General features: G+C 42.4%; 1 protein-coding gene across 11 annotated transcripts; it reads left to right on the top strand.

The window, feature by feature from the left end:
• The first annotated feature begins 23,078 nt into the window (after nt 1–23,078).
• SSX2IP (SSX family member 2 interacting protein) lies at nt 23,079–67,589 on the top strand. Of its 11 annotated transcripts, none has more exons than XM_055138828.1 (15): nt 23,106–23,206; nt 28,115–28,213; nt 44,359–44,489; nt 45,150–45,319; nt 45,769–45,981; nt 46,536–46,646; nt 48,183–48,318; nt 51,017–51,092; nt 51,177–51,354; nt 55,024–55,174; nt 58,140–58,276; nt 58,760–58,933; nt 62,265–62,379; nt 63,041–63,209; nt 63,406–67,589. In XM_055138828.1, exons 3-15 carry the CDS (start codon nt 44,447–44,449, stop codon nt 63,482–63,484), a joined length of 1,752 nt encoding a protein of 583 aa, XP_054994803.1. In that variant the 5' UTR covers nt 23,106–23,206; nt 28,115–28,213; nt 44,359–44,446; the 3' UTR covers nt 63,485–67,589. The 11 variants fall into 11 exon arrangements, with proteins under 11 accessions (XP_054994801.1, XP_054994803.1, XP_054994802.1 ...); XM_055138829.1 differs by lacking the exon at nt 23,106–23,206 and adding an exon at nt 23,301–23,358; XM_055138826.1 differs by lacking the exon at nt 28,115–28,213 and having other exon boundaries at nt 23,079–23,206.
• The last annotated feature ends 4,500 nt before the right edge of the window (nt 67,590–72,089 follow it).

The raw sequence follows: 72,089 nt of genomic DNA, 5'->3' as shown, positions 1-72,089 counted from the left end.
AAAAAATACATTCATACATTCAGAGGAACAATCTTATGCCTATCTCTTTGTTGGTGTTGTTTTGTTAGTCAACATGGAAGATCTATTTCAGAAGTCCTTCACAACATTTTGTGTTTATTAAGTGTCCTCTTGTGAATCAGTATTTAGATTTGATATTTATAATTTAATATTTGTAAAAGAAAACTTCGATGTCCACTTAGCTCCTTTTCAAGAGGTTATATACAAAAAAAAATGTGATTATTTACTAATGGAAATCTTCTCCCCCCTTTTTGAAAGCAATAATAGCAACTAATGCTGTTCATAGGGTGACATGGTTCTCCTAGAATATACTTTTCTAAATTTATCTAGAAAACAGAAGAAGTTAGTGTTTTTTAGAGACTTCAGTGAATTGCCTTAAGGAGCTGGAAAAAAAACAATAAAAATATTGGAGGGCATAGCCATGCCAGCAGACTCCTTGCCAGGCCATTTTCACTCAGGGCACCCCAGGGGTGAGAGCCCTCCCCGCCCCAAGGGACCCAGCTCAGGCAGCTGACCTCCACAACCCAACCACCGACACGCTCCAGGCCACTCCCCACCTGCTCAGGCCGAGCCTCGCATATGAGTGAACATATTGCTGGACCGCTCTGCCACAACACATTATAAGACACTCCCTACCCACTCTCCACAATTACCATACCATAGTTGATGGGTTTCAGACATCAATTAGGCAACAAATCATAGAGGGAAATATATATATACATACATATATACATATATATACATATTTTCAGATATATATACCAAAGCTCACATCACCCAAACTTTAACAACATGTTAGTTATATCCTATAGAATGTCTTAATGACTCCTGCCAAAATAGAACAATCTTCACACTGTTTCCCATATGGACACTTTTTTGTAAGCATGCTCAGCAGTTCTTCATAACAGACAATACAAAATATATTCTTTCAGTTGTGTTTTGAGATAGGGATTGGGGTTTGGGCTGGGAACATCCCAAATTTAGTGGTGGGAAGGTATGATGGTGGTGGAGTTGGTGTTTGAATATTAAATGTAATCAAATATTGTGAACTAACTTATAAAATTTAAAAAAAATCTTTTTTATCTATGGGAGGACTCTGAGAGCCAGGGCAAGAAAGGCTTCCTCCAGTCTCAAAACAGTAACTGTTGGTCTAAGTCAGAGAGTATGGGGTTTGGAGAGGAGAAAGGGGACAGTCCCAAGCAAATCAGACATAGTTCACTCTTACCACTAGCATTCCAGGGGAAGGAGCACTATCTCTTTTGCTGTCCTTCGGTCCAAAATCCCACAGATGAATCTCATTGGGTAACGTAACCAATTGTTTAATCAATTGCTGCTGTGAGAGGTTTAGTATTCTGCCTGGTCAAGACTGAGTCTCAGGCCAACTGACAAATAGGGGCTCAGAATCAATTCCACTTAATTGCTTCAAGGATAGCTGGAGCGAGTTGCTTTCCTAAGGAAATCAGGGTGTTTTTGCAAGGAGGCATTAAATGCTGGGCAGGCAAAGCAACATTTATCCTCTATCTTCTTCAATTGCTAAAGCTGGCATTAAAGGCACATGATGATTCTTAGATAAGGGAGATATTTTTGAAGTGCTTTTTTTTGGATCCATGTACAACACCACATTACCAGCAGCCTACTTAAAAAGCATTAAAGAGCCATCTGCTTTGGTTTGACAATTCTATCCATATTGCTTGCGGTTCTAACTTAATTCTCTTGGCTTATAAAATCAGGTAGCGGCATCTAAATATGCTGAATTTTGGAAATGTTGGGATTATAAATAGCTTGCCATATTTTATAAATAAAATCGCAGTTCTAAGAATTTTAACTTCTCAAAACCGCTAGCAAATATATCCATTTTATATTTCTTTGCTTTGTGTTGCTTTATGCAGTTGAAAAAAAAGAGGATATTTTAATATCCACAATTATTGCTACATGAACCAAAAGATATAGCAAAACTTTATACAGAAAAACACAATGAAACCTTGTTTTTATTTCTCAAGGTTATGTTTATTTTGGTTGTTTGTGTTTGGGCATTTTTCTGTTTGGGATTTTTGGCTTTGTTTTGGGGTTACCCCCAGTAATGCTCAGGACTTACTGCTGGCTTCTGCACTTAGTAATTTCTCCTGGTGAGGCTTGGGAGACCCTACGGGGTGTTGGGGATAGAACCCAAGTAAGCTGTATGTAATAAAAGTGCCCTACCTCTATACTATCATTCCAGCCCATGTATTTCGATTTTTGTATATTACATTTGTATAAAGTGTGAAATCAGATTTTAAATTGTTTCCTGTGAGAATGAAAAGCATAGTATGGGGAAAATAGCTCAAGGAGAGCTATGTAGGTGGGAGCCCTTGGTCTGATCCTCTGTACTACTTGATTTGGTTCCCTAAGAATTATCAGGAGCAAATACCAAGCATCACAGGGGGTAATCCCCCCAAAAAAAGGGAACTGTGTTATGTTGTTCTGTCTTGGGTATATTTTGTATGTTGCCATGTAATTGTATAAATTAGATTTCTTTTATATTTTCTTAGGTTAGTTTTATATTATTTTATAGAAAAATTATTTCTATTTTAGAAATGACTAGATAAGATTTTTGAATACATTTCACAAACTGCACTTATGTTGTTGAATAGATAGTAATCTGCATATAAAGCAACCATGTTTTCTAGGCTTTGTCTGCTACCCTCTTTTCGAGGTTCTGATTCTACATTTGGAATGCAATATCCATTGTTTTCATTTATTCTGCATGTTTTTCCTTTTGTAACAAGAAAATAATAATTTTCCATTCACTCCATATATTGGTGTTTTTATTTCTTAGGGTGAGCATAAGAGTGGGTAGTATTTGAGACAACAGAAATGAATTTTCTCCCAGTTCTGGATACTAAATCCAAAATCAACAGGGAGCAGTGCCATGTTTTTCTCTAAAGAGAAACAGAAAAATTAGGTAAGAGTTGGGAGAGATATGGAATCAAGGAAGACTTTTTAAAGTAGTATTTGTTTAGTAATTTGAGTGATTAAATAGAAGGAAAAAATGAGCATATACTATAGGAAGTCAAGGTAGTGGTAGGTATGGAAGGGTTTTGTACCTAGCACACAAGTAAAGAAGTGGGTGGTATTAGGTGCAGTTCATCTGCTGCAGTAGAAGGAAAAATAGAGTATATAAGAAAAGGTGCAAGGAGGAGGTAAATTTAATAGTGAGAGTCTGATTTATTGCTGTGTTTGTGTGAGAGAAAAGGTAGACGATACAGTGAAGCAGCCAGGTAGCCTGGGACAGTCAAAGAATCAGTTAACAAGTAAAATACAGAAAAATCATTCATCCATGGTAAAGGCCAGCTTGAAGTTTGGTGTGTGCCGTAATCTTTTCCTCTTGAGACATAGTTAACTTCTCAAGGCCAGGAACAAAGAAGTACAAAGAAGTCTACTGTCAGAGTCAGGATTTTTTTTACTCTTAGGAAAGTGTAGTCTAAGTAATTTAGGGCCAAGTGAGACCAGAGTATGGTAAAAGAAGTATTTGTAATATGGCACCATTATATCATTGTGCCACAACAATGAATGAGGAAGAAATGAGCCCTGAGGGATAGAGATCTAGAATCCATTGCTCTAATAATTTACATTATTCTTTACAATTTAAGTCCTCCTACACACACACCCCCACACACCCCTGCCACTGCCCTTCTAATACAGTGCAAAGGCTATGGGACCAAACATACAAAGTGCCTAACGAGGGAGAAGAATGCTTTAAGTTGAGGCCTAAGAGGGCATGAACTAGAAATTTTTTAAAGCTAGATGCCTGAGGCTGTCACTGAGGGGGAGCAGTTATAATAAATGGCACTGCCTAGGAAGTCCCTGGAGGGGCTGGAGCAATCACACAGCGAGCAGGGTGTTTGACTTGTACACGGCTGACCTGGGTTCAATTTCCAGCATCCCATATGGTCCCCTGAGCACCGCCAGGAGTAATTCCTGAGTGCATGAACCAGGAGTAACCCCTGTGCATTGCTGGGTGTGACCCCAAAAAGAAAAAGAAAAAAAGGAAAGATATCCGTGGAGGTTGGTGACTCATCAGAGTGGCAGAAATGAAAATCATGAGATGTCTCTAGGCTGAGAAGTGGAAAGGTCATGATGTGATTGGATTGATTATCCTTGAATAAGGACAGGAGAAAGAGGGAAAGAAGCCGAGTGCTGATATCAGGATTTGTGGGAGGGTAATCAGGAGGTTGTTGAGAGAGGACCACAAGAGGGGGTCAGACCAGAGGCTCAGGCAGATGACATGAATTTCAAAGCAGTTGATGGGGATCAAAAGGAAGGAACTGACTGGGTTTGGAAGCTGCAGTGAAAGTTCAGAAGAACATCTGTATTATTTGCCCAGCTGTGCTTGTGGGAGAAAACTGGCTGTTCTTATGAGGTCCCAGGAATCCAAGGCACGCAGGGGAAACCCGTATTTCCCTAGGACTGAAAGGTGACAAGGAAAGCTCAGAGAAAAAATCTGGATGCTTTTTGGTGACAAAACTCTATGAGTTTAAGGATTGAATGATGAGATTTGACCTTGAAAGTTTGAATATCTTCAGGTCAAAAGACAATATATATGTAAGAGAAGATGAAATGCCACGTGGCAGTTTCAGTGGGAGATAACACTTCATTCTAAATCTTGGAACTTGAGCAATTCTCGCTGAGGAGAGAATAAGTTAAAAAAAAAATCAGAATCCAATCGATTCAATAATGGTGTTCATCCTTCTTCCCTACAGTTCAAGTTCCAGTTCCCTCTGAATCTGTCTGTCTAGATTCAGGTCCTCATTAGTTCCTCCCTGAATTATTAAAATTGCCTCCTAACTGCTCTCTTCCCCTGACCACTCCTATCCACTTATCATATTTTGGCCAGAGTGCTTTTTCTAAATATTTCTGTAATCAAGACCCTTCTCTGCTCAAAGTCTATCAATGGTTTGTATTCATACTTAGAAGACAGAGCTCGGATCTTTACAAGAAGTTCCAATAAACTAGCAGTGCTGTTGTTTTCAGATGGGAAACTGGGCAGCTTAGTGGATGGGCAAAGTGGGGCAGCAGCATAAAAAGAAAGCTTCAAACCATGCCTTTCAAACCATGCATTTTGAATTTTATATGTATCGTCAGCTATAGCACAGCGGATAGGGCGTTTGCCTGGCACGCAGCCAACCTGGGTTCGAATCCTCCGTCCCTCTCAAAGAGCCCAGCAAGCTACCGTTAGTATCCTGCCTGCACAGCAGAGCCTGGCAAGCTCTCTGTGGCGTATTCAATATGCCAGAAACAGTAACAAGTCTCACAATGGAGACGTTACTGGTGTCCGCTCAAGCAAATTGATGAGCAATATGACAACAGTGCTACAAGTGTCATCTTTAAAAGTAATAAAAATTTTAAAATTAAGCACACAAGAAAGGGGGGGATATGTGTGTTTCCTCCTCTGTAAAGTCTTTTCAGACTGGTCACTGTCCTTGGCTGAGACGGCAGTGTAGGGCTCACATCCCCAACAACAGCCTTCATAGCTCTATACTGCACTTATCTGTGAAGAGGGAGCAGTGCTCAAGATGGCAGAGCGAAAAAGCTCCTCAAGTTAAAGGACGTTGGGATCCTCTGCGCTGAGTAGGGTTCTAGTACTTAGTAGGGAAAGGCTTGCTAAGAATTCCATTTTGTTTATAGATGGACACACTGAGACCCAGGGAAATTGTATATCAAGGATTAGTAGCAGAATAAAATGAGGACATACATTTTCTGAATCTCAGCTTGGCACTTTGGCAATTTATGAGATTTTCACATAACATAGTAGACATGATGTAGCACTCACTGTAGCACTGTCATCCCGTTGCTCATCTATTTCCTCGAGCAAGCATCAGTAATGTCTCCATGGTGAGACTTGTTACTATTTTTGGCATATTGAATATGCCACGGGTAGCTTGCCAAGCTCTGCCTCGCAGGTGGATACTCTCAGTAGCTTCCCGGGCTCTACGAGAGGGATGGAGGAATCAAACCAGGGTCGGCCGCTTGCAAGGCAAATGCCCTACCCACTGTGCTACCGCTCTAGTCCAGATGTGATATAGACTCTGAATATTTGGCACATTTCTGATTTCCAAAAAAACTGCATTTTAACCTCCATATGATATGTCTGCATATCAGAGCATGAATTTAAAATTTGAGAAAAAATTAGGAGGTAATTAGAAAAAATGCACCTTAAGTAGCTCCCTAGACCAGGCTGATATTGAGAGAACTTATGGGAAAATCTTGCAGCACATTTCTCTATCCTAAAAGTATGTGCTGAACTATTGTTTTTCTGAAAGACACACAGCAGTGAACATAGCTACTGTAGATATGGCTACAGAGTGTCTTCAGAGATGAGAGCATGGGGAGAAGTACCTGGTTCAACTCAAAGTCTCATTTATTGGTATTTGCTGAAAATCCAGGGCATGCAAGTAGTAACCAAGCGTATTTAACTTTGCATTAATATATGTTTTTATATGTAAAATGTTAGTAGTAACGAGTACTTAGGCCAGAACTTAAGTATTATGGGAAGACGTTCAGTGGAGGTCAAGATCAGTGGTTTTCAAGCTTTTTATTCACATATCCACATTGAAAGAATTATTTTTTCTTTTTTTTTTTTTTTTTTTTGCAGGAGGGAGAGAGGGCACACCTGACTATGATTAGGGATTAATCCTGGCCTTTGTACTCAGGGATCTCTCCTGGTGGTGTTTGGAAGACCATTTGGGGCACCTAGGAGCAAACCCAGGTCAGCCATGTGCAAGGTGAATGTCCTACCCACCATACCTCCTCTCCAGCCCCATCAGAGTTGGTTGTTTTTGTTTTTGTTTTTTTAACATTACTAACAGAGGGCTGGAGTGATAGCACAGCGGGTAGGGCATTTGCCTTGCCCGAGGCCTACCCGGGTTCGATTCTTCCATCCTTCTTGGAGAGCCCGGCAAACTACCGAGAGTATCTCGCCTGAACGGCAGAGCCTGGAAAACTACCCGTGGCATATTCGATATGTCAAAAAACAGTAACAAGTCTCCCCATGGAGACATTACTGGTGCCCGCCCGAGCAAATTGATGAGCAACGGGGTGACAGTGACAGTGAACAGAGGCTAATAATTTTCTGCTTTGTTTACCTGAAATAAACACACCATACTTAGGATGTGTGGCCTGCAAGAATTGTGAAAAAAAGGGTAGAAAAGAGATCACAACTGTTTTCAGTCAGGTATGTTTTAGCAACAAGTGGAAACTGAAATTGAGGTTTTGGAATTGAGTGCCTAAAACTATCCTAGCTTTGTCCCACTCAGAGAGTTTTCATGAACATCAGAAAATGATTACCCTAGACTAGAGATTTCTTGTCACTATTTGGTGGGCAATTGAATGAAAATGGCTGAAAGCAACAGAGTTAACACTGTGGTCAAGAGACAACCAACTCCATAAACACTCTGAAATGTAATAGTTGTGTCACCATGGGCAAATCATTTCACTGTTCCCCGTTTAATTCCTAACCTGAAAATAAAAGCAATAATGATACCCACATAGGGTTTTTGTAGGGACTAAATGGATGAGAATATGTTTGACAGTAATAAAGTTACTCAAAAATCATTAGCATTAGTAGGAATGTATAATCAGACAAAAATGGGGCTATAATTTCTAAATAGATTGGATATATACTTTGCTATTATCAAAACAAATTTGTTTGTCAATAAAATGAAAAATACTAGTTTCTATAGCAAGTATATGACATAGCTAAGGATATGTTTGCATTCTTAATATTTGCTACCCTATTAAAGATTGCAGCAAAAATAAATGAAAAAAACAGCATATAAGTTGTAATATTATTCTTTCCAGATGAAAGAGTAGCCTGTATATATAAGATTAATATTGTTTGTTTTTTCCCAGAGTGGAAAAAAAAATGCCTGCCATATTCTTTTTCCTTATCTTCTCTAACCACTGGGAGTTACTTTATTTTCATTTAGAATCCCTCTCTCCTCACTACACATGCTTTCACTACTAAATATATCATCTAACTTTTGGTGCTAAAGTTTCGAGGGGGAGTGCCTTGGTTTTGTTAATGGGGCTTCAGGGACAGCAGGTTCAGTGGTTGTATTTTAAATGAAAAGTTAAGTGAAAATTAGAGTTTCTTCAATATTATTTTATTTCACCACCGCTTTTAATTGTCCTCACCCCTACCTCATTTTAATTCCGGATTTTATATTTGATAGCATAGACAGAAATTGAAAAAAAACCACAAAGCTTGAAACCTGTCATTTGAATAACATGGACTTCAGGAACAGCTGCTAAGATAAAATAAATCCAAGAGCACCCAGCAACAGAAGGCAATTGGTTTTTCTTCTTAAAGAGACAGGCAGATTCACATATGATCAGAAGCCTTAAGCTAGAACTTAAATATATATTTTAACAGATATCAAAGTCTTCAAGTCTTAAATTTTATGTGGATGTTTTATCCAGTATATGTTGGATTCTATTCCACTATAGTTTGATAGAAGCAATTATTTGACAAGTCACTAATAAAGGTGTATAAAGCAGGAAATAAAATATATCAGGAAGAGAGCTTATAGATTTCTTCTTTATTGAGAATGTGAGAAGAGGGAGCTACCTGTAAAAATTACAAATAAAGAAGTCCAGTGGAAACACAGATAAAATTGAATAGCCAGTTTCAGGATAAAAAGTTATAAGTTGTTTTCTTTATTGCAACATCTCAGCTGTCTGTGGTGTAATTAATATTACAAAGAACTCTTCACTAAAATAGTTACTCAAAAGTCTAGGCTTTAAGTGATACAAAAACACCTTTAAAGAAAGTATAGCAAGACAAAATATGATCTTATAAAATGCGTAAATTAGGAGATTATTTGTTTTAAAAGGAGGACATTTAGCATACAATAGTTTCCTTTTAAATATTGTTTAAAATTGTTGCACTAGGACAGTGATTCAACTAAAAAGTTTTTTTTTTTAAAAATGAGAAGACAATGGGGGCTGGAGCAATAGCACAGCTGGTAGGGCATTTGCCTTGCACATGGCTGACCCGGGTTCAATTCCCAGCATCCCATATGGTCCCCTGAGCACCACCAGGAGTAATTCCTGAGTGCGTAATCCAGGAGTAACCCCTATGCATCACCGGATGTGACCCAAAAAGAAAAAAAAATGAGAAGACAAAATTTTCCTCAAGTGAGAACCGAGCAAAATAAATAAATTAATTAAATAGCATAAGATTTACAGTTCAGCTATTAAAAAATAATAATAAAGCAAAATCATTGCACTTGGACAATTAGACTATAATTTTATGGGGCCAGAGAAATACAGGGGATAGGGCATTTGCCTTGCACATTTCTGACCCAGCTTTGTTCCCTGGCATCCCACACATTACCCCAAGCACTGCCAAGAGTAATTTCTGGATTCAGTGCCAGGAGTAACCCCGAGCATCACCAGGTGTGACCCAACCCCCCCAAAAGAAAAAGATAGAATATGCTTGTACTTTTTTACTCAGTGTCTGGAATCTAACTCAGGGCCTCACACATGCAAGGCAAGGCTCTATTGCTGAACTAACACCCAGCCCATTATTTTATTTTAAAATACATTATTCATGCATAATTTTTCCTGGAAAATCACTGTATCACTATATCACTGTCATCCCGTTGTTCATCGATTTGCTCGAGCGGCCTCCTGAAATGTCTCCATTCTTCGTAACCCTGAGATTTTAGCAAGGCTAAAATTCTCTTTACTAGTCCTTCCCAACTGTGTCACATTGGAGACTCTTTCAAGGTCAGGGGAATGAGACCCACCATTGTTACTGTTTTTGGCATATTTAATACACCACAGGGAGCTTGCCAGGTTCTGCCGTGTGGGCAGGATACTCTTGATAGCTTGCCAGGTTCTCCAAGAGGAAGAACTAGACAATAAGAGGTTGCATGGCCGCAAATGCGGACCTGAGCTTCTGGGACCTTTGTTTTATAGTCTCTGGATCTTGGCCATTGACCCCTGGGGCAGTTTGTGGGTATATCTGCCAAGCTACTGGAAAAGGGGGGATCTGGGTGGAGAGGCCCAGTCCCGATTTGAGCAGGCTTGGAGACCTCAGCCTCGGTCCCACACACCTGGGTTCCTCTGCCAGTTCCTTCATGCATGAGGCTCGTCCGAGCGTGTGAAGAGGGGCCTTGAGCATGGCTGTGGCTGGGTTCTGGAGGTCTTTGGCTGCCGGGGCTCCACTTGGGGCAGGGAGGGAAACTCAACCCCCACCCCCCAGGGGCCCCAATGAAGACAGCTAGGTGCGGGGGCAGGAGACTCTGTGTCACTCTATTCCTGGAGCTTTGTTTTATAGTCTCTGGATCTTAGCCATTGATGGGATTACGTGGCGCTGGGAGCAGTTTGTGGATATGACTGCCTACCTACTGGAAAATGGGGGATCTGGGTGGAGGAGGTCCAGTCCCAATCTGAGTAGGCTTGTAGGTCTCAGCCGTGGGTCCTGCACACCTGGATTCCAGACACATGAAGGAACCGGCAGAGGAACCCTGGAAAATACATTACATAAAATAAGTACTAGCAAAAAATCAGAATAGCAAATTATTTTGTAAAAATTTTATTAATATGCTTTAGTTTTCTGTTCTAGTTAATTCTTAAAAATATAATTTATAAAAATATTAATATTATAGAGATATATGTATTTTATAATACAAATAATTTAGTTTAGTATTAGTCCTCATTTTCCCTGCTTCTCATAATTACCCCCTCCCAACAGTTTTTGTAAGTAACTCCTATAACTTATTTAACACTGACATTTTGCTCACTTCACTGTTTCCACTTGTGACACTTGAGTATACATGTCTGAACAAAATGAAATAGCAGAGCCTCAGGTCACTTTGTGAGAGCTGTCCTATTTTCCAGTGTGCAATCAGATGGGATACTTTTGGCTATAAGTAACAGGGAATCCAACTAGTGTGATTTAGACCCACTTTAACTTCTTAAACTGTGGATCACAACCTATATGGAGTCATGTAACAGAATGTTGGGGCTACAAAGATTTTCTTTAAAATACACTTCTGAGGGATTATCAATATATCCCTCAACATAAATATATTTGTATACTTATTTTATGAATGATGGATCACATAAAACTTTCTCCAATTAAAAGGAGTTGCAAGTGGAAAGAAATTAAGAAGCCCAAGTTTATTTAATTTTGCTTTGGGGGTCACACCTGACAGTGCTCAGGGTTTACTCCTGGCTCTGCACTTAGGGATCACTCCTGCTGGGACCTTATACAGTGCTGGGGATCAAATATGGGTTGCTGATGCAAGGCAAATTCCCTATGAACTATACTATGTCTCCAGTTCCGAGGAAGTCCCACTTTAGACCACAAAGCATTCAGTTTACTTAATAGAATGCCCATTTAGCAGCGAACTCTGGGTGGGTTTGGGAGCTCAGGGACGTCATCACAGAATCTGATCCAGTCCCTGCTAACTAAACTGCCTGTAATAGACTCCACTTCTCTTCAGTACTGAGACTAACACTATTGTCTTCTGGGAGACTGAATTATTGAGATCAGGGACTTGACCTTAATGCATGGCTCACGATAATTGTTCAAGAAATATCCACTATGCTGGGCTGGAAGATGGTACAGTGGGTCAGCATGCTTTATTCATATATAATTTTTCATGTGCCCAACTCAGGTTTAATCCTGGTACCACATAGTCCCCGGAGCACCACAGTCCTAGAGGTCCCCAGCACCAGGGTGGCCCAAGTGATCCCTGTACCAGTGAGTAGGAACAGACTCTCATCCTCAGACCCTTGTATTGAACTGCAAGCCTAATGGCTGAGAACTATAGATGGTGTTCTGGGCTTCCTGAACACCACTTAGGAGGCCCTACCCTCACCCCCCTAATTCACTATAGTATTGAAGAAGATTGTAGTTAAGAGAAGAGAAATTAGGACCACTTGAAATAAAAGGGATCCTAGGTATAGAATTGAATCAGTTAAACTATTTAAATCAATGTTTGGTCTTTAAACAAACTTTCATCATCATCCCTTTGATCGTCAAATTTCTCAAGTGGTCTCAGTAATGTCTCCATTCGTCCTAACCCTGAGATTTTAGAAGCCTCTCTTTACACATCCTTCCCAACAATGTAGCATTGGAGGCTCTTTCAGGGTCAGGGGAATGAGACCAAGCTTGTTATGGTTTGGGCATATTAATATACCATGGGAACCTTGCCAGGCTCTCCCATGTGGGCAGGAAATTCCCAGTAGATTGCCAGGTTCTCCGGAGGGAGAAGTAGGCTATAAGATACCACTTCCGGGAGCTTGCTTTTAAGTCTCTGGATGCTGGCTGTGGATGGGATTACACAGCGCCGGAGACAGTTCCTGGGTGTGACTGCCTTGCTACTGGAGATGGGAAATCTGGGCAGAGGAGGCCCAGTCCCGATCCAAGCAGGCTTGGAGGTCTCAGCCCCGGGTCCCATACACCTGTGTTCCTCTGCCAGTTCCTTCATGCATGAGGCTCATCTGAACATGTGGAGAGGGGCCTTGAGCATGGCTGTGGCTAGGGTCCAGAGGTCATTAGCTACTGGAAGCTCTGCTCGGGGCGGGGAGGGAAGCTGGAGCCCATCCCCTCCAAGGGGCCCCGAGGAAGACAGCCAGGTGCTCGGGCAAGAGACTCTTTGTGTCGCTCTCTTCTGGAAGCTTGCTTTTAAGTCTCTGGACGCCAGCAGGCTTGGAGGTCTCAGTCCCGGGTCACACACAGCTGGTTCTTCTGCCAGTTCCTTCATGCGTGAGGCTCGTCCGAATGTGTGGAGAGGGGCCTTGGTCTCCAGCTTCCCTCCCCATCCTGAGCAGAGCTCCCGGCAGCCAAAGACCTCCGGAGCCTAGCCACAGCCATGCTCAAGGCCCCTCTCCACACGTTCAAATGAGCCTCATGCATGAAGGAACTGGCAGAGGAATGCAGGTGTGTGGGACCCAGGGCTGAGACCTCCAAGCCTGCTGGGATCGGGACTGGGCCTCCTTCGCCCAGATTTCCCATCTCCCAGCAGCAAGGTGGTCACACTCAAAGACTGCCCCCAGCGCCAGCACCGTGTAATACCATCCACGGCCAGCGTTTAGAGATTTAAAAGCAAGCTCCGGGAAGAGAGCGATGCAGAGTCTCTTGCCCGCACGCCTGGCTGTCTTCCCTGGGGCCCCTTGGAAGCAAACTTTAATACAACTAAAAAATATCTGTGTCCCCACATTCACACCAGCACTGGTTGCTTTTGTTCTTTTGAATGTGTGCCAGTCTCTGTGGTGTGAGATGATATATCATTGTTGTTTTGATTCGCATCTCCCTGATGACTAGCACTGTGGAGCATTTTTTTCTTGTGCCTTTTCGACATTTGTATTTCTTTTTTGAAGAAGATTCTATTCATTTCTTCTCTCCATTTTTTGATGGGGTTGGAGGTTTTTTCCTTGTACAATTCTATTAGTGTTTTGTATATCCTGGATATTAATCACTTATCAGATGGGTATTGGGTAAATATTCTTTCCCATTCTGTGGGCTCTCTTTGTATTTTGGTCACTCTTTCTTTTGAAGTGCATAAACTTCTTAGTTTGATGTAGTCCCATTTGTTTATGTTTGTTTCCAGTTGGTTGGTCAGTGGTGTTTCATCCTTAAAGATGCTTTTAGCTTTCATGTCACGGAGGGTTCTGCCAACATTTTCCTCTATGTACCTTATGGATTCATGTCTGATATTGAGGTCTAATCCACTTTGATCTGACTTTTGTGCCTGGCATTAGACAGAGGTCAGAGTTCATTTTTTTGCAGGTAGCTATCCAGTTTTCCCAGCACCACTTGTTGAAGAGGCTTTCCTTGTTTCACTTCACATTTCTTGCTCCTTTGTCAAAGATTAAGTGGTCATATATTTGGGAGTCTGTGGCAGAATATTCAACTCAGTTCCATTGGTCTACAGGTCTGTTTGTAGCCCAATACCACAGTAGTATTTTAATCACTACTGCTATGTAGTACTGTTTGAAGTTGGGGAAGGTGATGCCACCCATCTTCTTTTTCCCAAGGAGTGCTTTAGGCATTCTTGGGGGTTTATTGTTCTATGTGAATTTCAGGAGTGTTTTGTCTATTTCTTTGAAAAATGTCATCGGTATCCTGATAGGGACCACTTTAAATTTACATAGTGCTTTGGGCAGTGTTGCCATTTTGATGTTAATCCTCCCTACCAATGAGCAGGGAATGTGTCTCAATTTCCTAGTGTCCTCTTTTAATTCTTGAAGTAGTGTTTTGTAATTTTCCTTGTATAGGTCTGATGTGGGTGGGCCCCACAGGTGACTTATGTGAAGCGGGGAGGAGAAATACAGTCACTTTCTCCACAACCGCCTCTACCACTGGGCCCCAGGGTTACTGGGTTCTTGTCTCACTCACGGAAAAGAATTTCAGGAGTAGACAAGCAGGGAAGTAAACAGATTTTATTTAGAGGTTTTTTGAGGGAAGGAGGAAGGGATAAGAGGGAGAGAGAAGAGTAAGAGTAACACACTCAAGAGAGAACACGGGCTTCTCCAAGGGTGGAGAGAGCTCTACACACATCCTAGCACTGGACACGAAAGCATGAAAGTACACATCTCAAGAGGGGAGATGCGGGCGACACATGTGCTTGGGTACCACATGTGCTTGGCCATGTGGGCACAAGCAGCACATGGGCTCAGGCAGCATATGCGTGCCCTTCCTTTGTTCAAGGTGTCTTTTATAGGGTTTCTTCAACCTGCCCCCACGTGGGGCTTCTTCCCAGGTAAAAGTCCGTTGCTAAGGAGGTTACCAGGGAGGTTGGGAGTGGTGATAGTCTTCTTTAGACTGGATCACATTTCAATCAAATAAAGGGAGAGGTCTGAGAGTTTGAGGAACTTCCTGGGGAGGGGTTCATTATCTTCAGGGTCTGTCTTCTTATCCGGTCTTTTGTTTTCTGAATTCTCAAGGTGGATCAGTCTTAAGATTCTCCTTCCCAGAGACTTTGTGAATCTAAGTTTCATTGCCCAGCGCCTTTCGCTGCTATCTATCTGCCTGCATCAGGTCCATCACCTCTTTGGTTAAGCTGATTTTGAGGTACTTGATTTTCTGAGATACTATTGTGAACAGGATTTTTCTTTTAATGTCTCTTTCTTCTCTTTCATTATTTGTATATAAGAAAGCCATGGACTTTTGGGTGTTGATCTTGTAGCCTGCCACTTTACTATACAGAGCTATTGTTTCTAGGAGCTTTTCTGTAGAGTCTTTAGGGTTTTCTAAGTATAGTATCATATTGTCTGCAAATAGTGATAGCGTGACCTCTTCCTTTCCTATCTGTATGCCCTTGATATCTTTTTCTTGCCTAACTGCTATGGCCAGTACTTCTATTACTATATTTAATAGGAGCAGTGAAAGCAGGCAATCTTGTCTTGTGCCTGATTTTAGAGGGAAGGCTTTTAGTTTTTCCCCATTGAGAATGATGCTTGCTGTGGGCTTGTGGTAGGTGGCTTTGACTATATTGAGGAAAGTTACTTCGATGCCCATCTTGCTGAGAGTTTTCATCATAAATGGGTGCTGGATCTTGTCAAATGCTTTCTCTGCATCTATTGATATGATCATATGGTTTTTATTATTTCTTTTATTGATATGATGAATTATGTTGATTGACTTGTGAATGTTAAACTATCCTTGCATCCCTGGGATGAATCCTACTTGGTCATGATGTATAATCTTTTTAATGAGTTGTTAGATTCTATTTGCTAATATTTTGTTGAGGATCTTTGTGTCTGTGTTCATCAGGGTTATTGGCCTGTAACTCTCTTTCTTTGTGGTAACTCTATCTGCTTTTGGTATCAGGGTGATATTTGCTTCATAGAAACTGTTGGGAAGTGTTTCTGATGCTTCAATTTCCTGGAAAAGCTTAAAGAGGATTGGGAGTAAGTCCTCTTTAAAGATTTGGAAGAATTCACTGCAAATCCATCTGGGCTGGGACTTTTGTGCTTGGGGAAATTTTTTATTACCATTTCAATTTCCTTGATGGTGATAGGTCTGTTCAGGTATTCCAGATCTTCTTGGTTCAGCCTCAGGAGGCTATAGGAATCCAGGAATTTATCCATTTTCTCGATGTTTTCTTGTTTCATGGCATATAGGAATGCCGACTGGTCCAGCCTTTCTGGAAAACAATATGGTCAGTTCTTTCAAAAACTAGAAACTGAGCTTTCATAATGTTAGGACATGGTTCTGGATCTCCGACTGCAGACAAGGACCACATGGGAATGCAATCAGCAAGAGGGTAGTTTATTAAGCTGGTTAGCCAGGGTCGTGCATACGCACACAGTGACACATAGGTCCCATGTGCGAGGCAAGGCCCCGAGCTTCTTCAAAGGAGATCTTATATAGGCCTTCACTGGCTGTTACAGCAGAGCTCATGCATTTCATAGCCAATAGATTTGTAATGATACATATTTTCCTAACCAATCCATTTAGGAGGACATCACTCCTTAGCCTATAGTTTTAGAGATCAGCATTTGCATAAATGTTCAGGAAAGTTCTGGGTTTTAGGGCAGTCATGGGTCTAGTGGTATGGGTTTTTAGAAGGCATCTAAGAGGCATCTGGTTATCTGGTCTGACTTGCAACCCGGAGCGACTGTATCCAAGTTCCTTGCTCAGGGGCAGAAAAACAAGTTATTCTATAATGCGGGTTCCTGTAAAAAGAATCTTGAGAAAGCTAAACTAATTCCTATGGTCTGTTCTGGGCCAATTCCTCACAATATGACCCCACAATACCACTTCTGGGAATATATACCAAGGGTGCAAAAAAAAGCACAGTAGAAATTACATCTGTACCTTTATGTTCATTGCAGCACTGTTCACAATAGCCAAAATCTGGAAATAACCCAAGTGCCCGAGAACAGATTGCTGGTTAAAGAAACTTTGGTACATCTACACAGTCGAATACTATGCAGCTATTTAGGAGAGATGAAGTCATGAAATTTGCTTATAAGTGGATAGACATGGAGAGTATCATGCTAAGTGAAATGAGTCAGAAAGAGAGGGACAGATATAGAATGACTGCACTCATTTGTGGAGTATAAAATAACATAACATGAAATTGACACCCAAGGACAGTAGATACAAGGGCCAGGAAGAATGCGCCCTAGCTGGAAGCCTGCAATCATAGGGGGAGGGGGGCAGTGGGAGAAGGCAGCTGGAATAGAGAAGGAATCACTAAGAAAATGATGGCTGGAGGAATCGGTCGGGATTGGAAATGTGTGCTGAAAGTAGATGAAGAACCAAACATGATAACATGATAACCTCTCAGTATCTGTATTGCAAACTATAATTCCCAAAAGGAGAGAGAGAGTATTGGGAATATTGTCTGCCATGGAGGCAGTGGGAGGGAAGGAAAGGGGGATATTGGTGGTGGGGAACGTGCACTGGTGGAGGGATGGGTGTTTGATCATTGTGTGATTGTAGCTCAAACATGAAAGCTAGTAACTATATCTTACAGTGATTCAATAAAATAAAATATAATAAATATGTGTCATTATAATCCTCTCCTGAACTCTTCCTCCCCCAGCTTTTTTTTTTTTTTGAAGGTCATTTGTTGGCTAATTGAGACTTTGGATTTAAAATAGAAAGTATAAACGGTAGACTGATGTTAGTTGCTGGGTCTGAGAAAGATTTAGCAGTCACCTAAATCAGCAAGGTTAGCTGTGTGTGTGTGTGTGTGTGTGTGTGTGTGTGTGAGATTGTTTTGTTTTGTTTTATAGTGCCAGTGATGAAACCCAGGACCTCTTATATGTGAGACACATGATCTACCTCCGAGCTATAACCATGGCCCTTTCTGGTGATTTTTTGGTGATTTTTTTCAAATGTGAAATGTAATATGCTGTGATGCGATCCCGCAATTTTTCAGTGAAATTATAAAACTTAATGATGGGATAGAGAGGATGAGTTTTTGTCAAGGACTTAATATGATCAAAGTCTTATATCAGAATTGAAGCTAGGAACTGTATATTGGGGAGGGTGTTTGGCTTGCACTACAGCAAACCTCGGTTCAATCCCCAGCATACCATATGGTCCCTTGAGCATCACCAGAAATGGTCCCTGAACACAGAGCCAGGAGTAAGCAAGCACCTCTGGGCATGGTCCCAAAACCAAATTAATAAATACATAAAAGAATTCAGAATAGTGCTTCTGAATACTCAGAATTACTTTTGTACATGTGTAACTGTTATTTGTACTCGTGTGTTATATTTACTAAAGAAGATGTGCTTCTCTCTTAGAAATGTAGGACTTCAGGCTAGCCACATTTTTCAGTTATCACCTTGTCATCTTTATTTAGATATAAAAAAGTTTTACAAGGCCTATTTTGTTTTGGTTCTGGAACCACACCTGGCAGTGCTCAAGGCTTCTTTCTGGCTTTGTGCTCAGAGATTATTCCTGGTGGGGCTCATGGGGTGCCTGGGATCAAACCCAGGTTAGCCATGTGCAAGGCAAGTGCCCTACCTGCTCTACTATCACTCAGTCCCTCAAAGCCCATTTTAAAATTAATCAGTGGGGAGGGGGGGTATAAGAAGAAAGTTCAAAGAAAGATTGAGCATTTGCTTTGTATGTGGGAGGCCTAGGCACCACTGGAAAATATGCTGGAAGTAGCCCCTGAGCATTCCAGAACAATTAATATGGGAGAAACAGGCAATTGGACACCAACACAACAAAGGCTAATTGAAATTTGTTATTTTTGCTCAGAAAGAAAGCTTCCAAAAGAAATAGAAATGGAGCAGACACTCAATAGACCAGACAAAAATCTAAAGCTCCAAGAATGGAACCTTCAGACAATATCCAGTGATGTCTGCTTTTGCATGTTTGTGTGTGGAAGGGTGGGTGGCATAGATAATGATGGGAGATAGTGTCTTTTTCTGGGAATTTTCACCTGGGTGGAGGCGGAATGGAAAGCGAACAGCAGTGTTCTGTTTCTGGTTGGGTTTTCCCCTCCCTTACAAACTCAGCCAGCATTTGTAAGTGGCATAGTACTTGTTATTTCAAGCCAGACTCCAACTGGCCAAAATCCAAAGGGATTGGCCAGAAATGAATCATCTTTGGAAATGCAACATGGTGCAGAAATTCGCTTGGAGAGCCAGAGGAGTCAAACCTAACAAAGTTTAAGGCCACCCACTAAAGGAAGCAGAGCTGGTGGCTGAACTCTGCCTGTGGTCAGAGCTGCTCTCTGCCCATTCCCGAGGGTCTCCTCCCATTCCCTCTCCTCTTCCCTGAGCTGACCAGGCATCAGGGAAGTCTCTGAGGCTCCCAACGGTTGGAATCTTGCCTCTACTATCTCCCAGCTAATGACAAACATCCCCCAATTGGCTCAGTGAGTAAAATGAGACTGTAGCTATGAATGTTCTTAGCACAGCAGCGAGTGGGCCTTGATTTATTCACCCTGACACCCTTGGAAACATGGTCCTGGCTAGAACACAGAATTAATGAGTGAGGCCATTAAGGCGAGGTGACTCAGCCCACATTCAGATCTGTTGCAGCATGCAGGGCCTCACAAGACATGTTCTCCATTTGGATCTAGAAATTGCTATTGCGATTGCAATACCCCAGATGGTAGGAATTACAGCTGAAAGCCTTTATCATTCAGCTCATCATTATTCAGATCTGAACAGACACACATGAGTAGTAACTTTGTGGCCTAAATGTTTGCAAGAGTATTTGAAACATTGGTTTCTGAGGAATATAGATGAATAAAACAAAGGGTGGTTATTAACAACTCACACACTAAAGTCAGAGCCTATTTCAACATTACAATTGTATCACAATAGTATGTCCATGCAAACTGTCCAATGTAATAAAAGTTAACAAAATGCAATGTAAGGGGCTGGTGATTCAGGTACTGCCTTGCTGATCCAGGCTGGATCCCTGGTACCAAATATCCTTTGAGCCCCATCAAGATGTTCTGTACATTACTGAGTGTAGCCCCCCCAAATAAAAACCCCCAAAGAGTAACAATGTTCTTTCCCTCCCTCTCTGCCTCCTTCCATGCCCCAGTGCACGCATGGGGGTGCTGAAGCCTTAGAGACAAATTCACCCACTAGGTCCCTTGGGCCTCCATTCCAATGGAGAACACAAACATAAAGGAGGAAACAAGAAAACCAGGCCCGAGATTGTTGCTTTATATGTATTGAGATCCAGGAAGAAAAAGACCTTTATGGAGGCAAGGTGCTTGGCTTGCATATGGTCCACTCAGATTGATTCTTGGCACAGCACATGGTACCACCCCACCCCCTACCCCGACCCCCATTTCTCCAGGAATGATCTTGGAGTACTGAGCTAGCAGTGATCCCTTAGCAACATCTGGTGTGGGAGAGGAAGGAGGTGGGCAGGCAGGCGGGCCTTGTGGGAAGAGTCTCTCCCACCAGAGGACCAAAAAGGGGACAGATGAGTTTGTGTGGACTCCATGCAATAAAACCCTTTCCCTGAAGCACCAAGCCATTCACCCCCATGAGGCCTTGGGTACTGAGCAGAATTAGGCCACAGGCTCAGTATTTAAGCAAAGGGGGATAGAGACCCAGGAGGGGTCTAGATGAGTGGATCTCTGGTGTGATTTGAAGAAACAGAAGAGGATCCCCAAGACCATTTTAGGAGCTCTGCAAGTTAAAACTAGTTTCTAAGTTCCCTGAACATCACTTGACTTCTGAGTGTGCAGTGGAGTTCCCCAAAGCAACCTAAAGGAGCGCCACTGATGGATCTTCCAAACTAATGATTGGTAGTGACCTGTGCTGACTACCTTTAGGCTGAGGCCTTAGGGTTGTGGACATACTAGTCACAAATACTTAGTAGTTCTCCAGAGAAAAGTGTGTATACTTACCTGGGGGGGTGGGGTACAGTGACTATGCACACCATTGAAGAACATATAATGAATTTACATAGGCACACGCTGCATGTGCAGAAAATGATATAGAAACATCATCAGGAACTTTAAAAGTCTAGTAATGAGGAAACAAGAATTCCATTGCACAGTGTCCACTGACTAGTTCTCTCCAGTCATCGGCCAGATTCTTTACTAGTATGTAGGTGTGTGTGAGCTTCTGTCAGGGTTAAATCATAGCCACAAGAATGTTGAACAGAGAGGGACTATCACATCATTCAAACAGATATCACTGTTTTGCTTCCTTAATCTAGGGGTCAATCTGGAGTGAGTCCAATTTGGGGGCACAAAGGTACACAAAACTTTGATCATTTTTTTGGTTTGGGGGGTCATACCCAGTGGCGCTCAGGACTTAACTCCTGGCTCTGTGCTTAGGGATCATTCCTGGTAGAGTTTGGGGATCAGAAGGGTTGTCAGGGATCAGACCAAGGTCAGCTGTATGCAAGGCAATCACCCACTGTATCATGGCTCTGGCCCATAAAGCTTTAATAATTTGATTCCAAATGAAATGCAACAGGCATTTTAAAAAAAACCTATATTCTTCCAGTAAACCAGACTTTGAAGAAATTTTCATATTTTGTTTTGTTTTCAGGCCACACCTGGGAGTGCTCAGGACATATTCCTGGCTCTGCCATCAGGGACTGAACCGAGGATGGACTTATGTAAGGCAAGCACGCTACCTGCTGTGTTATCAGTCCTCCAGCCCCAAGAAGAAATTTTCAGTCTCCAAAGTAACTTCATTTTTTTTACACCTTATAATAAAGTTTTCTCCCATAAAATGTACTTTTTAAGTATCGTTTATTGTTCCTACACACACACACACACACACACACACACACACACACACACACACACACACACACCCCCCTCCCCATAGGTATCCTGGGTCTGGGAGTAAGATAACCATTTGTAATAACTGATTCCTTCCTTTCCGCAAGGCCAAAACTGCTTGGCAGTGTCCTTGTAATGTCAGGATCCTTGTATTATCGAGCTTACCAGTATTTAGCCGAACCTCCTGCACAGATACTAAATGTAAAGGGGCGGCTGGGGAACGGAGGGGGCCGTATGGGATGCCGAGGATCGAACCCGTGTTGGCTGCGTGTGCCTTACAACCAATGCTATCTTTCCGGCCACACCTCTCACTACTTCTTACTCTCCCTATTTTCGTTTCAAAGTTCCCTCAAGGGCCTCCTTAAAGGACAAAACCTCTTTCCTCTTGAGTATACTCCTTAACTTTCACTAAAACCCCGAAATCATCCAAGTACAGCTCTGTTTTCGTCATGTGTTCACATGCATGATTCTCAGGCCGCCAGACTCGCCGGGAAGTCTCCAGCACTGGGGAATGAATGGGGCGAAGGGGCAGCAGCGGGTATTTCCCCTGCACAGCGGTGCTGGGTGGGTGTGAGACGCCCTGCACCAACTTCTGATTCACGCGGAGCCAATTTCTCCCGTCTTGCCGCGCCCTCCTGCCCAGCGCGTTTCTTTGCCCTCATTTTTCACCTGCCACTTTCTCCTGGTTGGCTTGTTTACACCCGCGATCTCCCGGGCTCGAGCCTGGCTTCCCCCGGGCCTGACCTAATTCTGGGTGCCGGCTGTTCGCCTCATTTCTCCACTTTTGCGAGCGCACGTGTGTCTCTTCTGGGAACTCCACTTTTTTGCTGGGTGGCTGTTAGGGGTTCAGTGCAGTTGGGAACACGTGCTTCAGAGGAGCCCCGACTCCCCTTCCCCCGGCCCCTCCCCAGACCAGCCCGTCCCATCACGGTTCCCACCCTCACCCCCGAGTTTTGCAGGCGAGAGGAGGGGGCGGGGCAGCAGGGCTGGGCCGGGTGAACCGCGGGGCGTAACAGGTGCCGCAGCCGCAGCTGCGCCCGGGGATAAGATTTTCTTTTCGCTCCGGATTTTTTTTTTTTTTTGGAGGGGGCGGGAGGGAGGAGACTCCAGAGGGCCCCCACCGGACCAATGCAGGCCGCGGTTGTTCGTCGCCTAGCAACTAGCGGGGCCAATGAGAGGCGGCGGCCCCTGCCGCGCGGCGGCGCGGGGGCGGGGTGGGAACCTCGCGAACCTGCGGAGCCGGGCCGCGGCGCGGCGCGGGGCGGGGCGGAGCGTCACGCAGGCGGGCTCGGGGTGGGGGGGGTCTGGCGGGGCGGGGACCGGGGGCGGAGACTGGCCGCCGGCGCGGGGCGCTGCTGCGTTCCGCGGCGCCGCTGCGGGGCCCTCGGGGCTGCGCTCGCGGGTCTGGGACTCGGAGCGGTGCCTTTTCCCGCTGCTCCTGCGGGGCCGTGACGGTGAGAGGCCAGCCCCGCTGCGGGAATTGTGACGCGTCGCCCCCCGCAGGGCCGGCGGTGCCCAGCCTTGCCCGGGCGGACCCGGGGCAGGGCGGGGTGGTGGGGGCGGCGGGCAGGACCGTGGACACGCTCGGTGGAGGGCGGGCGCGGAGGTGAGCGCTGGCACCTGGCTTGGCGCCGCGCCGCGCCGAGCCGCTCGGCCGAGCCCTGGCGCACGGGCCGTTGGGGCCGTTGCAGCTGGCGGGCGAGCGTTGGGCCGGGGCGCGCCGACTGCAGGAGACACTAGTAGGTGCCGGCTCGTGGTGGGGCCGCGGGGAAGGGTCTCTCCAAGCCGGCAACGCTGCGCCCGCACCTTCGGTGGCCTCCGGTGTGGGGGAAGCTCCAGCCCCTCTCCAGGATGCAGCGGAGGGTGGCGCCGGGCGTGTGATGAGCCGCGCGGGGCCGTGGGGGGGGGGGCGGCAGGAGGAGACGGCAGGGGGGCAGGGTCGCGGCGGCTGCGGGTCTCCCGTGCCCGGGGCTGCGGGGTTTGCTGGCGCCCGCCGCTAGAGGCCGGCGTCAGAACGACTTACCGGAGGATGGCCCTTGGCCGCAGCCGCGGAAAGAGAAGCCCGGGAGAGAGGTCTAGTCCCGGGGGGCTGGGTGGGGGGGCCGGGGTGGGGAGAACTGACATCATCTTAAGAAGCAGACGTGTAGGAGAGCCACGGGGCCCGAGAATTTTTATAGCTAAACGCAGTCCGTCGGATTGGGAGCTCCCTGCCCCCGTTTGAGCAACGGTTATAGCTGATCTCCAAGATCACTTGGGCCCTAGGACGTGGAATCCGCTGGAAAACGTTTGTCCTCTGCACTTGTGATGTCGGGGACTTGGGGGGCTTATTTGAGCCCCGTTTCGGGGTCCGTAGTTGTGATCGCCAGACTACGTTGCTTGCAAAGCTGATCGAGTTCTTGTTGAGTCTCAGAGAATTGACATTTGGGGGGGTGGGCGGCGAGTGGTCGGATGGGCGACGGGTGGAGTATTTTTAAGTGGCACCTTTTCCCAAGCCGGTTGGTTTCCAAGTAGGAGAGGAAGACCCGAAATTGCCGGGCTTCCTTAACAATTGGGATAGATTAGTGTCTAGATCTCGGACTGCCTGAGTGCTAGGTGCCTCGGTGTTCTTAGGAGGAGTGGTTCACTGTGTACGTAAAAGAAAATTCTGGCATAGGTATGACTTGACACATTTAAGAGACTGGGTAACATTCGAAAAGAATTAGGGCTGGAGAGTTGGGGGGTGGGAGGGGAATACCTTTAGAATTAAAGTTTAGGCCTCACGATATTGAAACTAGAAGGTAAAGGTGGAGTATGAACTTGGACTCAGCAGCAAACTTGAATGCATCATAGCTCTTATCCTAGACTCGCATCACCTGCAGGCCCAGGTGGCATCGATGATTCATTCCGACAAACAAGTAGAAGCTCATTAACGAACTTGACTGTGCTTGCTGTCAGTTGAGAATTTATCAAAGGATTCTTGTGTGTGTTGGACAGTGGTGGGGGGGAAGGAAGTAGTAAAATTTGGGGGATTTTCCTCCTGCCCCTTCTCTCACATCTTGTGGTGCTGGTGTCTCTCTGTCCTGGCTCTGAGCTCAGGGATCACTCCTGGGCTGTGCTTGGGGGTCCAAATCTGGTGCCCAGGATCCAACCTAGGCTCACAAGGTGAGCACCCTGCTCTCTGCACTCTCTCTGATCTGAAACTAGTTCAAATAAAGACTCTTGTAAGTGACTTGAAGGGCCTCTTCAGCCAAGTTGTTTTACACCCTCTTTCCCTTCTCTTTCCCATCTGTACAGTGACAATAGCAGAGCCTGCAGATTAAGTGACATGGGTGAAGTAGCTGAAGAGAAATGCAAAGACTTAAGTTATTCTGGGATCAAATGTGACGATCCTATAACACATTGCTTCCCCTGGCAAGACTTGTTAAAAAGGATGTTACGTTCCAAGCATGCTGAGGGTGGTATATGTCAGCTGTTATGAATTGCCAAAGCCCCCAAGGCCACCACAAAGTTAGGTTTCTATGTTCTTGGTGTCTCAAAAAATAACCTGTGTAGCTGCTTTGGGTGAAGCTGGTGTGATAGTTGATTTTAATGGACATTTAAGTACCTTCTGTGGAGTATATGCACCTAGATAAGGCACTTGTATAGCATGATATGATTTTAGTTTATGTCATCAGTTTGCACTGTTGCTTTCCCAAAGCTTTTTAAGAGGCATTTTTCGGTCCAGATCTGTAGCACAGAGGGTAGGGCATTTGCCTTTCACATGGCCAACCTGGGTTCAGTCGTTAGCATCCCACATAGTCTTCCAAGCACTGCCAGGAGTAACCCCTAAGCTCCACTGGATGTGACCCTAAAAGGAAAAAAAAAGGCATTTTAAAAAAATGTTTTCATAATATATCATCTGTGAATATGCCTCACTGCCTTACTAGTTGTTCAGGACAGGTTTTTAATAGCTTGTGGGTCGGGTTCTTTGGCCCACACCTGGAGGTGCTCAGGGCTTACTCCTGGCTCTCTGAGAGGGATCACTCCTGGCAGAGCTTAGTTGCCCATATGTAGTGCCTGGGACTGGACCTGTTTGGGCAGTGTACAAGGCAGACAACTTAACTACTGTATTCTTGATCCAACCCTCTGTGTCTGTATTATGTCTTTAGTTGTGGTGATCCTGAGTGCTGGTTGGAAAAATACAGATTGCTGAATTTATGAGTTTGTGGAGAGAGGTAGAACAGGGAAATACACCACTCATTATGGCTATTGGACTCCACCCTAAAAATCTTTACTTTGACAGTGGGTTAGTATAGTACCAGCAGATATATTGCATTGTACTTTCATAATTACCCTTTCAATAAATACTGAACACTTAAGCTGCTTCTTGCCAGATATGAAGATAAAAATGATGACTGTTGTCTTGAAGAGTTTATTTTTAGGAAATTTTTAGTATAATAGTGAGGGGCAGTAAAAAACAGAATAGACGTTGCAAATACAAGACCTTAGAAAAATGAATTTGAGGGACTGGAGCAATAGCACAGTGGGTAGGGTGTTTGCCTTGCACATGGCTGACCCGGGTTCAATTCCCAGCATCCCATATGGTCCCCTGAGCACCACCAGGAATGATTCCTGAGTGAAAAGCCAGGAATAACCCCTGAGCATCACTGGATGTGACCCAAAGAGAAAAAAAAAAAAGAATTTGAGTTGGAGTTGATCTAGAGAGGTAGTGTTTGCCAGGTGAATGCTCGGCATGTTCAGCCTGGTATAGCACTGAGGAAGTACAAGTGGCTTGGTCATTGGAGCTGGAGGGTTGGATAGAGATAAAGTTGGAGAGAAAGGCCTGGCTATGACTAGAGGAGGCTTTGACTAGTGAAGGTGGTGGGACCTTTAGAAGTTTTTGTTCAGAGGGAGTATGATTGATTTTTTTCTTTTAGAAGGGTATTCCCACTACAATCAGTAATTTGGGTATTCCAAAAGTGCTCTGACATAGATCATCTGAGAGATAGCATCCCTGTCTAGCAGTGAAAGAGTTGGCAGATGTTTTGTAAATACCCTCAGAACTTTAGGAAAAATCGGGACTGATGATTATGCCAAGTACAGTAACAGTGATGCGTCTCATTCTCCTGACCCCGAAAGAGCCTCTAATGCGGCACCATTAGGAAGGACGAGTAAAGAGAAGCTGCTAAAATATCAGGGCTAGTACGAATGGAGATATTACTGGGCCCGCTCGAGCAAATCGAGGATCAACGGGATAATAGTGATTAATTATAAAAACCAAAATTTGAGTTTCTTCTACTTTTAAGTAAGAAGGAACTAGATACAAAGGTAAGCTACAAGCCCTTTCAGTTGGGGTGGTGACACTCATGTTCAGCACTCCATTATAATTGTGATCAGACCCATAAAAATGGTCCTAGCCATTTAGGAATCTGGAGTGAGAGAAGACAGAAAGAGCCTTTCAAATTTAAAGTCACTTTTTAATAGACATTAATTATAATGTCATTACATTTTAATAGACATTCAACAGCAGCCAGTTAAGTAAGCAGAACAACCTTAAATGGAATATTTACAGTTCTCGTCTAACCCTTGCTTTACTCATTGTGCCCCCCCATCTTGCCCGCTCTAACTCTCCTGTGTTAAATTTTGGTTTAACCATCAATACTAGCCACTTGGTCTTGAAACAAGTTAACTACTTAATCTCGATCTTCTCTGTGCCATAGTCATCTCATTTAGAAAATGGGGATAGTTATTCCCCCTTAGTGGAGTGTAGGTTATGAAGAAAATACATTATAGTAGAATGGTGCCTGGAAAAATTGCTTATTAATTGAGCAATTAATGCCTAACATTAGTTATTAATATTCTAATAATTCTAGTATCGAGTCATTACTTTTTTCTAGTATTCTAAAACTGCTGTGATTAAGAATAATTAGAAGATAAGGTAATTTTTTTAAAACTCGTGGACCTGTCCTTGATTAGCCTATGGATTTACACAATGCTTCTTGACTAAGTGATACTTGTTTATTATCTGCTTGTTTTTCTTACTCGCTGGTTACTTTTCTGAAATTGTTCATTTTTATTCCTCTCAGCTTATTGTAATGTCACAAATCTAATCTGGTTTATTCTTTCCCTTGGCTCTTGCCATTTCTGTGACGTTGCTGCTGTTTCTTACCTGCCCCTTTTGAGTTTTGCCCTTGATTTTCTACGCATCGCCCCTTCCTGTATGCATGTCCCCCTTGGCGAACATCTTCGCCTGCTGCTTCTGCTCTCCCACACCGCACTCGCCATTGTCTTCACATCATTTTGTTAGGCGCGAATATGAAGGGGGGAAAATCTTAGGTGACTTTGAATTGGAAGCATTTGTTCAAAGACTTGCTTTTTTTCTTTTTATCCATTGTTTTGTTTAGTTGAGGTTTCTGCCCTGTATACGCTGCCCTGATTTTTTTTGACTCTTGGCCCTGGAGTTAATCCCCACTGAATGTCTCATGAGGGCAACTGTAAACCTGGTAAGTTGCAGCTGAGCTCATTATCTCCACATACACACTTAGCCCAACCCAGCCCTTCGTCACCTTACTCCTGTTCTCCTTATCTCAGTGATACTATTATCTGTCTGGTACCAGAAGACAGGCCTTCTCAGGAGAGAAAAGGTGGCTGCCTTCTGTATGCTTGGCGCGGAGCTCGTCACTCCAGCTTGGAAGCATTTCCTGTCTGTCCTTCACTGTCCTTCTTGTCACTGTGTCAGCCAGCTGGGCCCTGACCATGAACTGCCCAGTTCACTCTTAATATTTTTATTCTAGGGCTCCTGAAAATAGGTATTGTTAAGATGGGGGGAGAGGGGCTGGAGCAATAGCACAGCGGGTAGGGTGTTTGCCTTGCACGCAGCCGACCCGGGTTCGATTCCCAGCATCCCATATGGTCCCCTGAGTACAACCAGGAGTGATTCCTGAGTGCAAAGCCAGGAGTAGCCCCTGTGCATCGCCAGGTGTGACCCAAAAAGCAAAAAAAAAAAAAAAAAAAAAACCATTTCTCTATGTAGTCTTTATAAAACCAGAAAGGGGGGCAGGGGCTCTTAAGTATCAAGAGTACCCGGGATACTCTAGTGTTGAGTAAAGGCTGGAATCAGCGAGGCTTTGGTGTCATAAATAGCTAGTTTTTATCCTTTCAAGTTAAAAAGTGGGGCTTTTATTTCTGCCTTCGCATTCATACCTGGTAGGCTACCTAATCCCTGAACCTTGTATTCTTTGTGTTTCCTCCTCGAGCCCTTGTAGAGATAAGTGATGTAACCTCTGGGCCGCATCTGGCTCACGGCAGAGACTGAGTGGGTCTCTCATCTAATTAGCCAGTGCAGGGGATCTGAATTCCCTGTCCATGGAGCCTTTGTAACGTGTGCAGAGCTGCATGGATCCTGTGGAACTGTATTGCATGTGGCCTGATTTTATACAAAGTGTGGGCAAGCGTCACTGGTTTTGAACTTTTGGAGTCATAGTTGGGTTACAGAATCTAAAACAACAGCAACGAAAATTAGTTTTGGATTCTGTAACCCAACTGTGCTTAGAAAAATGTCGTCACTGAGCTGACAGTTGTTAGACCAGTTTCTTTGTGCTTCAATACAGAGACTGAATCAGTGCAGTTTATAACTGTTTAAAATAGTGAAAACAGCTCATTTAAATAATAAAAAAAGTAAAGGGCTTTAGGTGCAAAGAATTGTACAAATTATATTCTCTGGCTCAGTTCTCATAATTTGTTTTCTATTTATTAAATTTTAATAATAGCCACCGACTAACAAAACTAGGACCTTGAAACTATCTCAGAATCTATGTGCTTCTCCATCCCTCTTTTCTTTTTCCTTTACACTCTTAACTAAATCTTTATTTTCAGCACTCTAGACATTTTAAAAATATGAATGAATAATAGTGGTGGGGTTGGTGTCCAAATATTAAATGTAATCAAATATTGTGAACCAACTTTATAAAAAATTTAAAAATAGGATTTTTATAATGTGTACTTTTCACATGTATATAGTTAATAGTATATTTGCATGTCCTATCTTCGTTTTTTACATTATAACGTTGAAATTCACTTATTGTTGAGAGTTCTCTGTATAGTGTGTCATTGAAATTGATTGCTGTATAGTATTCTGTTGTGCAGACATGCCTCCATTTATCCATCCTCTTACTTGCTTGCATTGTTATGCTCTTGTGCTACTTTGCCTCAGTGAGTGCTGCTATTTATATTTTTTGCCATACATACACAGGTGTTTCTCTTGGATTTCTCTATTCAGGAGTGGATTGATAGGATTAAAGTATTGAAAGAACACGAACATGAATTGCAGCTTCAGGCTGTTTGTTTTTCAGACATTCTTACCACTCTCCAGGCTTTTGTCTCTCCTAGCCAGATGTTCTCTAGGACTTTGATTTCCAGCCCTTATTTAGTACTTTGGCAAACGTTGACATTTTTCTTGGAATGTCTTCTTTAACATCCTTAGATAAGAATTTCTTTTTGGTTTTCTGAGTACTGCATGAATAGTATGCTAACTTATATAGAGCCACATTCAACAGAACGCAGCTGTGTTTTCGAACTTTGTGCATCAGAATTACATGGAGGGTCGCTCAAGCACAGATTTTGGGGACCCATCCTCAGAGTTTCTGAATCTATTGGCCTGCAGTAGGGTGTGAAATTTGTATTTTTAACAAGTGCTCAATTGCTGTTGGTGCTGCTGGTGCTAGACCACATTTTCAGAACTGTCACCAGTGGTTGAATTCATGCTAAATAAGTAAAGAACTATTACAGATAAGTGATTATACTATTGCAGAACAAATTTATGGGTCATGTTTTGTTTATTTTTATTTTTTTAAGTGTTGCTTATTGCTTAGTTATTTGGGGAATAAAATAGCATTTACTGGTGACTTTCTTGTGCTTGTTTTTATATTTGGTTTGGTTTAGGTTTTCCTGATCAGTGCTCAGGCGCTACTCCCAGCTCCCTGCTTTGTGGGGACTGTAGGTCCCCTACACTGCTTCTCCCTGTTGAGCTTTCTGCTCTCTAAATAGGAACTGTTAAATTTTATTTGGACACTAGTTGATTTTTAAATTTTTTATTTTCTCTTTGTGGTGCCGTCAAATCCAGGGCCTCACATGCAAGGCACGTGCCGTACCACTGAGCTACATTTCTAGCCCTCTCTGTTGTCTTTAGCCTTCCAAAATATGATAGATCTTAAAATAGTGCTTCATTTTTCCCTTCCTTCCTTCCTTCCTTCCTTCCTTCCTTCCTTCCTTCCTTCCTTCCTTCCTTCCTTCCTTCCTTCCTTCCTTCCTTCCTTCCTTCCTCCCTCCCTCCCTCCCTCCCTCCCTCCCTCTCTTCCTCCCTCCCTTCCTCCCTTCCTCCCTTCTTCCCTTCCTCCCTTCCTCCTGGCTCTTTGGTCAGGGATCACTCCTGGTGGTGCTCAGGAGACCATCTGGGGTGCCAAGGATCAAACTCTGGTCAGCTGTGTATAAGGCAAATGCCCTATCAACTGAATTCTGTATTATCTGGCCCCTTTGGCCCTTTTTCTTAATCTCTTGTAAGTATATATTGCTATTCCTATGTGTGCAACAGAGGGATTAGGAATAGTTATACTGTCTGAAATGTATGCTTTTGATTCATACACTGAATCACCTTGTTGCCAATGCCATTTCGATTGAAAATTCTTATAATTTGAGGCATGGCAAAAGTGTTAATTCTCACCTGTCATATCATTACAGTAGCCTGCTTCACACAAACATGTCATTAAACTTAGGTGGATAATCAAACTTGATAGGGTTCTACCATGGGTGAGTTATGGTGCCTCATACCAAAAAGGGGCACATACAGGCACAGTAACAGCCCTACAGCCCAGCTTCTCAATTTAGGTGGTGGGAGAGCTGTTTCATTAGTTAGATCTGTTCTGCAATAGACTTCATGCAAAGTGTTCTTGAAGCACAAAGAGAAGATAAATGATAGTTTTTGGGGAAAGCCTAGCACATTTGGACTCCACTTATTAAAGTTAAAATTAATTTCTTTTTGAATTGCTTCATGTTTTGTTCCCTTTGCACAGTTTATATTCCAATTACTTAATTGGAATAATTGCTATGTGATTGTTGCTTAGTCTCAGAGTGAGGTGGTAGGGAAGGGAGTACCTCTGTATGTGTGTGCAATAGTTAAAGATAAACTATCATTTATCTTTATTTATTGAAGGGATTCAATAAATAAAGACACTAAATAGGTTTTTAGGATTTGAATCTGGCTTTGTCACATTGTCACCCGATGATCCTTGGCAATAGAGTTTTCTAGGCCAGTTTCCTCGGTTGTAATATGGGGGTAGATAGCTTTTGAGTTCTTTTGAGATTGAGTTAATAGGTGTAAAATGCTTTAACTTGTTTGCCAGTAAAATAGTTTGTGCTTAATACATTTTGTTATTGTTAAAATTGGGTACAGTTTCATTTGGAATCATGCAGATGCATTTTCTGTTATAAAACATGAAGACATTTTGACATAAATGGAGGTACTTGGGCCCATATAAAATAAATTATAATGCAATTGAAAGTTTCCCTTTCCACACACACACTTTTTTTTTAAGAGAAAGATTGTTCTTTTAATTAAAAACAAACCATTCTCTCCCACCTCTCTTTCCTTTCATTGCTATGATGGGGCTAAGGGCGTGTTGCTTGCACCCATTCAGATGCTTGCGTGCTGCTGGGGCTCACCCTCATACCTGAGGTAAACATGGCCTTCCATTTTGAATTGAAAGTTCTTTTTATTTTTACCTGAGCTGAAACTGGTTTAAAGGCTATGTGGTTCAGCTTCTCAATGTTTTAGATACGAAAACCGAAGACCCTGTGGTTGCCCAAGGTTGCTCAGAAAGGTGGAAGAATCCTTTGACTTCTGACTCTGGGTCTGGTGGTCCTCATCCCTCTGTGTGGATTCCCCAAAATGCCAGTGCCCAGGAAAAACCCAGCAGTCTACTTGGAGCATCACAACCAAAGCAGATGAAACCATAACAATAGAAATCATATACAATTCTGTAACACCAGGTAGTGTGGCATAGACTTCGAAGTAATATCTTGTATAACTTCATGAGCTACGTCTTTGAAGCCGGAAAATGTACTTTATTAGTTGATTGATTCAGATCCTTGATTAGGTAAGACCAGTGTTTTGAGAAGAATCTAAATAGTTATTTGTAGAATCCATTCTTTTCCCTACTTCCCTCTTACCAAGCTTGGATTATAAATGACCCAGAAGGAGAATCCCTCTTTGCAAGGTTGGCAGAACTTGGTGTGTCTCCTCATCCGTGGGGCAGAGTCCTGCTCTGTTCAGGGCCTGGACCCCTCTAGCTCTGCCTGGTGAGTAGGCGCTAGGGTGCAGCCCTTTCCTGCTTGCTTGGACGTGAGAGCAGGTGAGGTATTTACTGGGAGTGCAGTTGACTTGTAGAAAGAGAAGTGTTCCTCTTGAGTGACTGGTGTGCCACTAAGGACTGCCTGGGACCGAGGTAGCAATGCTTTCACACATGGGAATTTTACTTAACATTGCACAAATCCACTATGGTCCGTTTGTTTGTTTGTTTTGCTTTTTGAGATGGATGCACTCCCAAGCAGTGCTCAGGTGTTCTGCTGGTCACCGATAGCCATCACATGGTCAGCCTGGGCAAGGTTGTGCGAGGACTCAGTATGGTGCCACTTGGCCCCCTCAGTGCTGGGAAGCACCAGGGCCATAAGCAGCGAAGCTCTGGAAGCTGGGCGGTAATGGATGGAACCTGGGTTGGGTGCATGTTCTGTGCAATGTCTCAGGTGTTAATATCTCACAGACTCTTACCCACCCTAAAACCTTTCCACTCTAAAGATGATAGATGTGGAGACTTGGTCCACTCTTTACTCCACTCATCCATCCACATGCTAGGCATATAGTGCTTGGTTATCTACATCCCAGTATTTTATTTATTATTTTTTTTAAATTTATTTATTTTTAATTAGAGAATCACTGTGAGGGTACAGTTACAGATTTATACACTTTTGTGCTTATATTTCCCTCATACAAAGTTCGGGAACCCATCCCTTCACCAGTGCCCATTCTCCACCACCCGTAAACCCAGCGTCCCTCCCACCCTCCCCAATCCCATCTCCCCCCCACCCCACCCTGCCACTGTGGCAGGGCATTCCCTTCTGTTCTCTCTCTCTATTTAGCTTCTACGGCCCTCCCGCAATAAAGGTGTTGAGTGGCTGCTGTGCTCAGTCTCTAACCCTCATTCAGCCCGCAGCTCCCTTCCCCCACATGGCCTTCGACTACAATATAGTTGGTGATCGCTTCTCTGAGTTGCCCTTTCCCCAGAACGTGAGGCCAGCCTCGAAGCCATGGAGTCAACCTCCTGGTACTTATTTCTACAGTTCTTGGGTGTTAGTCTCCCACTCTGTTATTCTATATACCATAGATGAGTGCAATCTTTCTATGTCTGTCTCTCTCTTTCTGACTCATTTCACTCAGCATGAAACTTTTCATGCCCATCCACTTAACTACAAAATTCTTGACCTCCTTTTTTCTAACAGCTGCATAGTATTCCATTGTATAGATGTACCAAGGTTTCCTCAACCAGTCATCCGTTCTGGGGCATTCGGGTTTTTTCCAGATTCTGGCTATTGTAAACAGTGCTGCTATGAACATACATGTGCAGATGTCATTTCGATTATACTTTTTTGCCTCTCTGGGATATATTCCCAGCAGTGGTATTGCTGGGTCAAATGGGAATTCAATATCTAATTTTTTTGAGAATCGTCCAAATTGTTTTCCAGAAGGGCTGAACCAGTCGGCATTCCCACCAGCAGTGAAGAAGGGTCCCTTTCTTCCCACATCCTCTCCAACAGCGGTTGCTTTTGGGTCACACCCGGTGATGCACAGCGGTTACTCCTGGCTCTGCACTCAGGAATTACTCTTGACGGTGCTCAGGGGACCATATGGGATGTTGGGATTCGAACCCGGGTCGCAAACGCCCTACCCGCTGTGCTATCGCTCCAGCCTCTATATCCCAGTAAATGCCCAGTAACTGCCTTTGGGTAGCCAGTGATCGAGGGGAGAAATTGAGCTCAGACTCAATGATGAGGAAGGACCCAGCCATTGGTCTGCCCCAAGTCTCAACACTATTCTCCATTCTCAGTCAGGAGACTCAACAAGCCAGTGTAGATGATGAAGGAAATAACAGGTTTGGGGCTTCAGCCAATCAGATGGGTGTACAAAGAAAGGTTTTGGGGGGGAATTTTAAAGTAGGACTGGTATTTAAAGACTTTGGTGCTACCGTTTTGTTTTCTTAACAGTTGAGTTACTTTAAATTTGTGATATTTTAGTGAAAAACGCCCTGCAGTATTTAGAGCCCAGACGGGGCATAATGTTACTACATTCCCATGCAGGGAAAAGGTATTATTTTCTGACACTTGATTGAAGTTTGTTTTAGAATTCTGATTAGGTAGGCAGTTGTGCTTTTGCAAGTTTGAATTTTAAGCGAACTTGAAAAGAACACTTAAAAATAGTGTACTATGTGAAGGAAATCTTGCAATCAGGAGACTACTTATGTTTCTGCTGAACTTTCTTGCAGTTGGCAGATGTGTTAAGAGAGATTTTGGTGCTGAAGAGGGGTGAAGGACACGTTTCCCATTGCTGTTTTCCCTCATCCGTGTATGCATGCTGGAATGAACATGATCATTTATCATGGTTATTTACTCAGGTATTCATTTATTTCTCCTCATATTAATATGGGGGGACATGAATGCAAAAAGAAGTCTTGTTGGGAAGAGAATTCTTCCCAACAAGATCATGTGTGTATTAGTTTAGTGGGCTCTGTGGCGGGGGTAAGAATGACACTGTTTGGTGGAGAGCGTGGAGGAGGAAAGTACAGGTGCAGCCCACAGGTTGGATTCCATTTGTTTCATAAACATTTACTGAGCTCTTGCATGTTTCAGTAATTGTTGATGCAAAGGATGAATAGGTTCCCTAGCCCTGGAGAAGAGCTACTTCTACACCAGGGGGGAGACCCAGCTCCTCTCAAGTGGTGACTAATTGTAGTACTGGATGGTCGCTCGGTTAGAAACTGGTGAGATGGGCGTTTGTGTTGGATGATATTACTTCACTTGTGTTTCAGCAGGAAATGTGCCAATTTTGGAAGGAACCCAGGAATATGTGTCTTTAATGTGTATTGTTGGCACGACAAATTACTCCAGTATTTAGTGACTAAAAACAAGCATTTGTCTTCCAACATATGCCTGTCCAGAATGTGGCGTAGCTTATCTAGACGCTTCTGCCTGAGGAACTCTCCTAGCCTGCCCTACAAGTGTTGTCTTAACCTGTGTCGTCTTAAGTGGGGCAGCAGGGAGCTGCCTCCAGATGTGGGCAAAGGGTTATTGGCAGGCCTCAGGTGCTCACTGGCTTCTGACTGGCAAATCTGCTGCCTTAGCCTCTCCTGGGACTTGCTCACAAATGACAGCTTGCTTTCTCCAGAAAGGGATCTGGGAGACAGCAAGTAAGTAACCCCAGACCGAAGCCAGCCTCAGCGTTTTTATAATCTACTGTTGGAGAATGCTTATCATGTCTGCTGTATTCTGTCTGTTAGCATCTTGTCACCAACACCAGCTCACATCCAAGATGCAGAATTACTCAAAGGTGTGATGCGAGGATTTAGGAATGATGGAGGGCTATTCTAAATGTGTTCAGTCCCCTGATTCTACAGGGATTGATCCAGAATCCCTAAGTCTTTGGAGTAGAAGGGAGAACAACCAAAGAACTTTGCTGGTGGGAAAAAACAGATGTAATTAGCCTGAGTTAGAAATGTTTTTGCAGAACTTAAGTTTTGATATTGCAGTATTTACTCCTGGATGGAAAGTTCTAAAATGGATTATTTAATTTTCCCACATTAAGCTTCCTGTGCGATCTCATTTCTGGGAATTGCTCTTTGGCCTTTTCAACACCTTGTGTTTATAAATGAGAAAAAGCTCCTTGAGGCATGACAGACAAGTTGACAAACTGTGCCTCAGATAAGTGGTATATGAGTTCCTTTAGACCCAAAAAGCAAAAGAAAAAAAAAAGAAAAAGAAAAAAGAATTATATGCCTGGGCGAGAGCAGTAGTACAGCAGGTGCCCGGGTTCCATCCTCAGCATCCCATATGACCCCTGAGCACTGCCAGGAGTGATTCGTGAGTGAAAAGCCACAAGTAGCCACTGAGCACCACTGGGTGTGGTCCTCTCTACCTGCCCCTCCCCCCCAAAAAAGGTAAAGAATTATATGCCTAAGGGCCAGAGTGATAGTACAGTGGTAGCTAGAGTGCTTGTCTTGCAGCAGCCAACTCACTTTGCTTTTGGAATCGTGGATACTATGCTTTTTCCCCCTTTTTATCTTTATGTGGTTTTGTTTTGGGGCCACACGTAAGTGGTGTGATACCAGGGTTCAGGAATTATTTAGGCTTATTCCTGGCTCTGTGCTCAGGACTTACTCCTGGCAGGCTAAACGGGACCATAAGTGGTACCCAGGATTGAATCCAGGTCAGCTGTGTGCAAGATAAGCAGCCTATCTGCCGTATTATCGCTCCAGCCCCAGTATATTTATATTTTTTAAATGATGGGTGCACTGTATTATGTCTCTGGCCCCAGAATGGATAAGTATAAATTAATTTTAAGAACTCAGTCTTATTCTGCTTTGTTTTGTTTGGGGGCCACACCCTGGCAGTGCTCAGGGTCTCTTCCTGGGTCTGTGCTAGGGATCACTCCTGGCAGGGCTTGTGGGGCTACTGGGGTGTCAGGGATCCAACCTGGGACGGGTGTGTGAAAGGAAAGTGCCCTGCAGGCCGCACTATGTCTCCAGGCCCCTATTTTTCCATTTTTAATTTGTTTTTACCATTTAGGTAAAATGATTATGACAGTATTACATTTTACAGTTTTGATGAAGTGACTTCGCTTTCATCAGCACCAAAGAGCCCCGGCCCTCCCCTCTGTCTGGGTCACCCCGTGAGTCCCTCTCCCCTCTGCTCTGTGACTGCTTGCTTCCTAACCTCAGTTTTATATTCAGCAGCCAAGAGTTTGTCCTCCTTAGGTACTTTCCATTCCCTTATTCCTTATTTTGTTTCTCTTTACACTGCAGATGAGTGAGATTACCTGGTATTTTTCTCCCTCTGATTTATTTCACTTTAATATGATATTCTCCAGTTCCATCCAATATTTAGCAAAATGCAAGATTTTATTCTTTGTTACAGTTGCGTAATATTCTATAGTATTTTATATACCACAACTTATTTAACATTTTTTGTGTTTATTGACTGAGGTCCAGTGACTAACAGTACTATTAATGATGGTTTTCATATGCACATCATTCCAATACCACATCCAATATCAGAGTACCTGCCTGACCTCACTCTGGGTCCCCAAAACTCCTCCTTCTCAATCCTTCCCTGCCCCCAGAACTCAGTTCCTATTTTGTCCACTTTTGAAATACTAACTTTAAGATTCTCATTCAAATAATTGACAGCCTTCAACAATGAAATTTCAGTTGTGATTGAGCTAGTCTCACTTAAATCAATCTCTTGCTTTGGAGATCTACTTAAAATTCTTTGTCTCCTTTGAAAAACTGGGTAACTTTATTAATGTAAATCTCATAGTGTATAATTTGTGGCAATGTAGAATAGAGGAGAATGCTAGAAAGTGTGTTGAAACCATTCTGAAATGATATCTGGTTATTGTTTTATAACACTAAAATAGACTTCTGCTTTTTGTTAACTTTTAACTAGACCTTAATGTTTTTCCAGGGATTTTGTTTTTATTAACAGCAGGGGATAATTCATTGTTTAAATTGACAGAGAAAGAATAACTGACAAGTGGCTGTTTTAAAGAATGAATATCACTGTCATTGTCATTCTTTGTTCATTGGTTTGTTCGAGCAGGCGCCAGTAATCTCCATTCGTCCCTGTCGTGTGCTAGTGTAGCCTGATGGCGTATTGGGGACTTTCAGGATCAGGGGAATGAGGACCGTCATTGTTAACTGTTTTTGGCATATTGAGTATGCCAGGTAGCTTGCCAGGCTCTGCCATGCGGGCGGGATTCTTTCGGTAGCTTGCTGGGCTCTCTGAGAGGGATGGAGGCTTTTGGGGCAGCTTCTAATCCCCTTTACAGGTGTTCCCAGTCTACCGAATGTAAGCTTTTGGTCGACTGGCATGTTGTAATGATCTGCACACTGACAAACACGCACTGCCTGTGTCTCTGGGCAGCACCTGGGACATCTGCGGCCTCAGGTTGATCTCCTTGAGGTTGATGGAGTGCGCCTGGAGGTTGTTGAGCAGCTGGCAGAGCAGGACCCTATTGCGGAAGGTCTGTGCCAGGTTGACACCTGCGCTGAGTCCCAGGTCACCCGGTGGTCGACTGACTGCATCCCACAGTGGATGAGCCACTTTGAGCACTGCCGCCACGGCTCTATGTCCGTAGTGCTGAGACGACCCAGCCGGGGTAAGCGGTGCTGCCACGGTTTCTCCGTGCCCTGCCCAATGCCATTCTGTCTGAATCTTGCAAAACAGCCTGCAATGTCCATCAGGAATCCTATGTAGAGTTCCAGCAGGGATCACGCGTAGAGTTCCTTGCCTGGCGTGCTGAGCCGCACACTGTAAGAAGGTGAAACTATCAGTACTCAAATATTTCAGGGATCTCCCCTTCCAGTGGCATGTGGGGGTGTAATGGAATCGTCACTGCCCCAGGCAAAGATGAGGCTTTTGTCCTTGCAGAACCTGGATTTGTGTATTTACTCAAGGGCAGTGGCGCTCTAGCTCTCTCGCCACCCGTGTTCGGTGGTCTTCGCTTCTCCCACCTTGGGGAGGCTGATGGCAAGGGGCAGGCAAAGGAAGGAACGAGAGCCAGGCTGGTCGGTACTATTCACAGTTTATTCCAATCTCCTCCCCACTCCTCTGATTCTACTTCTGAATATGCACGGGTAAATGTTATACAGATAAAGGAGCAAGTATTATCTTATGTACAAATATATTAACAAAATCCAGGAAGAACTTGTAACATGGTTCTTTGTTTTTCTGATCTTTCCTGTTCTCCCAGCTTACCAATTACGAAGTGTCAGTTCACTATCTGATGTTTTTTTTTTCATTAGGATATGTGTCTCCAGGTAAAAGCTGGACATATATGACTTCTAGGGATTTATGTTAGACCTTTATTAAGAGCAAGTGAATTTTATTATTCTGCCATTTGTACAGGTCTGTGTCCTGATGATGATAGCAAAGTGATGTTTAAATATGTCCCACATCCAAGGCAGTCTGTTAAATGCTTTATGTGGATTATCTCAATCCTCAGGGGAAACTGTCAAGTAAACACTATCATTATGGCAACTTCCCAGCAGGAAGGACTTGGAGTGGCTCTGTAAGGCTTCTTTAGAATGGATGGGTTTACTGTCCCCTGGATCCTGTTTTGCCTTATACCTCCTGTCTCTGAAGGCCTAAAGTAACCACAACATCCTTACGTCCACCTTTATCCGTGCACCTATTTATCCTATTGCTTGACGGCAACTTTTTAGTATAGGGAGTGGAAGTACAAAATTACAAGTGCTTTTCTCATGGCCCGTGAGTAGGAAAATAACAAAAGATCGGTGTTAGTCTAGATAATCACTCCTGTAGTTTGCGTATGTGACATTGTAGCATCATATGACACAAAATGTCATCTTTATATAGGGGCAGGGCAATTTGGGTGCCACACCTGTCGATGCTAAGGACTTACACCTGGCTTTGTGCTCAGGGATCACTCCTGGTGGTGCTCTGTGGACCGTATGTGGTGCCAGAGAGAGAACAGGAGCGACTGCGTAGGAAGGCAAATAAATGCCCTGTCTGCCGCCCCCTCTCTCTCCAGTCCCTTTTGCCCACGTTTCAATCCTCCCTTGAGTTCTGTCTGTTTCCAGAACACACTCCTAATTCATCCAGGTCTGCTCCTGCCGTGTAACTAGAGTATAGTACTGGTCTTACCCAAACTGTTGCCGTGGTCGGATTTCTTCCAGCTCCCGCTGTTGCCCTCCACCTCTGCTCACAGAACAGAATAGCCAAAGAGCATTTTGGAAAAGAAGCTGATGTTTTGCAAATGATATTTATTTAGTATAAATAATTTTATACTAAAATTCTTCAGTGTCCTTGTCACTGAGTCAAATATTTAATTATTAAATATTTTCCTAATTTTCCGTTCCTAATTATTTATAAATATTTTAGTATAAATAACTGATATTTAGTTATTTTTTTAAGCCTGAGGGCAATCATGTTGCTTTCCTGCCTAACCTTCCTAAACAGTCTTTCATTGCATTTTAGAGAATGTTCAACTTTCTACAATTTATGCTTGCTTACTGGTGTTCTTAATTTTACATACCTCCTGGTGTTCTTAATTTTACATGCCTTCCAAGTTCATTTTCAGACTGACTCTTTGCATGGTTGATTTTTTCTACCTGGGTTGCAGACCAGGGGTTATTGTGTGGCTGACTCTGATCCTAGTAGATCTCCATTCAGATGTCAGCATCTCTGTGCAGTCTGCCTCGATCTCTGTCCGTTCCCTCATCCAGTACTCTCACAATGCTGTGTTCTGTTGTCCTGATCTTCCCCTTGTCATTCCCGGGCATTGCTGCTTTGTCATTTCCACTCCCACCAGAATGCTAACTTCTGGAGAGCAGGGCCTCCTCTCCACCCAGCACAGTTAAAGCTTCACTGAGTGAAGTTTTACCTTTAACATTATATTTTGATCACTACTGCACAGTCTTAAATACTCAGATCAAAGGTTGTCATTCCTGACCACAGTCCAAACCTAACCCAGGGCTTATTCTTTGACTTGTTAAATAGTGGTGTTGCTCTGGGTATGATTTAACCCACTCAGGTGCGTAGATCTTACACTCAGGGGCATTACTGTACAAGTTGACTGTACCACTTGGTGAATTGTACTCACGTAGTCACCTTAAGTTAAGATGTAGAAGGTTCTCTGACAAATTCCTTCTCGGATTCCCCTCTCCACCTCCACCACTGACTTTCTACACGATAGATTGGAAAGAATTATCTTCTACAAAGATGAGAACATTCCACACAAAAATCCAGAGTTGAACATCTCTTACAAAGTGGAGTGATACAGTGGGTAGGGCACCTGCCTTGCATGCAGCTTACCCAGGTTCCATCCCCAGCATCTCCTATGGTTCTGCCAGAGTGATCCCTGAGACAGAGCCAGGAGTAAGCCCTGGGTTTCTCCAGGTGTGGCCCCAATACAGAGACAGATTGCAAAGATGTAGTATGGGACCTGCTTGCTTTTTGGTCTGGTTTATCGTAGCTGAGAAGCAGCTGCCCAGCCGTGGCACCTGTTCCCCAGTGTGTCTGCAGGCTGTGCCCCCTCTCTTGTCCCTGACCCTGAGGCAATTCCTAGGGACTTACATCATTTAATTTGACTTCTTTATGATGAAGATACAATTTTTTCATGCTCCATAAAAACTGGAAACATGGATGGTGAAATAAAGAGATTGTATGTTTCTTATTTTCTTATTTCTGACTTTTGAAGTTTTTTTTAACCATCCCTAATCTACATGGTTGTGCTTAAAGACTGTATAGTATTGTATTAGTGCATTGTTTATGTAGAAAACTTCTTGCTGTGGTGTATACAATTATTTTCTATCTTACAAAATAATATTAACAGCTTGTGGATTAATCATTGTACAACTCTTTTTTTTTTAGAGGCTTTTGAGGATAGGAGGAAGGGATAAGAAAGGGAGAGAGAGGTAAGAGTAACGTGTTCAAGAGAGAACGCGGACTTCTCCAAGGGTGGAGGAAGCCCCTACACATAACCAAGCTTTAGACACAAAAGTATGAAAGCATCTCAAGAGGGGAGATGCGGGCAACACATGTACTCGGGTGACACATTCAGTTGTTTTTTTTTCTTAAATACCTTTTCTTTTTTCCTTATTGGGTCACACACGAGTTGCACAGGGTTTACTACTGGCTCTGCACTCAGGAATTACTTCTGGTGGTGCTCAGAGGATCATATGGGATGCTGGAAACTGGGTTGGCCTCGTGCAAGGCAAACACCCTCCCTGCTATACTATCGCTCCAGCCCACAACTCAGTTTTATTAGGATACAATTTTGTTGTTGTTGTTGTTGTGGGCCACATCAAAGGTGGTGTTCAGGGCTTCCTCCTGGATCTGTGTTCAGGGATCACTTCTGGCAGGGCTCTGAGGACTATGAGGCACCAGGGATCAAATCTGGATCATCTATGTACAAAGCAAGCACGCTGTACTGCCTCTCCAGCCCCATAGGATGCAATTTTAAAAGAGGAATTTCTAGATCAAAGTGTTTTTTGAGGGGCTGGAAAGATAATACAAGGGTTAAGGTGTTTGTCTTGAATGCAGGTGACCCTAGGTCCATCCCCAGCACCACATAAGGTTTTTCCCAAGCTCTGCATCCCTGAGTACTGTTGAGACTGACCTGTGAGCACTGCCAGGTGTGTCCCCAACATCCAAGCAACAACAACAAAACCCAAACTGTTCCTCCATCCATCCAACTTGTCTTATGTTCGCCCTTGCATAAGACAAGTGCTAGCCCACTGAGCTAAAGCCCTGACTCCTATATTTTCATTTTTAAAATGTTTGATACATGGTGTGAAATTGTTGGTAGTAGTACAAAATTAGTGTGATCTCTCTGGAGAGTAGAGTATGAGAGTTTATATTTCCCTACATCTATGCTGACACTGGAAATAGTAATTGAAAAGAAAACTTTGCTAATGAGTAAAGCGCAAGCAGAAAATGGGAATGCTGGCTGAGAAGTATTTCATCTATGTAAATTGTACTTTGCAGGATATAATATAGAAATAGTTGGTGCAATGCTCTAACTTAGAGTTACATTGTGAGGCATATCATAGGCCATCTACTTTGGTGTTTTTTGGTGTTTATTTTTTTGGTGGGCGGGGGAGGGGGTTGTTTGGTGTTTGGGCTGTATACACTCGCTCTCTACTTTGTACTTGAAGTAATAGTCACTGTCACTGTCATCCCTTTGCTCATTAATTTGCTCGAGCGGGCACTAGTAACGTCTCCATTGTGAGACTTGTTACTGTTTTTGGCATATCGAATATGCCACGGGTAGCTTGCCAGGCTCTGCCGTGCGGCGGGATACTCTCAGTACCTTGTGGGGCTCTCCAACAGGGGCGGAGTAATCAAACTCAGGTCGGCTGCGTGCAGGCAAACGCCCTACCCATTGTGCTATCGCTCCAGTCCCAATAACTCAGTATAATTTTAAAAGTTTACTCAGTGAAAGTTTTAAGTTTTTCCTCAAAACTCATGTGCACACACACAGTGCTCTACCATGCTTATACAGGAGTCCTTGGAAGCAAAATAATGCAAAATGCTGCTGTTTTCAGACACAACCAACTCTTAACAGCATTGGTTTTAGAGGTGGGCTTTTGAGACACACCTGGTACAGTATTCAGGGGCTATCTATTCCTGGTTGTGCTCAGGGACCACTCTTGGTAGTGCTCAGGTGGACCATATATGGTGCCAGGGATCGAACCCAAGTTGGCCACATGTAAGGCAAATGCTTTAACCCCTGTACTACTCTCTGGCCTACAGCAGTGGTTTTATATTTGCTATTTAACTAGATGTTCTTGTTCTGCTTCTTAAGGAAATGCCCACCTAGAAGAGTGACAACTGCTGGACCAAATGCTTCACTGCTGAACTGGTTCCTCAGGTGCCTGGCTCTGGCGATTGCTATGGGAGATTGCATGACTCTTACAGATCCAGGTCTGATATCAGGTAACAACTGACAGAACTAAAGCCGCAATGGAAAATAGTTTTTCAGTTAAACTGTAAAATAGTTCCTGTACTAAACGATGATGTGATTAGAGAAGTACAGTAATTAAAAAAACTACTCATTTTTGTGCAGTTATCAAAGAGAGCTGGGAATCATGCCATAATGTAGTGAAGTGAATACTTTTTATGGATAATAGATTATGATTCTTTTTAAGAAAATTTTTATGGATTCAGATTAACTGAGTAATTTCTAATTTATTCCTTTAAACACGTCTTTAACAAGCAATTTTGTCTGTTATTTATAAATCAAAACCAAATTATGATTTTATATTTTAGCCTTAACATACCTACTAAGCAAGAATGACTGTAGTTTTATGCTTCAGAATGAGGTCTGTTGGGTTTTTTGGCAGGGAGAGGCCACAGCTAGCAGTGCTCAGGGCTTTCTCCTGGCTCGAACCCAGGGTCAGCTGCATGCAAGGCAAGCACCGTGTCCACTGTACTTTCACTCTGGCCCTAAAGCCTATCACTTTATTTCAAAAATAGCGGTGTCTTAATTTTAGAAAAATTAAAAATCTATACCTCATAGTCCTTAGTAATAGAGACTGTTAGCTTGCATAGATTTTATAAATTATTTATATAAATGCCTTTTATTGATTCTTCCAGAAAGTATTTACTTCCCTCAAAATACCTCAGAAACAAAGATGTCTCCATCAAGTTTATACTCACAGCAAGTGCTATGTTCTTCAATACCTTTATCAAAAAATGTGCACAGTTTTTTTAGTGCCTTCTGCACAGAAGAGAATATTGAACAGAGTATTTCCTATCTTGATCAGGTAATAAAATTTCTTTTCAGGAAGCATTAGCATATGTCAAACAATAAAACACATTAAAGGTATGAGAAAAATGCTTGTCAAGCACAAGTGTGTCGTTCATTTCTGGCTTGGGACTGAGAGCATCAGATTTGCCAGAACCTTGATAATCTAGTCAAGACCCAGGGGATGCTTTACTGGAGCAGGCCATGGTCCTCATATTCCCTCATATTCCAGAGACCACCCCTTGAAGGCCCACCTTTACCTTGCTGCTAGTGATCTATCTCCCAGTCATGGGACATTGCAGAGCAGAAGCTCAAAGATCCCAGTTTAAGTTTCATTTTTGGGGGCATTTCAGATTCTCTTAATCGCCCCAGGATGATCTCTTCTCTCAGAAAAGATTGCTACCTTTTGTTTCTTCACTAGGTTTTATGGTAACTAACTTCTAATAAGCATTTTTTTTCCCCTCTCAGGAATTGACTACTTTTGGGTTTCCTTCATTATATGAAGACTCCAAAAACAAAGAGTCTAAGAGAGAATTAAATATAGTTGCTGTTTTAAATTGTATGAATGAGCTACTTGTACTTCAGCGCAAGAACCTTCTAGCTCAGGAAAACGTGGAAACACAAAATCTGAAACTGGGAAGTGACATGGACCATCTACAGAACTGCTATGCAAAACTTAAGGTGCTGCTTGCAGTGTGTGCTGATCTGTTTGCAATCCCATCATTGTCATCTGATACTCCGGAGTTTGCCCTATGTAAAAGAGCCTCTCGAGGCCCCTCTTCTGCAGCTTCTTATAAATGAAACGTTTGGTATTTAAATTAAATAGAATTTGGTATTTAATCTTAAATTTCATAACTTCATAGTGTTAGTTTCTTAGACAGCTTTGAAGAAATAGTTTGTCTGCCATTACACTTTAATGCTAGGTAGCAAACGCTAGTCTGTTTAGCTCTTTACTAATATCTTTTTTTTTTTTTTTTTTTGCTTTTTGGGACACACCCAGCAATGCACAGGGATTACTCCTGGCTGTGCAGTCAGGAATTACCCCTGGTATGCTCAGGGGACGATATGCTCAGGGGACCATATGGGATGCTGGGAATCAAACCCGGGTCTGCGCATGCAAGGCAAACGCCCTCCCCGCTGTGCAATCGCTCCAGCCCCCTTTACTAGTTTCTTAAGAATTGAGTTGCTCTGAGTCCTCTGTAAATTTTAACCAGAATTAAATATGACTACTTTAGGAACAATTGGAAACCTCCAGGAGAGAAGTGAATGGCCTTCAGGAAAGAGACAGACAGTTACAATGCAAGAACAGAAATTTGCACCAGCTATTAAAAAATGAGAAAGATGAGGTGAGATGACAGCTATTGCCAGTAATTTGTTGTTGCTGTAATTTGAGGTGCTTGTAAGAGTTACTTCACTTTGAAACAAGAAGGAATGACTGACTTGTTTTGTGTCCAATTGGTATAGAGTATACAACATTGTACCACATTTAACTGAGATGAGAACCTCCACCCTGCCTCCTTGCCATCTCCACCCCACCACCCTGGGATTTGTCTTTGTATGTTCAATCATAGCTTGTGACACAGTGTCCTCTACCAACTCCCCTGTCCTGGGCTCATGTGCTCACTTCTTGTCAGACACAGGTGTCAAAAATGCATCTCTTTTCCTCTTTGGTATACCTGTAATACTTAATGTTGGGTGTCCTAGAGTAACACTGTTATTCAGTCAAGCAGTTACATGACTAATTTGGGCACATAAATGTATTTTTGTTTTACAGAAATAGCAATTTTGCTTAAAATCTCATATCTGAAGTGAAAGACATCTAGGTCTAATTTAGTTTCCGCTTCATGGACTAAGTATTAGACCTATAGGATGAATACATTTGAAATTGTCAAGTGTTTATCAGTGTATGTAAGAAGAAATCCGTATGTTTTTTTTACTCTGCAGTTCATTTACTGATCCATGTGATTACTGAAGAAATATATATAATATTTATCTTGCCTATATTGTTTTAACTATAACTAGCAACTTCCAGGGAAGTAGGTTTCTTTAAGCACCTTGTACTGATAGAAGTGTTATTCAAAATTTGCTTAATCTGTAGTAAATTTAGTAAGTGAGTAACAAAGTCTCTTAGCTAAACTGCAAGTTTACCTATATTGTTTCCTTGAGTCATTTTGTAAAAGTGTTTTGTCTTGATCCATTGATTCTACTTAAATGGTTCACTGGTGATTTATCTTTAGGAAAGAATAAGTTAAACACCATCATCTCTGATAGCGATTAAGAGAGTCTATAGACTCATGTCCTGTCAAGGACGTCCTGAGAAACTCTAGTAGAGACAAACCCTGACCAGTTGTGTTGGCATGTAGCAGTGTCTCAGCAGACATTTGAACCAGAGTCTGTCTACTCTTTGAACTTACTCTAAGTTGAGAACTGGTTTTGTTCAAATTACTGTGACTTTAGTAATAAGTTGAGCCATTGCAAAATGCTGTAGCTAATTCTCCTTATCACAGATGAATAATGAATGAAGCACTGTGAGTTAGATAGTATGATCAGGTGAATTCATTGTTTCAGTTGGAGTATTGCATACCTTCTTTACGGTGGACAGTGGAGAAGATTATTTAGAAAGTTAACGCCTCTGTACATCTCTGAATTAAGAAATAATAGCTATGTATGACTCACTTTAGTAATACTTCAAAGTAATTTCTAGTAGTTATGGAAAAAAGAAACTATTTCTCAAATTTAAAACTATTTTATGAGGAGGTTTAATTTTGAAATTTTGAAAAACGAGGTTTAATGAATGCTGCAGCTTATTTTATCTCTGAATTAGTACATTTTATCTGGCTTTATAATAGAAGTTCTAATTTGACAGCAAATGTTTTTTTCAGGTTCAAAAATTACAAAATATCATTGCAAGTCGAGCTACTCAGTATAATCATGATATGAAAAGAAAAGAGCGTGAATACAATAAACTAAAGGAACGACTACATCAACTTGTTATGAACAAGAAGGATAAAAAAATAGGTAAGAAACAACAGCTAAGATAGCATAGGTGATATATAAGCTAATATGCTAAGAAATAAAGCATAGAACACATTAACTCATGAAGTGTTGGTTTTATATTTAATACTATAATTTTATTTATTTCTTTTTGCTTTTTGGGTCACACCTGGCAATGCACAGGGGTTACTCCTGACTCTGCACTCAGGAATCACTCCTGGCGGTGCTCAGAGTACCATATGGGATGCTGGGAATCGAACCCAGGTTGGCCACATGCAAAGCAAACGCCCTACCCGCTGTGCTATTGCTCCAGCCCAATACTATAATTTTAAATGGTTTATATCCACATAATTAAATTGAGATCGCTGGCTAGCAGTAAAAAATAGTGGTTTTGCTTCATTAGTTACAGATAAAAATCACCTTTATTTGTAATGCGACAAGTACAGGATTCATCCATAAAGAGAAACTAAACCAGGTGATATTCTCAAAATCTTTCTAAGCTAAGAAATAAAGGTGCCAAAAATCAGAAAGCCAGCTTTTTTTTTTTTTAATTCTATTATTTATTTATTTATTTATTTTTGCTTTTTGGGTCACACCCAGCAATGCTCAGGGGTTACTCCTGGCTTTGCACTCAGGAATTACTCCTGGCAGTGCTTGGGGGACCATATGGGATGCCGGGGATCGAACCCGGGTCGGCCGCGTGCAAGGCAAACGCCCTACCCGCTGTGCTATCGCTCTGGCCCCAGAAAGCCAGCTTTATATAATTGTTAATCAGGCCAAATCAGAACTGTTACTTTGATTTCCTAAATAAGTTTGAAGCATCTAGTCAAAAGAAAGAACTGTTGCAGCTGTGTCTGTATTTGTGCATAGGGTAGACTTTTTTATTTGGCGGCCACACCTAGAGGTGCTTAGGGGCTACTCATTGCTTGATGCTCAGAGGTCAGTTTGGGTAGTGTTAGGGGCCCATGAGGGGGTTGAGTCTAGAACTCCCACATGGAAAGCTCGAAGCTTCCTCTCTTTGAGCCATCTCTGTAGTCCCATTTTTTTTTTAACAGCATCCTGTTGAAAATTAGTTTGCTGTGTCCTTTGTTCAGGTATAGGCATGACTTCAAATATATAGCATAGTTAAGTAAGTTGAGTTTCTCTCTCTCTCTCTCTCTCTCTCTCTCTCTCTCTCTCTCTCTCTCTCTCTCTCTCTCTCTCTCTCCCTCTCTCCCTCTCCCTCTCTCTCTCTTTTTCTCTCTCTCCCTCTTCTTCCCTCCCTCCCCCCTTTACCGATGTTGACCTGATACAATTGGGGAACAGAAGATCTGTGCATTTATTTGCTGAAGAGGGTTTCCAAGTAGTCTCACCAGCTATTATCTAATCTCCTGTACATAATGTTACCTTTAAACTCTTTCCTATACTGAAATTAGACTTGCATACGACAGCTGATAAGCGTATGACAGATGTTTATCAGGCTGTCACATGGTGGGTTCCATGCTGCTCGCAAGCTGTTCAGTGTTGACTACATCCTTATCATTCTGTGCAACGGAGCTGTTACATTATTTAAATCCTTTATTTTAAAAGTTACTGGGAAATGAGGTATAATAATTGAAGGCAAAGTTGGGAGTGTTTGAGTATTCTGAGTACAAAATCTTAAACTTCATGTAGTCAACTTTTTTTTTTTTTAAGGTTAGTTAACCCTTTGATAATTTACTCAAGACATAATAGTATTACAGATCAGGGTGACATGCTGAGAATATAAAATATAACACTAGAGAAGTTTATTAAAGATTCAACTCTGGCAGTAGAGCCCTTCTCCTGTGGGGTGCCCTTGTTTCCAGATTTCTACCTCATTAGCAATGATTTCTTAGTCTCTAAAAATTACAGTGCCATACTCTCATCTCACTTATTTCTGTGCCCACTGTTTCTTTCCCCATCTGGGGCAGGGGAGCCATTAATCCTATTGACTCTCTGGACACTAGTGGGAGTGTAGGACTGGGTAAGTCTTTTCTGTTAAGGTCCAAAGAATAAATATTTTAAGGTTTGTGCATCTTTTTTTTTTTTTTTTTTTGCTTTTTGGGTCACACCCGGCGATGCACAGGGGCTACTCCTTGCTCTGCACTCAGGAATTACTCCTGGCGGTGCTCAGGGGACCATATGGGATGCTGGGATTTGAACCCGGGTCGGCTGCGTGCAAGGCAAACGCCCTCCCCGCTGTGCTATCCCTCCAGCCCCGGTTTGTGCATCTTTTGACTTATGGTCTTTCGTTGCAACCACTGAACTCTGCATTGTAGTACAAATGTAGCCACAGATGATATCTAAACCAGTTGTCTGCTTTAGATATCATTTTACATGTAAAATTTTATATAGAAATCAGGAAACCCATCTGTAAGCCATGGTTGCCAATTCCTGCCAATGGTGATAAATAGCATTACATCCAAGTATTATGTTAAATGCCTTAATGTTTCTTGCATTCTTCACGAGCAACTCATTGATAGAAGAATTTTGTTATTCCCACCACAAAGATGAGAGAGCAGCAGACTTAGCAGTTAAATAACTAGTCATGATCTTGGTAAGCACTCGGTGATGATACAAGATAGAACTTGGGACTAGGATATTTGTGGTATTATCTTATTCTCTGGACCAGGCTAAGTTATTTTCCTGATGTGTGAACAGTATGTTAGGATTTTTGAACACGAATCTATTAATGATTGGTCTTACATTTTCTTATTCACAGCCATGGAAGTTCTCAATTATGTGGGGAGACCTGATGGAAAGAGGGGCTCCTGGAGGACAGATAAAACGGAAGCCAGGTGAGCTCCTGTTTACTGAATGGATGTTTGCAATCAGCCATGTCTTTCTGGACTGCGTTTTCATACTGACAGTTTCTTCCTCAGGAATGAAGATGAAATGTATAAAATTCTCTTGAATGATTATGAATATCGTCAGAAACAAATCATAATGGAAAATGCTGAACTTAAGAAGGTTCTTCAACAAATGAAAAAGGAAATGATTTCTCTTCTTTCTCCCCAAAAGCAGAAACCCAGAGAAAGAGCCGATGATAGTACAGGAACCGTAAGTGGCTCTTTCCTCTCTGCTACAGTCTCAGATTGGTAATTAGGCCAAATAAAACATTGGAGAGTAAATACCAGATAAGCATTCTCAGTGGATCAGTCACTCCCATGGCATCGACATACACACACTCTTCCCCTGTCACTGTGCAGCTCCCCCAAATCCTGTATATTCCAGGAAAATAAGAGAAGGGATTGATTTTCTGGGATTGTGATCAGACATGTGATCATGGGTCTTTTTTGTTTGGGTTTTTTTTTTTTTTTTTTTTTTTAGAGGGGTCTCACCCAGAGATACTGAGTGGTTGCTACTAGCTCTGCATTCAGGAATGCCTCCTGGAGGTGCTCAGGGGACCATATGGGATGCTGGGGATCAAACTTGAAACAACTGCTTGCAAGGCAAACCCTCTACTCTCTGTACTACCTCTCTGGCCCCAAAAGCTTTAAGATTGTGCACTTAAACAGGCCCTAACTTGTCAGGGAGTAAAATTTTTATTAACTGGAAACCAATAAGCATTCTGTTCACAAATGTATATTGGATGTTTATAATATATTCTAGTCCCCTTGGAAAGAAAACTTACGGTTTCCGCATTCCTAATGCTATTGTAAAGCACAGAGACCTGGTGGCTTATAAACAACAAATTTCTGTCTTCCAATTCCGGAGACTGGAAACGCAAACTTCAGGTGCTGAGGTGGTCTCTGTGTGGTGAGGGCTTTCAGATTTGCTGTTTAAATTAAAGCACTCAATGGGGTCGGCCTTCACAGGATACCTGCAACCCTGCTCTCAGAAGCTAATTTATCCCAAAGGCCCCATTTCAATGGCCACGCACTGAGGACTGGGATTCAACACACAATTCAAGGGAACACGGGCTTTCAGTAGTTCACTGCATCCCTCAAAAGCTCTTCTGTGGAGAGACAGGCATGTAGTAGGCATGTAAGGTCCAAGTCATATCTGTTGTGGGCTATGGTGGGGTGGTACAGTGAATAAAACACTTTGGGAATCGTGAATAGCTTCACAGAAAATGATGGTTGAGTTGGCTTTCAAGAAAAATAAGCAGGTGCTCTGGTGGTAGAAAGTAAAGGACAAGCTTCTGACTCCATGGACAGTAACAGGTGCAGAGATCTGGAAAAAGGTCATAATGGTGAAAAGTTCTTTTCATTTAAAAACTGCTTTATATGCATTTAAATTCTGGATGTAAGCAGGTTCCCATTAGGGACTAAACTCTGAAGTGAACAATGTTAATAGAAAATGCCAATTACTAGCAAGTCACCAGTTTATTTTTATAAAATCACTTTTCAAGGATTATTTATATTGTGGTATTAAAGGTAATTGCATATCATCTCACCTCCTACATTTTTTTTTCTTTTTCTAGAAAATAAGAAATATGCCAAAATGGTTTCAATTTCTCCCATTGGCGGCCTGCTTTGCCACCTACCTATTTTGTTCACTTTTGCTCTCAAAGTTCATTTCTGATCACTTTCTGGTATCCACTAGCACCTCCCTGGCTAGCATACTTTGTTACTCCTAAGGTTGCTTCAGATTTGGGCCCAACCTTTACTGACTTTCATTCATAAATTTTAATCAGCAGAAGCAGTAGGAAATCAAGGACATTATTTTCTCAGATGATTTATACTATCATTCACCCAGTGGATAGTTTATTGTGTAATTCAGATTTCAGATGTTTAAATTAAAGAAAGTGGACTCCCAAGGGTCAGGGAGTTGGTGCATGTTTTGCATTTGAGAATCCTAGCTCCAATCTTGGTCATGACATGGACCCCAGACACCTCTGGGAGTAGCCTCTAAGTATGTAGCAGGGGTGGCCCCAAACAAAAATAAACAAAACCCCTGAAACACCCCCTTTCCTTTTTTTTTTTTTTAAACAAATCAGGATCCTGGCCCAGAGAAATAGTATTGTGAGTAGGGTGCTTGCCTTACATGTGGTGTCAGATCCAGGTTCAATCCCTGGCACCCTGTGTGATGCCCCTCACCCACCCCCCCAGCCTTCCCAAGAGTGAGCCCTGAGCACAGAGCCAGGAGTAAGTCCTGAGCACTGGTGGGTGTGACCAGAACAAAAGAAGCAGGATCCAAGTCCAGCAGTGCTTAGGGTCTGGGGTTTGCCAGTAGTGCGGGGCCTGGCGAGGGAGGCCTGACAGTGTAGTGCTCAATGCCCACCTGCCACACTGCTCCTGAGAGCGGGGAGCAGTGTGGTGCCAGGGAAGAAACTCAGTCCCCGCCCTCTCCCACCCCTACCCTGCCCTCGCTTGAGATGTCTTGTTAACTCATAGTTCCTGCTTTAAAAATATCTATTTTTTTCTACGTCCTTTTTCCTTTTTTCTTTTAGAAGTTAAGGTCAGTCCACCGTTCTGTTCCTTTAACAAAGTTGAATTTGAATGGAACTCTAAAATCACAAATTTAAATTCAGTTAATTTGGCTTATAGATATATTTATATGTTGGCTGCAATTATGTAAGGAAGCAAAGTAAATAACTTGGATATGACCTGGATGCTTCCAACTTACATCTTAGGGGTCCCCCAGGAGTACATCTGGGGGATGTTCGGAGACCGTGTGATACCAGGGCTCGAGCCAGGGTTGGCTCATGCAAGGATGCGTCTTCACCAAGTGCCACCTTCAGCCCAGGCTCCTTTCTGTCTGATTTCTTATTTATCCCAAGCAAGATATTATTTTTCATATTAAATTATATTTCACAAATGAGGCTCATTTTACATAGATGCAGATCATTATGATATATACACATTTCAGTATTGTTTTATGTTCTATATCCTATTTCTGTTTAGAGTATTGTGATAGGCTAATGTAAGATTGCTACACTTTCCTTTGTTGTTTTGATTTTATTATTCTTTTTGTGGCCATACCTTGCAATGCTCAGGGCTTATTGTCTTACTCCTCACTCTGTACTCAGGAATTACTCAGGAATTATTCCTGGTGTTGCTTGGAGGGGCCAAAAGGGATGCTGAGGATCAAACCCGGGTCAACTGCATGTGAAGCAAGCACTCTACTCACTGTTCTGTATTCTGGCTTCATTTACATCTTCTTGATCTTAGTAGGACACAAAGAAAACAATATTCAACTATATAAAAAATCTTAATGAGAAGAATAAGATGAACAGTTGCTTTTTCCTTGGAGATTATTGGATGCCTATTTTTATGGAAATAGTCTCAGATAGGAGACCAATTCCAGCTTTAAATTTAAGTTCTTCGTCTTGACTGTGTGACACTGAACATGTCACTCCTCTGAGCTTCCTGGCCCCACATAGAAACAGCATGAGGAGCTGAGGTGTGAACATCTTACACGACAGTAGGTAGTAAATTTTGTTCACACAGCTCCATGCATGACACTTGGCACTGACTACATTCAGAATTGAACAGACCTGACTTGAGGAATTTTTACTTCAGTATTGTTTCTCTTTTTGCAATGCTGGGGATCAAGCCCGGATCCCCACACACTGCAGTTCATGTCTCTACTACTGAGTTCCATACAGCTCAGCCCTGCAGTATTTTTTATCAAGATATTTCTTTTAAGTACCCCATATAACTAGATGTAGCTCAGAAATGACTTTGATGAGTATCTCCAACAGTCAGTCTGAAAGCTACTGAGTTAGTAGCCAAAGGGATTTTAAAACGTTGGCCTCTTCTTTCCTCTGTCTCCTCACATTAGGTTCTCTCTGATGTTGAAGAAGAATCCGGAGAACAGAACAGAGAGAGTATATGGGACCTTTCATGCGAAACTGTGAGAGAACAGCTTACAAACAGCATCAGAAAACAGTGGAGAATTTTGAAAAGTCATGTCGAAAAACTTGATAATCAAGGTATTGATGGCCTTATGGCTGCCAAGTGAGACATGAACACTTAGCATTACTTCGTTTTCAGTCAGTTGGGAAGCTGTGTCATGGACTCAAACCCAAAAAGTTCTCTAGCTCATATTGGTGTTTTGGAAAGATTTTAGGGTGAAGAAAGTACAATGGGTAAGGCACTTGTCTTGCTGACCCAGGTATGATCCATAGCACCACATAATGATCCCGTGAGCACACAGCCAGGAATGATTTCTGCCAGGTGTGGCCCAAAAAGAAAGGGAAAAATGTAGTATTCTGTCTGCTTCCAGCTGTGAGGTTTGAACCCGAGATTTTGCTCTGAGTGAATTTTTGGAAAGTGAACTTTATATCTGTTTGCAGTACATATCTGAGACTAGTGAACTTGAGTTTAAGTCTTATCAGACAGCCATTTCTTGTTGGTACTTATGTATAAGAGTCTCATGCTCTACCAACTGAGCTAGCCGGGCGCTAGAGCAATAGCACAGCGTGTAGGGCATTTGTCTTGCACGCGGCTGACCCAGATTTGATTCCTCCGTCCCTCTCCGAGAGTCTGGCAAACTACCAAGAGTATGTCGTCCACATGGCAGAGCCTGGCAAGCTACCCGTGGCTTATTCAATATGCCAAAAACAGTAACAACAAGTCTCACAATGGAGATGTTACTGGTGCCCGCTCAAGCATATCGATGAACAATGGGACGACAATGCTACAGTGCTACTTATATATAGATGTATCTATATCTGTGAATATATTCTGAATATTTTTATTTTTTAATATAGTGTATATGTTTTAAACCAAAATTAAGATTTCTGCTCAGTAAATGAAGGTAATTCAAGGAAAATATATTCTAAATTGTCAGATTCTTAGAAATTAAGAAATACTAATAATTATATAGAGGTAGGAACCTTTTATTAATTCTTAGATGTTTATACATTCCTAGGTCCCTAATTCTTTCAAAAATTGTTTTAAAATAAAGAGAAGAAAGAGAAGTTTGTGGCAGGGAAAGGAAAAAAGAATAAAATAATGATGTCCAACCAAAAAAAATTAGCAAAGTAGATAGAATATTCAGAAGCCTATTCAACATTTAAGAGTTTGATGCATATATTTATCTACATTGATTAGATATTTAGACATAGATTAAAAAAATGAAAATCTATTTTTTCCTGCACTTTTTAAGCCTAATACATAGCACTTTCTTGTTTTATTTTTATTTATTTATTTTTTTAAGTATTTGTGGGGGGAACTGATCCTGAGACTCCCTGTTTTATTTATTTATTTTATGCTTTTTTGGGTCACACCCAGCGATGCTCAGGGGTTACTCCTGGCTTTGCACTCAGGAATTACTCCTGGCGGTGCTTGGGGGGGACCATATGGGATGCCGGGGAACGAACCCGGGTCGGCCGCGTGCAAGGCAAACGCCCTACCCGCTGTGCTATCGCTCCGGCCCCCACTTTCTTGTTTTAGATACTATTTTCTGTTATAGATAGATCTATGTTATGAATATTCTTAATTTTTATATTTGTTAAATATAGTTTATATGCATTTTAAGTCAGGGAAATTAAGGTTTGTGTTCACTAAATGAAGGCAATTTAAAGAAAATGTATTCTAAATTTTCAGAACTTACACTAAGTGCCAGTTGCCCTTAATAATAGTACAGAGCAATCAGCAAAGTTATTTTAGTGCCAGAATTAATTTACATGAGGTTTCATTGAGTTAAGTTATTTTCTGTTAGTAAATAAACAACAGGTATATTTAGACTTTACAGAATTTAGTACCAGGAAGCAAGACTCATGGCATGATTTAGGGGGGAGGATGATGGGAGTGGGGGCAACTGTCTTAAGAATGTGAAATATTGGGGGCCGGAGCGATAGCACAGCGGGTAGGGCGTTTGCCTTGCATGCGGCCGACCCGGGTTCAATCCCCGGCATCCCATATGGTCCCCCAAGCACTGCCAGGAGTAATTCCTGAGTGCAAAGCCAGGAGTAACCCCTGAGTGTCACTGGGTGTGACCCAAAAAGCAAAAAAAAAAAAAAGTGAAATATTTTTTTCTCTTCTTTGTCTACTTTTTCTTTTTTCTTTTTTTTCTTTTTGGGTTACTCCTGGCTCTGCACTCAGGAATTACCCCTGGCAGTGCTCAGGGAACCTAATGGGATGCTGGGAATCAAACCTGGGTCTGCCACATGCAAAGCAAACAGCCTACCCGCTGTGCTATTGCTTCAGCCACTTTTGTCCACTCTTAATTTGTATGCAAACTTGGACAGATTTTTGAATTACAAATTAAATGTTGACAATAAAAGTTCTACTTGTGGGAGCCTGAGCCATATTACAGCAGGTAAGGTATTTGCCCTGCATGCGGCCTACCTGGGTTTGATTCCCGGCAACCCATGTGGTCCTTCAAGCACCACCAGGAGTGAGTCTTGACCATAGAGCCAGGAACCCCTGAGCATCGCTGGGTGTGACCCAAAAAACAAACAAAGTTCTACTTAGCAGTATATTGAGTACAAAAATAATATGAACTTCTAGCTGTTGTACACTCCTTATAGATGCTTTTGGCTATTTAAATTTTTTTCAGTGTTAAATAATAAAAATTTAGTCTTAGAGTGGCTTCTAAAATTGGCAGTGGGGGGCTCACCCAGCAGAACTAGGATTGCTCCTGACTTTAAGATCACTCCTGAGGGGGCTTGAGAGACCGTACTGGATGCTGGGGATCAAACCTGGGTTGACTGTGTGTCAGGCAAGAGCGCTGCCCACTGTTCTTTTTCCCTGACCACACTTAAGAAATTTTTTAAGGGCAAAAGAAATAATTAGTTTAGAAAGCCTGTTCTAGAAAATCTGATTCCAGATACAGAAAACTTCTAATACTTTTTTTTTTTCTGGAGTACTTTTGATTTTAAGTATGTCTGAGAATATTGCAGACAAAATGGTGGGTATGAAACTTACGTAAAGTTCCTTGTTTTGTATTAGCTTCAAAGGTCCACCTAAAGGGTTTTAGCGAAGAAGATGTGATCTCACGGCAAGACCATGAGCAAGAAACTGAAAAACTCGAGTTAGAAATTCAACACTGTAAGGAAATGATTAAAACTCAGCAGCAGCTCTTACAGGTCAGTGTGCATTACCTCTGAAAGCAGCTCTCCCCAGGAGGGTCAGCATGTGCCACATCTTGCTAGGTTTTGTTTTATTTCATCAAATCTGTAGTGCTTAATACTGTTTGGATCTGAACTAAATTTTCTGCCTGCTAAGTTGCGTTGCACACACGTCCCGAGGCAGTACTGCCACAGGAGAAACAAGAACCCTTGGTTCGTTTCATATTTTTCTTTTTGCGTCACAGCCGGTGATGCACAGGGGTTACTCCTGGCTCTGCACTCAGGAATTACTCCCTGACGGTGCTCAGAGGACCATATGGGATGCTGGGAATCGAGCCCGGGTCGGCCGCATGCAAGGCAAACGCCCTACCCGCTGTGCTATTGCTCCAGTCCCGCTTGTCCTTTCCCACTGCGGGTGGACCCACCTTCTCTAGCTTGGATTGCTCCTCACTGAGCGTTGCAAGGATCCTCAGGAACTTACTGAGTTTTACCATTTAATAGCAGCAGCTTGCTACTGCGTGTGATGACGATACCTCCTCACTGCTACGCGACTGTTACTTGTTGGAAGAAAAGGAGCGACTGAAAGAAGAGTGGTCTCTATTTAAAGAGCAGAAAAAGAATTTTGAGAAAGAAAGACGAAGCTTTACAGAAGCCGCCATTCGCCTAGGGTTGGAGGTATTGTCACGATTCACTTTCCCTGTAGAGCTTCCGAGTCGGAGGGGTAGGCCTGCAGTCCAGCGGCGTCCTGCTGCTCGTGTACTCTCCTGAGGCCTCATCGGGAACTTGAAACGGAAGGACACTGAGTGCACAGACAGTCCCTTTCACCAGATTTGGAGCTCCAAAGCTTGTCCTAGAAACTAAATATTCAGTATCTATTTGGATTAGCTTCCTGTGGTTAATATTTTGACTTCACATGACTCTGTTTGGGAACCAGATTGATAATACAGCAGATAGCGTGCTTGCCTTGCACATGGCCAACCTGGGCTCAGTCCCCAGCACCCCATATGGTCCCCAGCCCACCAGGAGTGATCCCTGAGCACAGTGCCAGGAGTAAGCCTTGGCAGTCTGCCACATACCCACTGCCAGTTGCTTTAGTGTTGGAAGACAGTGTAACATGTAACCAAGAACATGTTTGTTTTGAAAAAAGTGGTCAGGAGCATGGGGAGGACACACTGAAATGAAATTTCTTCCTCTCCCTCTCCGTCACCCAGAGGTGTGTATGATGACAGTTAACAGTTTGAACTGCTGTGTGCACATTTTGTACAGCTCCGTATTTAGCACAGTGTATCCCTGTATATTTCCTTTCAAAATTAAAGAGGTCATGTCTAAACATGGTTTAAAAAATGAAACTCGGGGGCCAAAGCAGTAGTACAGGGAATTAAAGTGCCTTGCATGCAGCTAACCCAGGTTCGGTTTCTGGATCAACATATGATCCTCTGAGCACTGCCAGTAGTGATTCCTGAATGCCGCCAGTCACGGCCCACCCCCACCCCCCAGTAAATTAATTAAAAATAAACTCAGCACATATAAAAGAGCTGTGAAGCGAGAACATAGCCTCCATTCTTACTGCCTGTTTCATTCCCAAAAGTAATCACTGGTACAGTTTGTAAAATTTTTTTGAAAAATATTATTTTAACCTTAATCTGTGTCAGCCTTTTTTCTTGATCACTGTATCACTGTCATCCTGTTGTTCATTGATTTACTCGAGTGGGCACCAGTAATGTCTCCATTCATCCCAGCCCTGAGATTTTAGCAGCCTCTCCTTACTCATTTTTCCCAATGATTGGAGGCTCTTTCAGGGTCTGGGGAATGAGACCTGTTATTGTTACTGTTTTGGGCATATTGAACGCCACGAGGAGCTTGCCAGGCTCTGCTGTGCAGGTGGGATACTCTTGGTAGCTTGTCGGGCTCTCCGAGAGCCGTATATATATATATATATGTGTGTATATGTATATTTATATATATATTTCCTTTCCCTGTATGAGTTTATGAAAATTAGTAGATGAGTAGGGAGTGTGTTACGTGTCATGTGGCTACAAAGTGGCCACGTGTTCCAGGAATATGTTCACTCATGCTTGAGGTTCGGCCGGAGCATGTGGAAAGCGTCCTGGAGCATGGCAGCAGTGGAGTAGTGGAGGTCGGCTGCTGGGACTGGGTCTCGGGGAGGGCTCTCTTGATAGTCTACGAAAAATAAGGTCTTTGGTATTCTTACTGTACCACCTGTCTACACTGTTTCTCATTTATATCTGATTTCTTCATAATATTACTGACTTGTTAACTGCCTTTTTAAACACTGTTTGAGTTAACTTCTTTTGCTCTAGATAATATGCTTCCTTTTCATATTTGCTTGGCCTCAGATAGTATCAGTTGACCTCTGCAGTGAAAGATGAGGACATTCCTGTAGTTCTTACCCTTATTCCATTTCTCTTCTCACTGCTTCACAGTTTGTCTGTAATATTGTTGTTCATTGACAGCGTTACCACATTTGTGTTCTGTCCTGCAGTATATAACACAGGTATGAGTACTTTATGATTGAGACTTAAAAAAACCAGTGAAGAATCTTGATTATACAAAAAAGGAAAAAGAGGGGAGGCCTGGAGAGATAGTACAGGGATTTAGGCACTTGGCTTACATGCGGTTGACCCAGGTTCAGTCTCCAACACCACATGTGGTCCCCTGAACACCACCAGGAGTGACCCCTGAATATTGAGTCAGCAATAAGCCATGAACACTGCTGGGTGTGGCCTGCCCCCACCTCAGCCCCCACTCTCCCAAATGGCAGAAGTTTTTTAATGTCCCTATATATTTTTACACTGTCACATTTATTTGAATAGCATATTTTATAGGTGCTTGTAAAATAGTTTGATAGTTCCCCTTCTCTGCCCTTTTTTTTTTTTTTTTTGGCTTTTTGGGTCACACCCGGCGATGCACAGGGGTTACTCCTGGCTCTGCACTCAGGAATTACTCCTGGCGGTGCTCAGGGAACCATATGGGATGCTGGGAATCGAACCTGGGTCGGCTGTGTGCAAGGCAAACACCCTACCCGCTGTGCTGTTGCTCCAGCCTTCTGCCCTCATTTTTAAAAAAGATTAATTGGTTATCTGTTATGTATGGTAGGTTATTCTCTTCATTTTTCTTAGTGTCTTTTCTTTCACGTTCTCTTCAAATGCTGATTAGAGATTTTATGTTCATAATTCTGAGTGAGCCTTATATACTGGATTTCTGAAGTGGCTGGCAGAGAGTACAGCCATAGTTGTGAGTGTTTTATCACACTTTGTGAGTCTGTTTTGTCACAAACATATCAGCCTTTCCTCCTGTCTCAGGTTGTGTTTCTGAGCGCATATCCCTCCCACCTATGAGCTACGCCTGGCAGCTTTGAGACCATTTTCCCTTCTCTGCCAGAGCCGGTGAGGCCAGTAGAGGACTAAAAGGGGGTGTTGAGGGGAAAGAATTCATTTCCAAATTCCTCAGCCATGCAAAAGGGCAAGATTTGACAGGTGCCCTCTGGTGGTTCACTGGTGGTAGTTAAAGGATGAGAGCAGGGCTTTTGTGAGATACTTAGAATGTCCAGAGTGTTCAGAATGTTTTAGGTATAACGGGTATTTTGATGAATAGATTTTTGGGTTTTTTTGGGGGGAAAGCAAGATCTTTTTTATTGAGGCTTATTTAGAAATATGCCAGTGGTGAGAGAGAGTAAAGAACATGTTCAGGAGTGAACACAGGATTCTCCATGGTGAAAATAGGCAAGCAGAGAAGTAGACAGGCAAGTGAGATGCGTGTCCAAGGAAGAGACGGGCCTGGAGAGCAAGCCCGGATTTCTATTTTAACACTTGATTTTCTTAAATGAAATTTGTCTTGGTTCTCTAGGATGATGCCAAGCTAATGTTGTGGGTTGTTTTTGGCTTCCAGATTGGATTACCAAAGAGCAATCGAAAAATCATGTGAAATAGCAACTATGTGATTGTTAGATTACTTAATTTGCTTTCATTTTTGCTTCTTGTGGTAGAGAAAGGCATTTGAAGAAGAACGAGCCAGTTGGTTAAAACAGCAATTTTTAAACATGACTACCTTTGACCACCAGAACTCAGAAAATGTGAAACTTTTCAGTGCCTTCTCAGGAAGTGAGTACTTCATAAATTATTTCATTTGAAAATACATATAAATAAAATCCTATAAGTTATTTAAACTTTATGGATTACCAATAAGAGCTCTCAAATTTTTAAAAATTTTATTTCTATAAAGTTGTTCCCAATAATTTATTACATTTAATTTTCCAACGCCAATCCCACCACCATATTTTGAATGTTCCCACCCTGACCCCCAAGCCTTGCACCCAAAGCAGGACCTAAAGTATTTATATTGTATTGCTTGTTATGAATAATCTGCTAATAATGATCCAAAAAGTTTCCTTAGAGGTGTGTGAAGATTGCTGTATTTCACCCTGGAGCCATTAAGCCCCTGTATAAGAGATTACTCACATGTTGTTAAAGGTTAAAGAGCTTTCAAACTTTAGAGCTAAAATAAACTCATATTTTTTTTATTGTCAGAATAAGAATGGCAGAATTATGTGTACAAAAACTTTCATTATGAGCTGATAGATTCTTCTCGATATTTGTGTAATGTGCATAACAAAATGCTAGAGTTACGAGGCTAGAGTAGCCATTTAGATTAATCTGTCCTGTCCTGTCTCACTTAGCACCCTTGAACCACAGATAAAGTACCCAGTTACCTATGCTGTATTTAAATACCTTACTATGTGCTTTCGGTCCTTTCCTTTCACAGGTTCTGATCAGGACAATCATACAGTGCACCCGAGGCCACGGCAGAAGAAACTTCATGAAGTTGTAGCTAACGCCTCTCCAGTCTTCACATCTAAGCTTCCTAAGTCTCTTCCTGCTTCTCCTTCTACTTCAGACTTTTGCCAAGCTCGTTCCTGTGTGTCTGAACATAGGTATCGGTCTATGCGTGAACTTCTTACATAGTCATTAGTAAGATTGCTAGGTTGTGCCTCTTGAGGAAAATTAAGTCTGTGGCTTGGTAGATTCTCGGGTTTTACTCAGCACAGTGCAGGGAAGCCAGCAGAGCTGTTCAGGCATATTTAAAATCTGAAAGGAGATGAGTGCTCAGATCTGCCTTTCTTTCTCCAGCAGTTCAATCAATGTACTGAACATAACTCCCGAAGAAACTACACCAAATCAGGTTGGAAGAGAATGTACAAGTCAGTAATGGAGATGGCCTCGAGACCTGGATCCCAGGAAGGTTGCTCTAATGGATGCTCCTTGCCCTACGCAAATTCTCATGTAGACAAGGATGATTTACCTTAGACATGTGGACTGGAACTTTTCCTTAATATGGTCATCAAAGTTCACATCTAAGTTGAAAACAGGGTGTGTCATAAAGTCAGTCATCCCTAATAATTTTAGATGGTCTGAATTGTTTGTTTGGATTTCTCTGTCCTCCCCCAAAGAATTAAATGTTAAATCTATTTAAAAGGATATGAAAGCTTTGGATATGTATTTTTAGTAACAGAAGCATCTGATTCTGTGAATAAAGGAATGTAAAGATGTTTGGATGGAAACAGAAGCACTAGAATGAGTTTCCTCTTATAGGTATTAAAAATAGCACTTTTAGGAAACTGATTATTGTAAATGTTTAATTTTTGTCTCATAGTTGGCATCAGAAGTTTAGCCTTTACTTGAATGTATACTGTAGATTTTTAACAAAGCAGGTTCTATATTTATTATGTTTAGTGTGATTTGAAATTACCTCTTTCATATGTTTGAAATAAAGTGAAATGTATGTTTTGTATATAGATATTATACATGATTATGTTAAGAGGCTTTAAGATTTAAAATATCACACATCCATAATTACAGTAGTTCATGACAATAAGGATATTTTTAGGGTATTCTGTTTACAGATTTATTAGAACCATTGCCACATAAAGAATTTTTTTCCAACCCACCTGGGCAATAAATACTCAAAAACTTTTTTCCATGAAGTCAGTTTCTTTAGAATATTAATGGTAATAACATTAAAATTTTGAGATTTCTATAACGTTAGATTTTTATTTTATATATAAAGGATAATTTTTCAGAGGACTCGATTATAGGTACTAGAAGCAGTACAAGTATCCTTGAATAAAATAATTTTAGATTGTGATAAAAAAAATATACTGGGATGATAGGAGACATTACGATGTTTGGATGGTGATATTTTCTCTACCAGATGGTTACCTGTACAGTAGCATCAACACCCAACTATTCTTTGTAGAGTTCCCAATAATTTTCCTTAATATTTTTTCAGTGAAGTGTTTGCAACTGCTGATTAGGGAGGTTTGGCAATATTGAGAGCCAATTTTATGAAGCCCTGAACAGACTCTATTTCATTTCAAACTCTGATTGCATGGCTCTTTGTTCCAAGTATGATGTTGTATTGATAGGAATAATACAGGCAGGTGCACAGGGTCAGGTAGGTAAATACCCAGCACTGTTTGTCTCTGCACAGTCCTTGCTAGGTGTTGTAGTCCAAGCCTTTCACCTCCCTGTCTTCGGCAGTTCAAGCTCTTGCGTACAGCTACCCTGTTGTTTGTGACTGTTTCAAACTTGTCAGATTAAGAGTCTGTTCTTGGTATGTATTCACTGTATAGAGCTCTTTAAAGTTGTGTAGCAGCAACCATTTTTCCAAGTTGACAGGCTATCCTTGAGTAGCTATTAAGATATTAATGAAACTGGCGATGTAACCACATTTATAATCTCAGAAAACGGACTCTCACTATGTTCAGCTTGATGCATAGTCAGTACTATTTCAGAAAGTCGAAATGTTACAGAATTGCAGAGATAGGATATATTCCCAATGAATAAGCAGGGTATATTTATGTATATGTGTGTGTGCACGTGTATATGAATGTGTATATGTATATTCATATATGTGTATACACACATATATGCGTATATATGTGTATGTATATATGTATTTTGCTATTCAACAATAATGAGATCAAAGAAAATCATTCAAAAATGTAAAGCATAGCCAATACCAGGAATAAACACTCTAAACTTGTTTGTTTTGGTACTGAAGGCTCCTCTCAGCAGTGCTTGGAGGTGGGAATGGACTGTGTAGTCCTGGTGATCAAACTCTGGCTTCCTGGTGCAAAGTATGCATTGGACCTGTTGAACTCTCTCCAGCCCAAACATTTTAATTTTTAAAATCAACTCTAAGGAATGTTGTGCTCTGGAGCTGGAGAGATGTTACAGCAGGTGAAATGCTTTCCTTGTACATGGACATCAAACACAGTTCCCTCATCCTTGCCAGAAGTGATCCCTGACCACAGCTGGGTGTTACCCCAAAACCAAAAAGAGTACTAACTGAAGGAACATTGCATTCCTTGTCACTGATTTCTAGAGCATTGTTTTGTTTACATTTTAAAGTTGGTTGAAAAACTCCTTTTGAAATTTTAAATCTAAGGTATTTAGTATTTACGGTTTACTGTACTTTCAGAAACAGTAAAAGCAAGCCCGTTTCATTGTAGCTTGAGGTGTGCATAGATTTGCTAGAAGCTGTAAGTTTTCCATAAGCTGTTTAGATTTTGCTATTTATTCCAATTCCCAAAAAATTTTGTTATCTTAAACTGTCCAGAATGTCGGAAAGAAGTCCCACAAGGCTACACATGAGAATCCTAGGAGTCTGTTGCTTTTCTCAGTATTTGCAGTATACGATACTCCAGTCTTAGGTTTAGTCACAATTTAAGGATGGTACCATGGTGTGTGGGGGCTTGGAAGACCTTCATCCAGGTATAACCTTAAACATTTCCTTGTTTATGTAAATCTAAAATGTTTTGATTTTTTTTATAGGAGATATCTGCCTAGAATTTTCAGAGCATAAAAGTGAGCAAAATAGATTATTCTATTGCCAGCTCTTAGGAAAAAATTATATTTGGGGGGAAGAGGACCTCCCAAGAGTTGTTCAAGAGATGAGGGGCCCCTTCTAGTGACTCTAGACCAACTGGGGCAGCAGCCCAATGCAAGCACCAAGAATGCAGTGCTGATAGGACCACCAGTGCTGGGGACCACCCAGCCCACCCCAGCACTGCTCAGAGGCTTCCCAAGGCTGCAAATTGGGGTTGGCCAAGTGCAAAGCATGTACGTAACTCCTCCCTCCCTTGAGTACACACACACACACACACACACACACACACACACACACACACTGTACTTCCAGCTCCTAAGAAATAGTTTAATACTCTCAAATGTTTATATCTTTAGTGATGGTGAGAAATTTAATAATCATACCTTGGCCCAGACAGTTGCTCAAAGGATGGTCATTTGTGAGGCCCAAGTTGGATCTCCAATACCATGTAGCTCCCAGACACAGCTGGAACATAGCACCAAGCATCGGCCTGAGCAGTAGCATTTCATCAGGGCTGAAGCATTGTACCAGATGGCCCAGTTGGCCAAACACACCGACTGTGGCCTCCAGTCCCTTGAGTAGTACTGCCCCCAGTAAAGAATTAAAATAGGAGACAGAGAGAGAGCCTGGGAGATAAGGCTGCCTTGTATGCGGCTGTAGTGACTTAATACCTAAGCATCACCTCGGTGGCTCCCAAACACCCCACTCCATAGATTTTTAAGAAGTAATTGTAAAATTACGGCTAAAATTTAACATGCATTTTCTTTTAGGAACAGATGTTTTGTTCCAAATCCTAAGAGCCCATAGTTGTTTTCCTCATGGAAAACTACCTGCCACAGCCTCCCAGACTTTGTTCATAGACCTCTATGCAGTTTTGTGGGAAAACAAGTTCCATGGTGCATTGAGATAGCCCTGGGGGCCAGTGTGTATCACCTGTATAACCCCTGGAGGAACCAACATCTGCCCTCCACCATCTCCACACCCCAGGATCCCAGGAGGAGAGTTAGGTTTTCTAGACTGGGAAGGGAACCCAGAGCTCAGACATGGAAAGCTATGTGACTTGGCCCTGCTGACCCACTTTCCTGCTCTGGGAAAGTTCTGCCCTATGTAGGACTCAAAAGTACACATAGGTAATGGAAGTCAAGAAATATGCTTTCCCTGTGCTTGTTCTTTTTCCCCCTCCCCTTTATGTCTGTAAAATACCTGCTGTCCATCAGGGCTTGCTCTGGTCCCCGAGATATGAAGACAATTAAGACTGTCACAAAATTGTAATAAGCAATGTCAAATGCTCTTCAGTTATTCAGCTTATTACTTGGACTACTCGTGGACTGCATGTTCATTCCCTAATAGTCACATAGCTAAGCTTCCATTGAACGCTGCATTATTTCCTTGTACTATGTAATTAAAATTGTTTTCTTGGGTTCTTTGTTGTTGTTTCTTCAAAATATTAGCCTGCAAAGCAGTAGAATTACCGCCCCTCACAAGAACATTTGTTTGTTATTATTTTAGTAAAAGCATCTGCAAAGATTTGTTATAGGGATGAAAAAATAGGTTATTCTAATCACTTCTAAAAGTGTGTTTTTAAAGGATGAATGTGAAAGTGGAGTGGACCTAGTGGTTATTTGATTTATATGAAAACTTGAGTGGTTGGGAATAAGATTTTTTAGCAATTGATTTCAAAGGGTTCAGAACCTTTTGTAAAATGCTGGTGAAACATCATGATCCTGGTTAGGATCCGTGGTATTCTCATACTTAGTTTCAGAAACATTTTTACCTGGTGTGATTTTCTTCAGCACATAGCAAACATTTGTTAATGAAAAAATATGAAACAAGTAACATTATTGGCATGAGTGGACTAAATAGATCAGAATTCTCAAACTTTTCAAGGAAATTGGGGGGCTGAAGACAGTACAGTGATCAGGAAGCTTGCCTTGCACACGCCCAACCTGGATTCAGTTCCCTGGTACCCTGCATAGTTTCCTGAGCCCCATCACAAGTGATCCCTGATCCCCAGAACCCCACCAGAATGATCTTTGAGCTCTTTATCAGGGAGCTGCAAGTCACAAGTCTTTAGAGAGACATCTGGCCTCATGCAAGGCATTTGTCCTACCTGTTCTCTCTGGCCCCTAAAAGAGCCAACTTGGGGGCTGGAGCAATGGTACAAAAGTATAGCACTTGCCTTGCACGTGTCCAACCCTGGTCAATCCCCAGCATTCCAGTCTGATCATCTGAGCAGCACTGGAGTGATTCCTGAGTACAGAGCCACAAATAGCCCCTGACCATTGCCAGGTTTGGCCCCCAAACAATCCAACTCTTGAATCTTAAGGAAACCATGGGGTAAAAAGGGGAGTGGAGGGATGAAGTCACACCCAGTGATGCTCAGGGCTTAAGTCCTGGCTCAGGAAGCATTCCTGGCGGTGCTTGTGAGACCATATGGGACGCCAGGGATCGAACCTGGGTTGGTTGCATGTAAGACAAACGTCCTACCCTCTGTGCTGCATGTCCGGCCCCACCATGGAAAATTTTAACAAGCACTTAAAAATCACCTCAGTCCTTTATTTCTGAGGTATGATTATTTAAAGCAAAGATAAAGGTCCAGGGAAATTATTAACAAATGAAAACAAAACCAGCTGAAATAAACTAGTAACATTCAAAACATCTCAAGCATCTTCACTATCTACCAGCTCCTCAGTGAACCAGGTGTGTGTAAGCAGTACCTATCCCTGTCAGCAGATTTGCCTTTGTAACTGCTCCTTTCCAATAATTTAGAAGCTGCAACCTTCCAGCATCCACTTCTGCAGTCTCTCTCAAGCTCAGGAATCATACAGTTTTATGTGTTCTTATGCGCTTTGTCTATATAAAAGTATTAATTCTGTTTATATCAAGTGCTGTGACATACCCCATTTCCCCTTTTTCATGGCAGCTATTGTATAGTTATGCACACGCTGGCTTTTAGGAGCGCATTTATTGCATTAAAGTAGAAATGGAAAAAAAGTGGTCTTAAAAATATTAATCATTAGGGACTGGAGTGATAGCACAGCGGGTAGGGCGTGGCTGACCCAGGTTCAATTCCCAGCATCCCATATGGTCCCCTGAGCACTGCCAGGAGTAATTCCTAAGTGCAGAGCCAGGAGTAACCCCTGTGCATCTCCAGGTGTGACCCAAAAAAAGCAAAAAAAAAAATATTAATCATTAGTTTCTAATATGCTGACATCAGAATGTAGCTTACCTCCCCTCTGTGAATGATACCACATTCACCTTCAAAGTTCCTTTCATATTTCCCTATTTATAATATTCTGATTATTCGTTGGGCATCCCCAGTTTGCCTTCAGACTTAGTCATAACACAAACTGGTATTTGGAGACCAGAGACCTGTCAAATTGGAAATCACAATGTAAAATGCATTAGCTCTTGCTGGGTGCAAAACACCACACTAAGCCAAAGGAAGCAATTTTTCACTTTTCCTAACAGGTCTCTAGGCAGGAGCTACAGTTATATTCATTCTACAAATAAAGATTCTTAAGCCCAGGAAATAAACCTTTCCCAATGTCACAGAATTAATATATGGTAGCAAACACTATTTGGGGACATTTTTTAATCATTAATATCTTTTCCTACAATGCTAAATGTTCTTACATCTTGCATCTATAGCTTACACCTTTCCTTGATTGTATAAGTAGGCACTAAACTCTGCTCTCAATTGAAGTTTCTTATTCCTTAAATAATGAGTAACTTAGAAATTCAAGGGTGGGAGCAAAAGCACAACAGGTAGGGCATTTGCCTTACATGCGGATAAACCAGCTTCGATCCCCAGCATCCCATATGGTCCCCCGAGCACTGCCAGGAGTAATTCTGAGTGCAGAGCCAGGAGTAACTCCTGAGCATTGCCGAGTATGACCCAAAAAAAGCCCCAAAAAAAATCAATGCTAGGTTCTGAGGTTGTAAAATTGAAGTTCACGGGGGCTGGAGGGAGGGGATAAGTCATTTGCTCTGCAAGCCGAAGACCTCACTTCCCTCCCAATGTAGTATATGTTCCCCTGATCACTACCAAGGGTCATTCCTGAGCACAGAGCCAGGAATAGCTCCTGAGTACTGCTGGATATGGCCCCTAAGCCCAAGACAAACGAAAAACCACCTTAATATACTGAGGGATTAAGTGAGCAACATGAGACAAGGGACAAGCATTTTGATAGAGAAGTCAGAATGCAGAGAATGGGAAGGGCAGCACCTTTGGACTGGGGTGCAGAGGTTCATATGGTGCTGGAGCTGAATACTGAGGAGCAAACATTCCAGGCCAAGTACACGGCCAGAATTATTACACCATCGTGACCTTAGGGAAACATAGTTCTGCCTGGACAGTGTAGCCTGGAGGGAACCAGATCTGTTGGGAACTGTCCCCAAAGGGTCTCAGATACATGCATCTTGAATTTACAGGTTTGGTGATGCTATTGAGTCATTCAGCCAGAAGTGAGACACGAGACTGTTGCTTCTCGTCACTACGCCACGAGCCTTCCTTCCTCTATTAAGGCATGTAACACAAATGCCTTAATTGTGCACACTTCTGTCATAGCATTTATCACAATTCTAACTCCCAGATGGGAGCAATATGGAGAATGGCTGGCAGGAAACTAAACTAGGAGACCCGGTTTCAGAGACCTACGTGAGAAGTGACTGAGAGGAGGGGAGGCATTGACAAGGAAATGGGACTGGCTTGCTTGGGATGAAATGATCAACCCAGGCTTATATCTGGCTTGATACAGGTAAAATGATGAGTATAAGGAAGAGTATCTTTAGGGAATCCTGCAAGAAAGGGTTAACTCAGATTGCCTACACATTGCTCCCAAGAAACATGTTTTTTTGGGACTAATCTGGGGAAATAACCTCTGAGTCTTTGCAATATTTTGTCTGATAGACAGGTTCCTGTATGTGCCCTTGTAACCAGTTTATCTTCACCAGGTGAATTAAAGGGAATGCTGTTTTTTTGCTCCAGTGGGTACTGGCCTCTGAGCAGCTGACATCAGTGATTGGGGTGGTCCCTGCCTGGCTCCCAATAAAATTCTGGACACCAGAGCTGGGAGGAGTTTCCATGGTGGGCAGCATGTCTTTCGTGTTGTCAAGACTCCATTGAAAGAGGATGCGTGGAAGTTTGGGCTGGCTTCTGTACATTTGGGTTTATCCTATGTTCATTCTCTTTGAGATTTTAACACAGGTCATTTTGGTGTAATAATTTATAGGATTAGGGGCTGGAGCGATAGCACAGTGGGTAGGGCATTTGCCTTGTATGTGACCGACCCAGGTTCGATTCCCAGCATCCCATATGGTCCCCTGAGCACCACCAGGAGTGATTCCTGAGTGCATGAGCCAGGAGTAACCCTGTGCATCACTGGGTGTGGCCCAAAAAGCAAAATAATAATAATAATAATAATAATAATAATAATAATAATAATAATTTATAGGACTATAGCAGCTTTTCTAGCTTATGAATTCTTCCAACTCAGGCGGTCTTAGGGACATCAAACCAGGGATGAGTTGTCTGATATGTTGAATTTAGAGCCTCCTGGTCATCCATGTCCAGTAAGCCATTGGAAATAGGGCTTGGACATCACCAGACAGGTCTGGGCTAATAGTAAGATCTGAAAATCAACACAATAAGGGCTACTGATGTTATAGGAAAAGATGAGAGGGAATAGAAGACTCAGAAGACAGACACTAAGCTTCCACTGATCTCAAAGGTGGGGCTGGTAGTCCAGGCTCTTTCAACAGACTAAAAGTTGTCATCATACCCAAAAGTTGTCATCAACCATCGCAGGAAGAAAATAATTTCAGTAAGTACAAGCAAAGAGGTAGAACTCATTAAGAAATATCAAGTCCACAGTAAAAACTAGACAAAAGTCATTTCGTATTCAGTATTGGGGGAGTGGGG

The sequence above is a fragment of the Sorex araneus genome, chromosome 5 (assembly GCF_027595985.1).
Source record: "Sorex araneus isolate mSorAra2 chromosome 5, mSorAra2.pri, whole genome shotgun sequence".
NCBI lineage: Eukaryota > Metazoa > Chordata > Mammalia > Eulipotyphla > Soricidae > Sorex > Sorex araneus.
Note: the sequence above shows the minus strand (reverse complement) of the source record. Positions and strands in the feature narration are given on the sequence as shown.

Bases quoted from the DNA above. Each gene is read 5' to 3' on its own strand.
- SSX2IP (XM_055138823.1), top strand. From the start codon at position 35,382: ATGCATGCTGGAATGAACATGATCATTTATCATGGTTATTTACTCAG. The intron at 45,320-45,768 runs GTAATAAAATTT...TTCCCCTCTCAG, and splicing joins GTATTTCCTATCTTGATCAG to GAATTGACTACTTTTGGGTT. The intron at 46,647-48,182 runs GTGAGATGACAG...TGTTTTTTTCAG, and splicing joins TAAAAAATGAGAAAGATGAG to GTTCAAAAATTACAAAATAT.